The sequence below is a fragment of the Camelus ferus genome, chromosome 7 (genome assembly GCF_009834535.1).
Source record: "Camelus ferus isolate YT-003-E chromosome 7, BCGSAC_Cfer_1.0, whole genome shotgun sequence".
NCBI classification, from domain to species: Eukaryota; Metazoa; Chordata; class Mammalia; order Artiodactyla; family Camelidae; genus Camelus; species Camelus ferus.
Window position 1 is genome coordinate 44314493 of NC_045702.1, and position 72089 is coordinate 44386581.

The window sequence follows — 72089 nt, forward strand, 5'->3', positions numbered from 1 at the left end:
GTGATCTGTGTAGGCAAGCATCAAGTGTCCTTTTCTTTTAATACTAAGAAAGAAGTTCTTATTACCAGGTAATGACCTTCATAACAGTATTTTTTTAGATTGAGTTACAGTCAGTTTACAATGTTGTGTCAATTTCTGGTGTACAGCACAATTTTTCAGTCATACATGAATATACATAGATTCGTTTTCACATAACAGTATTTTAACACAAGGGCATCCCAGTTTCACAGAAGGATCTGTTTTTTTAATTAATAAAATGTTTTGTAACTACAACACTCACAGAGGAAATTGCATCAGGAAACAAGAAAATGCAAAGAAGCACTTGCAGTGACTTCTATGGCAAAAAATGCAATACAGATGCAAAATGGTCCCCATGTGGTTTAGTCAGACTATGCTTTAGGTATTTAGTTAAAGGAACTTGTTGGAACAAAGTGAATTTCCCCAAGTTAAGACAACTGACTGGGACCAAGACATTCCACACGAGGACAGGAATCATTTGGGGAGGGATTGGATACAACCTGTATCCCAGTGGAAAAATCTCAGTGAAAAGACAAAGCTGATCACTTCCACAGCAGGGCCAAGGGACTGAAGTTTCAATAATGCAGGTGTTACTGCTTTGCTTGCGTGCGATGTAGTCTGGGGCACTCTTTTTCATAAGTGGGTGGATCTGAGTGACTGATTCTTTGTTTTGTCGCTATTTGCACAGTGCATGACAACGTGTCACGTCTTCCCCAGGGTTGGTTCCCCCGTGCTGACTCATCACGAAGTATCTGCTTTGGTTGACTCTGACCCCATTAGTTATTTTTGGAACGACATTGGGCAGGCACTGCCGGGGGAGAAATGATCACTCTGGCTTTTGCCACCATTGTCTCCCCCCTGGATGATTATAATAGCTTACTTTTGCCTGCTATGGCTTCTCTTGTGTCTAAGAAAGAGCATATGCCTCTTGTGATTGTTTGGCCTGGTGGGGACTCCCGATTTCACTTAGAGTAAAGGCCTGCAAGCCCTTCATAATGTACCTGCTCTGACCTGTCTCCTGCCACGTCCTGGGCTTCAGCTCCCTCCACTCCAGCCCAGACACCCTGGCCTCCTTGCTGGACATCACATGCATCAGGCCTGCTCATTCTTCCCCCATATCCACCCAGCTTGCTTACTCCGATGGTCCCGTTTAATACTATACACCACTTCACTCCTCCCCTGCTCCCTTCCCGATCTCTCTTACCTTCCTTTACTTTCTACTTTGATCAAGACACTTACTAGCCTCCAACATACAATATAACTTATTTATTATGTTTATTGTCTGTCTCTTCCCTGGAGATGCTGTCCTCTGTGACAGCAATGGCTGGTACATAGTAGATGCTCACTAAGTATTTGTTGATTGAATGAATGAATGAATGAATGAGTGAACCAAATACACACACAACCCCCCTCCCACCACCACTCACACACAGATCATTTGTTTCCACTGGCCACAATGCTGATTGCATTTCTGAGAACCAGGATCATTGCTGGCTGCACATTTTACAATCAGTGGTCGCACAATTCCATCATCAAGATGCTCACTGAGGGTGGTGCCAAGCTGAGGTTGCAGAAAGACAGGGAATAATACAAGCATGGTCCTCATCCCCTTAGTGGTGTTAAATCTAAGATGAGCATGCAAAAGGCATGCTAATAACCAAGGAACAAAGAGGCTCAATATCTAATTGCCTGTGGAGTAATTGCATCCTACACACACCAGAGTTAGTCATCTAGCACATAGCTGTTAAGCCCTAGCTTTTGCTACAATATATCTTGAATCTTTCTTCCTGCCACTGCCTAAACCCCATCCCGACTGAGGGAATAACTATTATCCAGATTAAGGGCACGAAGGAGGGGCCTTGATGGTCGCCTTTTCAGTGGTGTGCTAATTTTGCCTTCACATGCCAGGAAGTGGCGTAGCCTAGTGGCTAGGAGTGAGGATTCTTGGGACATACAGCCCAGATTCTCATCCTGCCCCATCACTTGCAAATTATAGGGCTTGCAGCCCCTTGGAGGGCTAAGCCCCCGCAGGTTTCTCTGGTGGGCAGACAGCCTCCCGTGTATGAGGTTATCCCCGTCAAGTGCTCAGAGCAGCGCCTGCCTGCAGCAACCCACCAATCCACGTTAATGGTCATTGCTGATTTTACTCAGGAATCCGCTATGCAACCTAGAATGTCTTTGCCTGAACTTCCGGTTCACCCTCCTCCCAGCCTTATTTCCCAGGATCAGGTTTCCGTTGTGCCAGACCCATCTCTCCCCTTCTTAGCTGGGACTCTCCTTGTTTTACTCATTCTTGCCTTTTCCTCTTTGTTCTTACTTCTGGCACTCACTGAACCCTAGAGTTTTCTTCCCCATTCATTCCCTCAGTCCTTCCAAACTGAACCTAAATCCGCTCACAGTCCACCGTCTCTTGCCTGGCTCCTCCCACTCCCTCCCATCTCTCCCTTCTCCGTGAGCTTCTGGAGCTTATCTCCTGCTGCACACATGAGAGCAGTTGATTGGAAGTTTGCTTCTTTCAAGGACCTTCTGAGAAAGAACATTGGCCCTGCAGTTGTCAACTTTTGCTGAGCCTTTATCTCCTTTCCTATTTTCCCAGGTGTGACCTGGCCCTGGAAAACAGCCCTACTTAGCCCAAAGGTGGAGGAGAGGGTTTCATTCATTCATTCAACAAATATTTACGGAGAACAAAATAAATACTTAGTATGGGAACAGGCATGTATCATTCTTTCCCCACAGGAGCTCATGTCCTCTGGAAATGACACTGAAATATATATTAAGTATTTGAGAGGCAATTGTAGTCTGGCTTATCTGGGTGAATGTGGCCTTGGAGACAGCCTCATTGGTGGTTGAACACTGGCTTTGCCACTGACTGGGTATATGACCTTGGACAGGTTGCTTAGCCTCCTAGAGACTCAGTCTCCTCGTCTGTAAAATGGAGTGATAACAAACACTTCCCAAGTTAATATTTTCTATTTTGCTGTATTTTCTACTGGTCTTGGGCTTCCGCTCTGCGGGGAAGCCCACAGATGGGTAGGATGGAGGGACTGGGCCTTAAACTTGCCCATGGTTGTACCTTTGTTTCTTCAATCTGGGGTCTCAGTGTGAAACTGCTGTCTCTGGGATGGATGCTCAGTTTTCAGGGTCTTTTTCCTCTTCCTCTCCAAGCTAGCGTATAGGTTCAATGCAGTGGTTCTTAATCTGCAGTGACTTTGTTTCCCAGGGGACATGTGACAATGTCTGCAGACATTTATTTATTATCACACCTGGAGTAGGGGAGCTGCTGGCATCTAGTAGGTAGAGGCCAGGGATGCTGCTCCATATCCTGCAACAGACAGGACAGCTTCCCTCAGTAAAGAGTTATCTGGCCCGATGTCAGTCGTGCTGACATCGAGGTGAGATGAGGAGCCCTGGTCTAGTCAGAAGTGCACGAGATGCCATGACACGGTGCCTTTGCTGCCCTCTGTGGTTCAGGGGTCGCCTGGCCCCTGCTCTCCCGAGCTCCCCACCTTGGCTCTCTCTGGTCTGGCAGACCTCTCTGAAGGTCAACTTTGACCTTTAATTGACCTCTCTGGTGGGGTTGACTTACCCCTCAGCACCGCAGCTCATCAGCTTTGCGGGGCTGCCATTTCACTCTGCTGTGCTACCTCCACTGGCGTGGCGACACCCTGTCCTGGAAGTCACTTCCTGGAGTCCCTGTGAAGAGCGGTTATGCAGCCTCCCAGCCCCCACCCACTCCAGCCCTAGTCTATCAAAAGCCGGCTTCACCCTGTGCCAGGAGTTCTGTCCAGAGTGGGAGAAGGGGCAGGACCCAGGACTGCCTGTTTGATCCCCTCTCTTCAGACCTGGAAGGCTTTCTTTCACTTCCCCATCCTTTCTCTCACATGCGTCCTGCCGGGGGGTATTCTTGTCCTTCCTGGATGGCATTTCCTCTCCCTCTTTCCTGGAGTTCTGGAATGTCTGCAGGGAATGCAGCTGTGGCAGTGGAATAAAACCCCACGCCATTAGTATTTTCAACGTATTATTCTTGGTGGGGAGGGTAGAGCTCTGTGGTAGAGCACATGCTTAGCGTGCACGAGGTCCTGGGTTCAATCACCAGCACCTCCATCAAATAAATAAATAAACCTAATTACACATCCACCTCCCCCCCCCCCCGCATTACTCTTGTTGTATAACATATGTGGCATATGTTCTTCTGGACCTTCTAGTGTTGTTCTAGAACATCACAGGCCCTCTTGGAGTGTCAGCGTTCCCCTCGCTGTGGGAACTGAGCCAAGGCAGTGACAGGACAATGTCTCCTCAACACGCTCCTGGGAACCAACGAATCATTCCTAGGTTTCTCCTGAAACTCATTCTTCATTTCCCTGACTTAGGAAGGTGCCCTCTGATGAGGTCACCTGGCTCTTTCCTAGACTTTGAGCAGCGGTAGGGCAGGTGAACACCTGCGCACTATTTGCCCAGTTTATCTTGTTTTCTATGGGAAAAGCTGCAGCTTTTCACTCTTAATATAGAGTATCAACTGCAGTCACCTCATGACAGGGATTAAGACTTTGACCGTGTGTTTTACTTAACATCCCTCCTCTTCCCTCCTCTGCTTTGCAGATGCTGATCTATCTTTGGGAAACATGTCCCAAGAAATCAACTGCACTAATCTTACTGTGGACTCTGGAAATCTTAAAATAAGAAAACATATACATATACATATCTATCTTAAGGAAACACTGTTTTGTTACTTTTTAATTTCTGATTTCAGTAATTATGACTTGGCAAATTTATTTTTCACCCTATAAGAGGCAAAACACAATTAAATAGTATCACTTGTAAAAGAAAAATGTTTTCTTTCCATAAATCATTAAAAAAACAACTTAAGACTTTATCTTCTTTTAATGGTTTTTGTAATTTAAAGCTCCTGCTTATATCACTTTATCTTTATGAAGGTGATTTTAAAAAAGCATAGCAGTGTTCATTTTATTATAAATTATAGTTTTATGAACATCAGAATTGCAAACTTGCAGACTTGTGTTCATGTTTGTATGTCAACACACTTAAGTGCCAGCAGATGTTCTGTGATCAATAAGGCACAATTTATATACATTATCCTGAAGTGTCCTTGGCTGGAAATGGTGGTTGGCAATATCCAAGTTATGGCTGAATATGAACGATGAAAATCAACACGAAGGGTACCAGCAATATGGCTATTGTGGCAAGTTTTATTTTAGCAGGGGAAGAAGGTAGCTATTGATTTGAATTAGGTTAGTAAGCCTGACCATGATTTTAAACAGACTGGTGGGTCCAGTTAGGAGTTTAATGGTGCTAACATTAACCTCCATGTTGCCAGGGACATACAACTGCTAGCAGTCTTTCCTTATTTCACATAAAGTTTGCTCCTGGAGTAAATTTAGACCCAATAAAATATCTGAAATGCCTCATTTGCATTTGCAGTTAGCAAACAAAATATACCAGTCTTTTCTTCTCATGTCTGGTAATCTCAGCCAAGAATAGAGACTAACATCATTTATTAAATATCTTGACTTCGGGCTGCCGTTTTATCTCAAGTCAAGGGTTCCCAGCCCCGACTGGTATTAGAATCACCTGGAGAACTTAAAAAAATTAAACAACAAACTCAAAAATCGGCCAGACCAATTGAGTCATCTCTCTGGGGGTGGGACCTGGGCATCATTATTAAAAAATATACATGCTGGTTGTTTTTAATGTGCATCTGGGTATTAGAACTTCTGCCCTAGGTGAAATATACCTGACGTATAATCTTGTTGAGGAAAGCTTTACCAGTGTGCAATCAAGTGAGGTTCTACTATAAGTTTATTTTAGCTAACATACAAGTAATGCTTTTAAAAATGTTTGTAAGATTAAAGGAGGGTATAACTTAGGTCTCCAGAATATTCACAAAAACAGGTGAGTCTGATTATGGTCATCTGGAAATATCTGAGTTAATCAATCCATGGAGATGATCAGAATCTGTCCGGTTCTCAGGGGACCCTTTGTTCTTTTGCTCCTCGTGAGGGTATAGTGATTTCTGAGGGACTTCCTGAAAGAGTTAAAAGAATTCTTGAGCGTGAGTCTAAAGAATCAGGTTCTGAGTCTCAGGCGTGCTGCTTCGTGGTCCCAACCCGGAGCTGTGGTCTGCTGACTCCCAGCATTGCCTGGGACAGATGAGAAAAGCAGAGTCTGTATCTGACTTCTGTGTTGTGACAAGACCCCCAGGGAATTCTGGGCACATCTAGAGCAAGTCAATGATCCCTCTGAGCCTGACTTTCCGTATCTTAGCAGTGGGGGATCCTAATATTGCCTCTGCTTCCCCACAGGGTATTTGAGAACCAAATGCGTGATATAAAAGCATTTTCAGAAACTACTTTTTTATTGTAGTAAAATATACATAACATGAATTGATCACTTTAACCATTTCTAAGTGTGTAGTTCAGTGACATTAAGTATATCCACATTGTTACCACTATTCATTCTAGAACTTTTCATCATCCGAAACTGAAACTCTGTGGCCATCAGACACTAACTCCCCGTTTACCTCTCCCTGCAGCCCCTGACAGCCCACGTTCTACTTGCTGTCTTTATGAGATTAACTAGGTACCTCATATAAGTAGAATCATGCTGTGTTTGTCCTTTTCTGACTGGTTTGTTTCACTTAGCTTATATCCTCAACGTCCATCCATGTTGTAGCATGTATAAGAATTTCATTCCTCTTTCAGGCTGAATTATATTTGATTCTATGTATATACCACATTTTGCTTATCCATTTATCTGCTGATGGACATTTGAGTTCTTTCTACCTTCTGGCTATTATGAATAATGCTCCTATGAACATGGGTTCTTGAATATCTATGAGTCCCTTCTTTCAATTCTTTTGGGTATATACCTAGCAGTGGAATTGCTGGATCATATGACAATTCTATGTTCAATTTTTTGGGATCCTCCATACTGTTTTCCACAGCAGCTGCACCGTTTTACATCCCCCTCAGCAGTCCACAAGGATTTCAGTTTTTCCATATTTTCACTGACACTTATTATTTTCTGGTTTTAAAAAAAATATAATAACTACCCTAATGAATGTGAAGTGGTATCTCATTGTGTTTTGATGTGCATTTCTCTAATGATGAGTAGTACTGAGTATCTTTTCACCTGCTGATTGGCTGTAAAGTATCTTGTATCATATAGCTGTTGCAATTTTGAGATGATTATATTGAATTTTGAAAGCACTGACTTTGTTCAAGAAATCTTACAGATTTTCTTCAGCTCTTTTAAGGAGTAAATTAGCCAGATTTTCTTCTGAAGCATAAAGAGAGCTGTAAATACTATCTGAGAGTTGAATCACGAAGTCTGAAAATACTACAGCGTTTGTCCCAGTTTCCTCATTCCTTATAAAATGAAGGAAATAAGAGGAGGGACCCAAGCTGGGTGATACAGGATGCTGAGAGGCAGAGAAGGAGGAGAGAAAGCATTTTGAGGCCTGTGATGAGCTATGCGTGGCTCACTTGGTGAACTTCTTCACAAGAGTGGGGAGTAGGGGTTGGCAAGCCAGGGTCGCGGAGAGGGGGATGGGAAGAGGGAAGGGTGAGTTAGAACCCAATGACAGGGGTCTGGAGGGTGAGTCCACCAAGAAGTGTGGCTTTTGAAGGCAGTAGGGAACCACTGAAGGTTCTATGTTTGGAGTGACACGATCAAAGCTGCCTGTGTTTACTGTTCTTTCAGGCAGGCATGACCCTCAAACCATAATCTCAACACCCCATACGTGCGGCTATGATTGTGACCATTACTGGTGTTTGCCTTTTGGGGAGTGCCGTGGATGTTTACAAAGTGCCATGTAATTAGTTTCATTAGTTAAGAGATAAGATTAATTAGATTTTTGAGGCAAGCGAGGACTGGACTTCGCTTTGAAAAACTCAGGCACTAAAGGAAGCGGCGCTGGAGGCTCAGCTGGTGGCTCGCTCTGCAAATCTAGGAGGCGTGATCTCCTCAATAATATTTTTAGTATGCAGAACAGAATGCCAAAAGTTTCCCTAAAGGGATAGTCTTGACTTCAAGATTACAATCCTGTCCAGGAGGGGTGGGAATGCTGCATTTATACAGTGTGGAGTATTTTCAAATAGACTCTGCAGTACTTGTGGATAGTGCTGGAACTGGGAGGAAGGGATGTGGTAAGAAAGAAGCCATCTTCTATCCCATTACATGTGAGCAGAATTGGCAAAGAATGACTGTGTTTCTAACAAATTGTCGGACTTTCTTCTGTCTTTAATTACGATAATATAAAAATTACTAATGGATTTCCGCTACTTTAAGTACAGCATATCAAACTAGATAGAACAATAAACAAACATGTGAAGTATTTATGTTTCCTATTGAGAGAACTAATAATTTAAAGTAAAAGTTTCTATCTCAAGGAATGGCCTATTTGTGGCTCTTGATAAATGAAAATTTCATTTGGTTTCTAAATATATGTTTGAATTTTATAAATTGTACTTTTTTTAAACCAAGAAACTTAGTGCAGCTTATTTTTATATGATATGATTCTATAATTAAGGTGTTAGAAATGGTTATATTAACCAAATAAATGATTTTAATTAAAGTGCCAACAGGATAATGAACAAATTTACTACCTTTTTTTTGTTGCTGTGGAGAACTCTGAAGTCTTCAATTTTATAGGACATTCCACAAACAGTTATACACATGCCAAAAGAGAGCCACTGGAGTGATTAATTCAAGGATCATTTCTGCAAAAGGCACTCTTTAGATATGAAACTTATACTCTCATAGATATCACTTAGGATTTGGTTAGAAAAAGAGAGACCACCTTAGGTATTTCAAGTAGGAAAGGATTTAACAGAAGGAATTAGATGCTTATAAGAAGCTGAAAGGCTAAAGCTGCAAATGAAGTCAGGAGAGGCACCTACTAGCTTTCAGGTTCTCCTCTGCACTCTTATCACAAGAAGTTGCTGCTGTCACTCAGATCAGGAAACTACAGGAACCTGCTGCCCAAGGCCACAGCTGGTCACAGCCGTCCTGCGGCACCCAGGCTAATAAGTAGAAGGGAAAACTTAAAAGTTGCTGTGAAACTTCACATCTGCTTAACCCTGGACTTCCAAATCTTGTATAAGTTCACACATCTCATTGTTAGGATGTATTTCGTATTGAGAACCATGAAGAAAATGGGGTCTGAGAAACAACAAGGACCTACTGAATAGCACAGGGAACTATATTCAATTTCTTGTAATAAGCTATAATGGGAAAGAATCTGAAAATACATGTGCGTGTATATGTGTGTGTGTGTGTATACATATGTATATGTATGTCTGAATCGCTTTGCTGTATACCTGAAACTAACGTTCTAAATCAACTACATTTCATGAAAATAAAATTTAAAATTAAAAAATGGCGGCTGAGATGTAATTACCAGATTTTCAGTCCTGGGATACAAGGAAGTGAAAGGGGTGGGAGTGAATGCTGGTTGCCAAAAAAAAAAAAAAAAAAAAAAAAAAACCAGACAAAAGAAGTGTGGAATATTATTCCCATTTTATAAATGAGGAAACTGAGGCATGGGAGTCAGTAACTTGCTCAAAGTCACAGAGTATGAGATTCAAAACCAGGTCTGTCTGATTTCAGAACTAGAGATTTTTGACAATTACGCTGTCAAGTATCTACGGCAGATAACGCCAAAACTTACTTTGCTTCCTTGGCTCTCACCCTCATCAGCTCACATTCTTTTAGGCTACATAATTCAAAACAGATCATTACAAAAGGATTATTTGGCAATTTATTTGGTGGTATTTCCAAATTTGCTAACCTTTTCAATTCCTTCCAGAAAATGTGATCTGGGTAACTCTTGCAATTAGGGTAAGCTCCCCAGATACAAAGCCTTAGTTTGGTGCTATTTTAAGGAGTAGGGTAAAGAATTATTTGTGCCACAACTCTTAAGTCTAGGCTTAAAGCCAAATTATGACACAGACAATATCTATGAAATCTCTAAAACATGTCTAGTTTTCCTTATCCTTTGAGTTCCTTATCGATCTTGGCATAAGATGCAGTTATAAGCCAAGAAACAACACTGACATTTACTGATTACAAACCCCCCCGACTCCAAACAAAAGCCTAAATAGAAAGAACATAAATTTAGTATAACTCATGTATCCATTCCTTAACACACATCAATTACTACAGACCTTGCTGGATTCATTCAGCAGATATTGTACTGTGCACTGATTATTCTGTATTTGTTGACTCCACCCCGTCCTCCCCACGTCCACACAGATCCATTCTCCTCCCTTCTCTGCCCTGCTCTGTCCCCCAGAAGGCTGATTGCTGCATGAGCGGGCCTCTTGCTTGCTGGCTGGCATTTGGGTTTGGTCAGTGGGAGGAACCAGCTGGCCACTGAAGGGCAAGAGGAGTGAGACGTGGCGATGTTTCCTCCCCCTCCCTGCGGACGTGGAGCTCGTTTCTGACAGTGGATGTGTGCCTCCACCAATGCAGCTCTTGCTGGGTGGCCCACTGCTCTACAGTTCCCCCACTTCTGGTTCCAGTGACAGTATTTCCTCCCCTTGTCCCTTCAGCCCTAGGGCTGATAATGGCTTCCCACTTTTGCCAGTCCCTGGGTACCTCACCATCCCTTGTTTATTTTGCTAATCCTGTCCTTATTCCTGTGAGGAGTCCCTTCATTAAGTTTTCTTCATTGAAACCATCTAGGGTATCAACTGCTGACTCTCCTAAAAGACCACCAGAATCACTTGTTGATCAAATAAAGCTGAGCTGATTATTTACTATGATAAGGGAAAGCATCATCTTGGGGAGGTGTCAGTAGTGTCTCAGAAGGAGAGTATTCATAGAGTTTTGGGGTCTGAGTTTAAGAGGTTTAAGCTGGGTCTTTTGGTTTGGGAATCTGAATAGAATTGGGCAAAGTTTATGATCAAATTGTTTAGGGTCAGTGGACACAACAAAGAGAAGAGAGTTTCAAAATGAGACTTGATGAATAGATAGTTATTTGATGGGCAAGCAGATCTGCCCAGTTGAGTGACTCACTGTCCTTTTTGCCCAGATGAACAGCCCACTGTCCTGAGAAGACAGCTGGTTGAGCAGTCTATTGTTCAAATAAATGAATATTGGAGGATCTTATTGGTTTAAGGTAGGGTCTTCCTCCTCCAACTTCAGTGTTAAAACTCACCAGGAAAGTCTGACCTGTTGGGGTGTGCATCTTTTTGCCAAATGGAGGTTGGGTGACAGATAAGATACTGACTGAAGTCATTGTTATGGGTGGGGAGGGAGGACCAATAAAAAGATAGCCACAACCTTTAGGACCCCGCAACAGCAAAGCAGGCCATTTTCCAAATGAAGGAGATGCTGTCCCCAGCAGAGAGATGTGCTGAACAGACAAAAGTTTAAATGTCTCTTCTAGCATTTTCTGTGCCTTACCTCATTTAATCCTCATAGTAAAACTTACAGTAAAATAAGTAAATATAATATATTTATGTTTAGTAATATATTAATCCTTATAGTAAAATTATATTTTACTATATAGTTAGAGGTGGATATTACCACCTCCATTTAACAGCAGAGGAAGCTAAGCTCCTTCTCATGGTTATATGATTTCCTTGAACTAACCTTGGTCAAATCATTTACCACAATGTCCTCTGATTTTTACCATTTTTAAGATGAGGGAGCTGGGTTTTTTTTTTTTTAAGTGTTTTTCAAACTGTGGGTTATGATTCATTAATGGGTCATGAAACAAATAAGGTAGGTCACAACCAATTTTTTAAAAAATAGAATAGAATAAAAATATCAGATGGCTTCACACATAGTAAGGATATTATTTTGTGAACGTATTTATGGAGGGTCAGGAGAAACAAGTTTACAAAACACTGGATTAGATCATCTCTAAAGACCATTCCTCTGTTCAATTCTCTAATTCCCATAGTGGATGTGTTTCACTCTATCATTGTATAGTGTAAATTTCTATACTATATTTCAACGTTTTGCATGTAAATAAAAAAGAGAAATGGCCCTGTAATTTGGAAGGTTCAGTTTTCGAGAAATTGAAATGCTTCATCAGACTGGTGCTTCTAAATTTTTCACCACAGAACTTAGATTTTAAAATATTGGATGTGATTAAAGCCATAAAAACCATTATGAACATGAGCAATTTTTTTTAAATTTCTTAATTTTAAACATGTTTACTTTCTTTTGAATTTTCTTCTCATTGTTCACCTATACTTATAGGCCTTACTTGGGAATTTTTTTTAAAGCATGTTTATTTATGTTCACGGTCACAACATTTTCTTATAAAGATTTCTATATAGTGACCACTAACCTACAGTAACAACCTAGGGTTGTTACAGCTATATAGCATTGAACTGTGTTAATATGTAAATACCTTGATTTAAAACAATACAGTAATTTACACCATCAGGAATTTCTGCATTGACAATCTCTGGCAAAAAAGATGTGTGTTTTCTTTGGTTAGGCAAAGTTTTAAAAACTGACAATTTATGATGTTAGCTGAGTGAAATGTTTAGAAGAACAAGGATGGATGACCCTGCCCTCAGAGCCATGTAAATGGTTTCTGTCAAGCTGGGATACAGGCAGTGACAGGGCTGGGAGGGATGCTCGGATGAGGTCTGTGGCCAGGAGAACTGAACCTGGAGGGTTGAAGACCCTAGAACCACGAAGTGTTAGATCTAGAAATAATCTTGAGTAACTTCTAATTGAATCCAACACCCATTTTACAGATAGGAAACAGGCTCAGGTGGTGACGCTCCCTGTTTACATAGTGCAGGTAACAAAACTTGGATCTTCTGATATATGCAATCTTAACTTAAAGTTTTAGGAGATGAAAACCCTGCAGACACCGGAAATGGAGAAGAGGCAGGAGAATACAGAAAGTATGCAATCCAGAGAGTTCACGCATAGGTCAGGGACTGGGCCGTTTTTCATGGTCAAAGAGGGAGAGGAGGCTGGGATATAGAGATCCCTCAACCCAGAAAGCAAGGAGAATGAATGTAAGATCACCGCCACCAGTGAGCTCAGCGCTTAGGCAAAGTGTTTTGAAATTAGATGTTCCTTCTATATCAACAGAAGCTGGGGTGATGGCATTACCACACGCAAGTCTGCAGAGAAAGGTGAGTCCTTCTGCTGTATGGTTCTGACACAGAGGCAACAGCAAGGAAAGTTTGGGGTGGGAGCAGGGAGCAAACTTCTTTCATTTAAGGTTGCCAGAGAAAATATGGGACACTGTTAAGTTTGAATTTCAGATAAACCACAAATAACTTCTTAAGTGTATCTCATGCATTATCACAAAAATATTATATGTTATATATACATATGATAAAATAGCAAAAAAAATTATGTGTGGTTTATCTGAAATTCAGATTTAACCGAGCATCTTGTGTTTTTATTTCCCAAATCTTACAACTCTACTATTACAGCTGGAGTAGCAAGAAATATGATCACCCTCTGGGGTGATATAGGCTCAAAATCAGGTTTTTTGGAGCCATGTAGCTCTCCCCAGCATCCTTACATCCTGCCTGCTCGCACGCAACAAATATACAAATCACTGCTGGAGTTTCGTTTCCCTATTTGAATAAATGGATGGTAGTTTTACAAAGGACACCATTACTAACATGATCTTGAGGCTGAATGTTCAGACTTTTACGCATCTCTGTTAGTTTCCAGAAGAGTGGAAGTTCACAAACTGGTTATAGAGCCTGCAGATGGGGAAGAATTGTTCCCAGTGTGGAGAGGCCAGGGGATAATCAAAGATTTGCAGGACAAACACTTCCTGCTTCCAGCAAGAAGCAGCTGCTGCAAAAGTTTAAGATAGAAAGCTGGTTTGCGGTCAGTTGGTACTCAATCCATGTAAAAACATGCATTTTAAAAAGGAGGGACAGTCGTTTGCACCAAGGTATTTCTATGCTCTATTAAGTTAGTTCTAATTGTTTTAAGGAAAACCGATATGCAAAAATCTAAACTTGGAAAGTAAGCACAAGAGTTGCTGGTCCTTTAGGAAAAGCATACTTGAATGCTTCCTGTAGCAGTGTTTGTGGTTTAAAAAAAAAAAAAAGTCAAGGGAAAACCAAAATGTCCATCTAAAGGGGCCTGGTTGTGAGAATCATTATTCACCCTGTGGAATATTCGGTTAACTGTGGCAGTTATCAAACAATGAGACGGAGCCATGTGTACTGAACTGGAGGGATTACTGACTACACAGCCAAGTGAAGAAAAAATAAGAAAGAATAATGTATAGAATGGAATTTGTTTTGGTAAAAAGAGTGAAAACAAGAACTAAAATTCCACCAACCCTCAGTAAGTGTATGTGTGTATTTGTATCTATTTTTATGAGTAGAGTGTGGAACAGTCCACATCAAACTGTCAGTATTAATCACCTGGGGTGAAGTGGGAGCTGCTGGGAAGATTATTAGCTTTTTGTTTGTGCCTCTCTGTATTCTCCAGCTTATTACAACAAATGCATATCATTTGTGAAATGAAGAAGAAAATAATATCAAATAAAATATAAAAAATGATACGCCGTGTAGGTAAGAAGAGATTCACGGATGGGATTCTTTAGGCGGTGGACTCCTTACCAAACTCCATCACTGTCATTTCACCATATACATTTAAAATATAGTTCAGTCCACAAAATTTTAGTTGACAGTTATGCTAGGAGTGGACTTCTGCCCTGTGGTATCCCTATACCTTTTATCTAAGGAATTTAACCAGACATAGGTTTTGGCTTACTGGGAAAAATACTAGATTTTATGAGAAAACTGAGATGAGTTAATGGTAACAAACGGAGTTTTACCAGGAATCTTAGTACAAAAGCTCTGGCTCAATTATCTGTGACACTGCCCAGATGCTCTATGTATCTATTGCAGTGAAGACACAGTACATGTGTGCATCTATTTGTAAAGCCTTGTTTTTAGAGATGTGTCCCTTCTCTGCTTTGCAGCATTCTTTCAACCAGCCAGCATCTGACGGTCCCTTTTCTCAATACTGAATACTAATTTGGTATTTTATAGGTTAACTCATCACTAAGCCTCTGCTCAGGAAAGTTCTATGAACTCAGATCCAAAACCAAAAAAGTATAAGATGCTTTTTTATATCTTTGTATATTTTATGTATTTATTTTGAAAAGTTTATATACTTTTTTCTTTGTGTGTTCTACAACTATCACAGATTCTTTTTGGAATAAAATACATAAATAAAAATAAATATGAAACATATAACAATGTTGTCAATGGGGAAAGGGCAGATGTTCAAAAAGGTTGGCAAGTATAGAGAATGAGTGTTATCATCTTTGTAGCTCCCTCAATTCCCTGCTGAACGGAAGTAGTGAATTGATTTCTAGCTAACAGGTGATTATGGGGAAGAGGAGGCTTTTTGCTTCTAACATACAGCAGATCACTAAATTTGCTAGGCACCTGCTCTGTCCATAAAATTGCAAGGAGAGGATTTCAATGCCAACACCAAAAGTTACTGTGAAGAAAATGAGATAACAGGGATGAATTGTTCAGAAGTCTTTGAAAATGGCTAGATTGGTCCAAGGAACACTGTTACTAATTAGCTGCCCAGTTAGTTTCAAAACCCAATTGAAACAAAACACCCACAGGTATATATTTAACAATATTCTATTTTGCATTAACTAAAGATATTTTTCAGTTATGTAAGATTTGTTAAGAAACAAAAAGACTCTGGGCTCTGTCTGGATTAAGTGCTTACAGCTCTAGGAATGAACTCCATGCATTGCAGCTCTTTAAGCAATGTAGAACAGGGCATCTCATGCTTTGATTTCCTTCAACATGTGAAGGGACTTGACCCAACCTGTTCTGGATGCAGAGATGTCTCCCGTCCATGGTGGCCCTTTTCACCCTGAGGACCTTTCCACAGCTTCCTGGAGGCCGTGCTACTGGACCACTGCTCAGCAGACGTGTATGATTTCTAGATACAGTGAAGCCATGGGAAACAAATTCTTCTTTGGAGTGGAACTTTTGGAGGAAATTGAAATACATGCAACTTTTAAAGTGCACTTGACACATCTGAAACCGTTTTATGGACACAAGAGAATAATACTGGAATGTGCATAATTTAGTTTCCCCATAAAGTTTGGTATTTTTGAGACTGAAAGGGCAGAAATATTTTTTTTTGTGAGAAGTGTGAGCTTTTCTTCTAATCACAGAGTCCAAGAAATCATTTAATTTTTTTAATTATTCCATTTTTGCAAAAAAAAAAAAAAAACCACCTTCAGGATTCCTTTCCTTCGTGAGAAGAGAAAGAATTTGAGCAAGGACAGCCCTCCTTTAGCAGAGGGTCTGCTGGGGTTGTTGGGTCAATATGAAACAAGCCACACCTGCCTGAGGCTATGCGCATTCCCTGTTGTCCACTGTTATATATTCCGTTTTGTACTCCTTAGGGTGGAAGGGAGGGGCAGTGAATCCATTGCCAAAACCATCTTACTATTATCCAAATAGTACATACACAGATGAAGTCCAGCAGAAAGAACAAAACAGCTTTGTATACAAGCTCAGGTCTACTCCAACCCATAAGGGTCTGCAAGGCAGAGATTTGAAGAGGTCTTCTTTACTGTGTTCAATTCACACAAGCTCCCCAGTGGGTCTGGTGTAGCGCTGCCAGATATAATACAGGACACCCAATTACATTAGAGTTTCAGATAAACAAGGAATGTACGCAGTATTTGGGACATATACAAATTTAGTATGGCATGCATTCCTTGTTTATCTGAAATTCAAGCGTAATTGGGTGCTCTGTGTTTGTATTTGCAAAATCTGGCCACCCTAGTCTGGGACCTTATTTCTGGACTCTTGAGGCCACCCCACATTTCTTTATTCACTCACTCATTCATTCCACAAACATTTATGGAGCATTTATTCTATGCCAGGCTCTGTTTGAGGCTCCATGGAGACAACCCCAAACAAGATAGGCAGAGTCCCTGCACTGTGCTAGAACTTCCGGTCTTGTTGGAAAACTGACCAAACGAAAAAACATATAAGAATAGAAAGGAAGAAAGAAAGAGAATAAAGAATCAGCAAGATAACTTCAAATGGTGATGAGGGGAATAAAATGACGAAGAAGAGGGAGCCTGGCCCGGGTGTCAGAGAAGGCCACCTGGGAGCATTTGCACTGAGCTGAGTCTTGAAGGGTGAGGAAGAGACAGCACGACTGGAGCTGAAGAGAGAGCACCCCAGGCAGAGGGAACAGCAGGTGCAAAGGCCCTGAGGCAAGAATGAATTGGATTTGCAAAGACCAGAATGAAGGCGAGTGGGGCTGGATTTGTGAGCCAGTGAGCAAGGGGTAGCAAAAAAAGATCAGGGAGAAACTGGGGGACCAGATCACAGAGAGCGTTGTGGGTGCTAGGGAAATTGGATGCTGATTTATGGTTTTAAACAATCACTCTCTCTGCTCCATAGAGAATATATTTTATAGAAGAAAGAGTGGGAGCTGGGAGATCACTTAGGAGGCTGTGTCCCTACCAGGTGATGATGGCACGTTGGATCAGGCTGGAGGAAGAGGCTGGTGGATTTGGAATATGTTGAAGAGCCAACAGGACTTGCTGGGGTACAAAGTGGTGAGTGGGGCACACAGAAGATCTGAGGTGATCCCTCAAAGTTTCCCTAAGAGAAAACTCTCTCTTCTCCTTCTCCCCTCCTCTTTATTCCATCCATTCTTCCCTTATTCACTGGCCACGTCCCTGCTGGCTCAACCCTCGCAATCCTGCTGTTCCACTGGCCTCTGGGCCAGGTCTCCAGTGCCTGAGGTCCAGACCTGGCTCTTGTTGCTAGTTGGGGCTGGGATGCGGCAGAGGGGGGCTTTGAAGTCTAAGGTCAGGGAAGAAGAGGAGGAGGGCTCCTCCACCAGAGCTGTCCTTCCTCATGGCTCGTCCTTTGGATGTTCTTCTAAATATATTGGGTCTTTCTCCTTTTCAGCTGTTGTAACTTCCATCTATCATTCCAGGCTTCAGAAAGGGGCAAAAGATGTGAACTTGTCCTGTTTCATATTTCTCCAAAGAATAGCTACATTTCAAGTAAAAATTGCAGACAAGAGTGAGAAGAGGGTCAGTGACTGTACTCACCCCTTGAATCCTAGGCTTGTAGTAGTTCTGCTTAGATCGTGATTCTAACCAGGAAATTTCTTTGTCATTCCCAAGATCGGGAAGAATGGCAAGTATGGTAAAAATGGTAAATAAATCTGCTTAGAGAAATAATGTATGTAGGAAGGAAGGAAGCAGAGGAGGAAGGAAGGGGAAAGAAAAGGAAGGAGGCAGAGAGAGAGACACGAGAGAAAAAGAGAAGAGTCTGAGCAACTTTTCCCAGAATAATATCTAAGCAAAAATGTACTGCTTTATTTTCTTAATCTAATGGTGACCAAACCCCACCAGCACAGACATAAAGCAGAACTAGTCTGAGAGCCAGTACTGATTCATATCTGGGGTAGAGGGAGGCAGTGACTTAGCAGGAAAAAAAAATACCCCCCCAAACCAAATGAGAGCAAAACCCAAATTACCCTAACTTGGTTTGGTGGTGACTGTGAGAGCTGGCGCTGGGAGCCGCAGGAGGGCCGGGCTGCGGGCTCGCCCCACCCCTGCAGCCCTGTGTTCCATAGAGGATGGTCCACGGCCAGCCTTCAGTGCGTGAACAAGGGAAAAAGGCAGGAGCCAAGAGCACCTCTCCGGGCCCCATTACCTCATGTTTAAGGGAAGGGGTTGGACCGAATGAGCTCAAAGGTCCCTTTCAGCTTCAACACCGGGTTCCCACACCTTTTCTGTTTTCTCTCTCCTGCTTCATTCTCACACATTTCTCTGCAGCCAACACTGTTCTAAGAACGTTCTTCCTTTTCCTCACCTCTCTCACACACTTCAGGCATTGACCAAAGTTCCAGCAGTTTCTGACATCTGATGTTGGCGGCTTATTATATTTAGACTTCAGGGAGGACAGATAAATAAAGCAGTTGATTGGTTGGTCAGAGTCCTGTATGCTAAAATCTTCATATTAGTATAGAATCAAGTACCAGAGAAAAGATCTGTGAAGTTTAGATTTTTAATACTGGTTCCAAAAATGCAGCAGACTGGGATGATCACATCAAGTCTCCTCTGTAAAGCCACATAAGGCTGCTTTCAAAGACAATGGCCACCCAGTTCTGTATGGTTTGGAGACTGGCAGCCAGCCAGGGAAACGGCTCCCTCCCCACCATTTACAGAACTCAGGGTAACTGCGTATGTGTTACTACAGAAATGAATCAGTCCTCTATTGCCTGACCAGGCCTACTCCTTATTTACATCTTGAAAAAAAGGGAAAGAAAAGTAGAGCATTCATCAGGAAAAGTATTATCCTACCAAGCCATTTCAGCCCCTGAGGAGTTTTGCTCTTCCACAGACATGAAAGATAATGGTATTTTGGGACAGATCAGAAAAAAATTATCCAAATATTTCTCAAATGTCCCCCTTATTTTTCAGATTATAAATGAAGTAGAGGGATAACATACACAGAGATAACCGCCTTCTGACACTTATCATTAGATGGACCAGTTAGAATGCTTTTGTCCACAAGGAACAAGAAATCCATTTAAATTTGGCTTTAACAATATATTTACTTAACATAAAGAGCATAATTTTAACATAAAAATTCTGTCATCAATGATGCCATCAAGGACACAGTTATTCTCTTTCTATTTTGATTATTTTCTTAGTCCAGCTGTCCTCAAGTTCCCAAAGTGGTTGCCATCGTTCCAGGCAGCACACTGTGATGACAACATCCATGGCAAAAAAAAAGAATGTCTCTTCCTGTCTTATGTTCCATCTGAAGAGAGAGGAAAACCCTCCTAGAAGCCTTGCCACTGACCACCCATTTTCATTGGTCATAATGGCATTATATGCACACACCTTCTTAGATCCTTTACTAGGTAAGGGAATGGGACCACCGTGATTGGCTTAGACCTGTGCTGTCTGGTAGAAATATGTGAGCCACATATATAATTTAAAAGTTTCTAGCCATCACATGAAAAAAAGCAGCAGGTGATACTAGTCTTAGTAATATATTTTATTGACTCCAGCATATCCAAAATATTATTTCAACATACAATTAATACAACAAATGAGTAATGTTATATTTTACACTCTTTTTTAATACCAAGTTTTTGAAATCTAGTGTATATTTTACACTCACAGCACATCTCAATTTGAATTGGCCACATTTCGAGTGAGCAGTAGCCACATGTGGCTAGTGGCTACTGTACTGGACAGTGAGGGTCTAGAGCTAACAAAATTTATTGCATGGGTGCCGGAAAGGGGTCCAGCCACCCCTGAAGTCATAGCTCCTCAGAAGAGAGTGAACAAAATTGGGGTTCTCTTAGCAAAGAAGACAAGGGGGAAAGGCCACTGGAGTGGCAACTAACCTCATCTTCTCTCCAACCGGCACCTCTTCTCATAGTCCCTTGTTTGGAGAGAGGTGCTAGCACCTATTCAGTCACCAAGAGAAACAAGGAATTGCTCTGGACCCCTCTCTTTCCTTCATTCTTTCAGCACAACCACTCACCAAGTTCTGGCAACTCTGCCTCCCACACCTCTCTTGAACAACCTCAACTCTCCTGCCCTGTTTTGCCTCTGTCTTCTCCAATGTGACACTATTTAAGAGTACTGTCAAGACACAGTAGCCAGAATGTCTGCGAACGTATGAGAATATTTTATTTATTTTCCTAGAAAAATGAAGGCAAGAATCAGGGATTAGAAGCCACAATTTCCAGAAGGATGTTGGTAACACAAGGATTTTTTGGGAGCACTTTGTATTGGTGAAGTACATGTAGCGATCATACAGGTGACTGAAGATCTGTTGACACCAGAATATAAACCACACGAAGCACAGCCAAGGACACCTCCGCACTGGCTGACTTGTCCCAGGCCCTGCAGTAGAAGGAATCAATCATTAAAATTCCACGTGAAAGTCTAGGTTTTTTTTATTCTTATTTTTTATTGAAGTGTAGTTGATTTACAATGTTAATTTCAGGTGTACAGCAAAGTGATTCAGTTATACATATACATATATATTTTTTCAGATTCTTTTCCATTACAAGAAACTGAGTATAGTTCCCTGTGCTATACAGTAGGTCCTTATTGTTTATCAATTTTATATATAGTAATGTGTATCTGTTAATCCCTAACTCCTAATCTATCTCTCCCTCCCTTCCCCTGGTAACCACAGTTTTCTACGTCTGTGAGTCTGTTTCTGGTTTGTAAATAAAATTTATACTTTTTTTAGATTCCACATATAAGTTATATCATATGATATTTGTCTGGAAAGTCTAGTCTTTTAAAATCACTTGCATATTATTTCTCTGGGTGACATTTTCTGATTGATAAAATTGGAGTAATGAATCTGCTAACTTCTTACATATTGTGGTTACAATGATATAATTCAGGATCTACTTAAGGAGGTGAAACTTTTGCCAGAAAAAGATATTTTTTCTCTAGTGACTGTGAACTTTGTGTTTTCAATCCAGTGAGGTGTCATTTCAGGTGCTATGAGCTTTACATACTTATTTATACACCCTCTGAAAATTAAAACAGAGCTAGACAACATATTTCACAAAAAGAAGAAAAAGAAATTATTATGGTGTTTATGCAACATCAAAAAAACTGCTTCTTGATCCTGAAAGACAGGTGTAATTGTTCGGCATTTGGCAATGCCTAAACATTAATTTCATTGTCACCTTCATCTCCCAATCAAAATGCCATCACTTTTCCTTTCCCCTTCTCTGCCCACTTATCATTTAGAAGAGGAAGGAAGTAGTTTCCAGCTTTTAGCCAGCATTTTCTTTGACAGTCCAAGTTCCTGCAGTTCTGAGCCTGCCCACATGAGATCTGTTTCCCTCTTTCCCCAACTTCCACTCCAAATTCTTTTTTCTCTTTCCCTTTATGTACTTAAAAAAAGTTTACCATAAACCTAGCTGAGGCTTTGAAAGTTTGGGAGATAAAACATAAGAAATACGTAAAGAAATTAATCAAAACACAAGCTTGATAATTTTTTCCCCCTGAATGTCAGCTTTGAAAAACTCTTACTGCTAAAGACCAGAAAAATGTCAATGATTCAAAAGAAGGAAGAAACAATCGACACATTCATTAACTAAGTTGTATTTGTAGCTCTACTGTGAAAAACACGTGTTAGCTTGAGTGAGATCCTTGACTTGTCACAGTTTCTTTCTCTCAAAGTATAAATATCTTTTTCTTTTTACTAATGTTTCAAAGTGATATAGTGCACTTTTTCTCAGTCCTCCCCAAGTTTCAGAATCACCTTGAGAAGTAGTAAATATAGTAGCAGATTACTGGTCCCTGAGTTTCTGATTTAGTAGGTCTGTGGTGGGACCTGAGGTTCCGGATTTCTAATAATACAGAATGATACAGCTCCAGAAGATACAAAAGAACAGAAAGGAGAAGGTTATGGATCAGTTAGAATACTATCCCTAGAGACAAACCTTGTTAACTGGTGTACATTCTTTTGATACACTCCTGGGGCAGACTCTGCCAGGTACCTGGTCTGTCCCCTTGGCTTCATTCAAAGCAACAACAGTGTCTAGCTGAAAACTGAAAAAACAGATCACATAGGCACCCTTGCAGCTAGTCATGTTGCAACAGTCATGGACAACGAAGTATAAGCAGAAATGGACGTGGGGAGGGCCTTCTGGAAATACTATCATCTTGCTGGTGAGAAAAAAAAAAAAAAAAAAGAAGAAGATTCAGCTATCCTGTACCTTTTGTATTTTGCCCTTTCCTCTTCATCCTGCTTGGAGCTTAACTGTGAAGCCTGGATGGACAGCTTTTGACCTTACATGGAGGATGGTGGTCTGGGGAGACAGAAGGTGGTTGGTTCTTTGAGCAGCTGCAATGGCTCTGTGCTGCCCACCCTTTGCATGTGAGAAAAATTCTTTCCATGTCAATTCATAGATATTTTCTACATTTGTTTTGATGTCTATGTAGTATTCCATTGTTTTGATTTGCTATAATTGAATTTTTGAACCAATCCTTCATTGATAGGTATTCAAATTCTAATTTTTCTTTATACATATGAAAAGGAACACAATTCCTTAGGTTTGTTCTGGGAAGGGGAAGACTTGATCATCTTCTGCCCGTCTGTTCACAGAGATTGTGTGAGGTGTGCTCCCTTCCTGTCCTAAGACGATCAACTCTAGGAACAGGGAAATATGCACGTGTAGTATATGGTCTTGCTTTCCTGGCTTGAATAAGGAAATCCCAATAATTGATTATATCAAAACTGTGATATACCTGAGTTAGGGAGATGGGAAGAGGGGAAAGGGAAACATGATCAATTCTGGGTCATTTTAAGAAACACTGTGTGTGTAGCTCATCATAGGTTCAGTCCAGACAAGTTTAGTCCCTTTTCACAATCTAGAATAAAGACGTCAGAAGGATGGATCTCCTGGCAAAGTCCAGTCTTATCTCTCACAGGAGCAAATACTTGCACAAAAAGGCACACATCCATCCCCAATACTAACCCTTAGAGATAGTTTCATCTAAACCCATACAGAAAGGAATTAAAATTTAAAAACTTTCCAGTGACATGATATTACTTAAAATGAACCCAATTTTCCTCACTAAACACACTGCTTAATCTAACTGCATTCAAAGTTAGTGGCAACGTCACAATGTTGTTTTAAAACAATGGGTGGGTATTGCTTTACATTTGTATAAATAAAGGCATCTTTGATAAACTTTCCCCAAACAAAGGAAGCTGCCTACAAAGGCAAATTTATCCTTTCTTCAGAGAAAATTTTTGCCAGCAATTAAAAATAAAGTGAAATTTCTTCAGTTTCAAACTATTTTAAGCCCCAGTGGGCATGTCAGTAAAATTGTAACCTTTTCTTTTTTGCTTTGGCTTCTATGAACTCAAACCAAACTTGCATCCCACTATTGAATAATCATATAAGACTTTACGACACAAGATTCCATAGACTAATTAGCCTTTAACTATATGTAAGGAAAAATTTTGAGACTTTCAAAGGGACAAAAGCAATGACTGGATATCCTTTCAAAGGAGCACTAAAACCTCTGGGATTATCTGATCATATAGGAATGCCTGCCCCTGTTTATCTTTGACTGGGCTTATGTTACAGCTCCTTAAAAATTTATAGAAAACTGATAGGAATGTACATAATTCTTGTCTATAAAAATACAAATAGTTTGTCTGCAGAATGTAACTGATTCTTGCTCTGTGGATAGACCGCTTTTTGCAAATTCATTTCAACATTTTTTTTATTGCATTTATAATTTGTAGTTCTTTGACTTCTCCTTTGAATCAGCTGTAATATCTTACTAGTTCCATCATCTACTTAATCTTTAACATGTGTTCATTTTATATTTTTATGAGAGTGATGATTTTTAGGAAAATCATTTTTTAGCCTACATCAAACTATACAACCTTTCTTTTCACTTAATTTTTATTTCATTTCAAAAATAAAATGTGTTTTCTAAGTTATAAAAGTAATACATATTATTTACAGAAAAATTGGATAATATATAAGAGAATACTGAATCACCTATAAACATACTATCTACATATAACCACTACTAATACTTGAATTCTTCCCTTCTAGTCTTTCTTTTTTTCAAGTTAAAAGTAACATATATATGTTATATACTTTTATCAAAGTAACATATGTATGCGGTTTAAAGAGCCAAATAGTACTAAAAGATTTATAACGAAAAACTAGAAGTTTCCTACTCCATCGCTCCCCAACCCATCCATCCCACTTCAGCTCTTTGGCTTCATCCCCAGGTGTTTCTCTCCATGTTTAGAAATAACATAATCTACTTGCTATTTCCTTAATTCTCAGTTTTAGATATGAACTATTAACTTTAACATCTTGACAAATGAGGACTGAGCTCTCTCCACTGTATTCTTACCCTTTCCCCTCTCTCCATCTCCTAACTCAGTTGTATCACAGTTTTAGTTAAATCAAGAAAATTGAATGAGAAAGAATATGAAAACAAATATATGTATATATATATATGCATGACTGGGACATTATGCTGTACACCAGAAATTGACACATTGTGACTGACTATACTTCAATTAAAAAAAAAAAGAGAAAATTGAGAGTTGGCATTTATACCATTTTGCCTATACAAATCTTATTTGCTTCTGAGCAAGCAATGACTACTACTATATCCTCTTTCTTGTATACCCTTTGTTTTTCCTGGATTTGAAAGCTGCCTATTTTTTAAATTGCCTGATTTTCTGTTTTTATGTTTCCCCCATCAATGAAAAAATTAATTAATAGTGAATCTAAGAAAGAAATGGAAAATTTTATTTAAGTCACCCTGAGGATTATAACTCAGGAGACAGTCTTTCAAAAATCTCTGAGGACTCTCCCACCTGTTAGAGGACAAGGCACAGTTATATAAGTTTTTGAGACAAAGGGTTATACATCAAAGTAACATATTGACAGTTTACATAGTCCAACAAGGCAAGTAGTGGGTTATTATGAACCCTACAGTATTGAGAAAGGAATGTTATCTCCTAAGGAGTTACCTTGCTGGCGCCAGGAGGAAATTTTTTTTTTTTTTTTTTTGTAAGTAGGCATTCCTATGTCTTCTAAGGGAATCTAGTTAATGTATAATGCAGAGGAGGGGGTACTGGCTCAAACAGGCATAGAGAGAATTATATGTTTAAAAATTTTCTTGTCCTGCCTTAAAAGAATTTTATTTCATCAACCCTTTCCCCAATGCTCTGTCTCTATAGCATGCTTATCAATAATATTTTCTATATACTCAATTATATTAATTCAGTTTTTTCCCCTTGAGGTCTGTCTTCTAGAGCCCATACATAAAGGATGGATTCTTGCTATCTCTATTTCAGTGATGGATAATGGAGGCAAGTGAGGTCAAGTAACTTGACCAAAGTCACACTGCTAGTAAGTTGGGTTACAAGCCCAGGGAGTTGGCTCCAGAGTTTATACTTTTAACTACACTATGTTACCTGCAATGTCATTCTCTTTCCAATACTTTCTATGTGACCTGTATTGTCTTTCTGGGAACATTTAGGTCTTTTCTTTAGTTCTGGTGTTCTCAAATTTCACAATGATGAGGCTTGGTTCTGAATATTCTTTTTTCATTTGTCATGTTAGGTTTTCAGTGGATCATTACCATCTGGAGACATGTTTCCTTCAGTTCCAGAAATTTTTCTTTCATTATTATTATTATTACTGTTATTATTGCTATTTGAAATTTTTTTTCTCCATTTCTCTTATCACTGTTTGGCAACTCCTATTATTCAGATATTAGAATTCCCAAATGGATCTTTTTCTTTTCTTACCTCTTCTTTCCTATTTTCTAACTCTAAGACATTTTGTTCTACTTTCTGAAAGATTTTCTTGTCTTTATCCTCTAATGTTCTGAATGAGTTTTAATTTGCTATCATATTTTTAATTGCCAAGAAACATTTCTTATTCTCCAGTTCTCTTTTATCGAATTCTATGCTTCCTTATCTCCCTAAGGATATTGATTACTGATTTAAAAAAATGTTCTTTGGTTCCTTTCATTTTCTCTGTTTCCTTCTGGTGTCTTTGTTTATTCACTTCATGTCTGGCTTTCACAGGCTTTCTTCTAGCGTCTGATTGTCCTTTTGTATTTAAGTGTGAGATGAAGAACATCTTATGATTGAAGAGCATCTCACTCTAAAAGCTCACCTGAAGTTCTATAAACACAAGCAAGGATTGGTGATTGCTAGGAATCACTACAGGATAACCAAGTGGGGAAACAGTCTTTTGTTGAGGAACCTTAAATATTATCACAAGATACTCCCCTGAGGCTGCTTGGGTCTCCAGTGTAGAATCTTCCATCCTCTCATCTTTGTATTCATATTTTCAATTGCAGGTGCTCTAAAATCTGGATAGAGAGAGGAGGCTGAGAGTCCCACAGGATCTGTGGGCTCTCCCCTGATATCCCTAGTTTAAGTTCTGTGCCTACACCCTATCCCAGCCCTCTTATATGCCTGATATTCTCTGGGTTGGGCCCTTCCATTCAATCTCTCCAAAAATCTTTTAGGAGGCTGCTTGGGAAACAAGGTCATCTGGCTGTGCAGGGTGGGGTAGAGGCTGGGTGCCTCTGACTCTGGACTGTTAAACCAACGTCCGTGTTGAGTGTCTCTCCTGACCCCTGCCTCCTCTGGCATCTGGCATCTCCCAGTACAAGGTCTCTGGAATGCTGTGGAGTGATAAAATGCCTCACACTTTATTGGCCTCGGGTTGTAACTTCATTCTTTTCGGCCAGGTCAGTTCCCTCTCCTCTCTCTGCTATCTACCCCCCATCTCCTATCTGCTGTTGTCTTCCCCGGAGTCTCTTTCTGCACGTGGATTAATAACTTTTTATTTTATTTAATTAATTTAGTGAGGTTTTAGAAGGGTGAATAGAGAACTGCGTGTAGTCTATCTGCTCGGTATTCCCACATGCTTTCTTCCTTTTCTCTTTTTGTTTGGGGTTGAATGGTATCCCCTCAAAATTCACGTGTTGAAGTCCTAACCTTCAGTGCCTCAGAATGTGATCATGTTTGGAATTAAGGTCATTGCAGATGGAGTTAGTTGAGATGAGATCATATTAGAGTAGGGTGGGTCCCTAATCCAACATGACTGGCGTCCTTATTAGAAAGGGGAAATTTGGACACAGACGTGCATGCTGCAGGAACGCCATGTGAAGACGGAGGTATGCTGCCAAAAGCCAAAGGATGACCAGAAATGAGGAGAGAAGCCTGGAACAGATCCTTCCTTAGCTCCTTCAGAAGGAACCAATCTTGCCAAAACCTGACCTCGTACTTCTAGCCTCCAAAACTGAGAGACCAGAAATTTCTGTTATTTAAGCCATCCAACTGGAGGTACTTTATTATGATGGCCCCCAGAAACTATGACACCTTTAAAATTTTATTTGATGTATGTATCTTGTAGGTCCCCTCAAATCTTTTATAGGAAAAGGTGGGGGATAAATAAATAAAAATAAGATTGAGGGTTTGATTACATCCAGCAGCAGCAGTTTCTGTGCCTGGCTGGAGAGTGTGCAGGGTAGCGTGTCGACTGTAGCTTTAGCGCAAATCCAGGAACTTAGTTTGTGTTCAATACATTTTAATTACTGTTGGGGTAGTACTGTTGTTATGATGAAATGTACCTGGTAGTTTTCAATTTCTTTCAAAATTCAACTGAGAGAATCATTACAATTTCTCTGAAGGGCCTGTTTCATTCAACAAATATTTGAGTTTCTACAACAAGCAGGCACTGGGCTCGATTCTTGCCTTAGGAAAAGGGGACTCAAGACAAATATAAATCGGGTGTGGTTCCTTCTCTCAAAAGGCTAATAAGTAGCACTATCTTCTCATCCATTTTGTTAAGGGCCTCACCCTCTTCCTGGGCTGAGTGAGAGGTTTCAGGGAGGTGATACACATCAGAAAATGATCATATGTTACTGTTTTCTCTGTTAAAGCCCCCTCTAAAAAAGGAGGAAGTCTGTCTTAGTCTTAGATACAGAGGGTCACATTAAAAATTCCTACATTAAAGCTGCTATACATTACTTAACTGTACACATGAGTCATTTCTTAATACCTCTTTGAAACCAGCTCAGTGGTTGGGACATTTTCACAGGCAGTAATATTGGAAGCACAGGCTCTTCAGGGCAAAATGTTCAGGGCAGGCTTATAAAGCCTTACCACAATGGTGACGCTCCTGTCCCCACTCAATAGGTCTCCCCTCTGGGTGGCAGCCCTCGCCCCTCTCTGAGCTGCGGGAGAGCCAGGCCGAATCTGGGGGGCAGGAACGTGTCGTGTGCTGAATGCGCCCACAGTCCTTTGCTGGGCAGCTGTGGCCATTTGCATAGGCCTGTGCTATTTATGACTCTGCATATTTGCTCAAAAGAACCATCTCATTTTCTGACTGCAGCTGCCCACACTGGTCTGGCTGCCGCTGGGGTTTTCCAGCAGGCCAGCGAGCTGCCACGTCACTTCAGGGCGTCTGCCATGCGTCCTCTGTGGTTCTTCTGCTTGCCCAGTGTACCCAGGTGTCACCTCAGCCCATTCATTCATTGGACAACTCTGCAATGAGCACCAACTATGTGCCAGTCACGGTTCAAGGGCCCTGGAACTGCTGCGACAGATGAGTCGCAACCCCTGCCCGAGTGGCTTGCAGCCTGCCGGGGAACACTGGGGCCTGGCAGACGAACTGACTGTGCACGTTCTTGGCCGTGGGTGTTAGTCTTGACTATCTCTCCCTCCCTTCCCCTCTCTCCTTTTTAAACCAGATCCTTGGTGGAAACCTGCCACCCTGAAAGCTTCTTTTTGTCTTTCCATTCATGGTCAGATTTTCCAGTGTGACGGTACCTAGTCGTGAAACACCCTGCAGTGTGGCTTCTGGCCTAGACCAGGGCCAACATGGTAAGATCGTGAGTCACTCACCTGCTCTCCTCCCCCACCAAGCAGTCCGGTGCCTTTCCTCAGGTTTCACTTATCTGTAGACTGCAACTATGTGGTGTTTGACCCAGTAAAACACTTGTTTGTCTCCATAGATGGTGCCTGCTCTGCCCCGGAAGCCTTGATTTCAGCCTGATTTTCCTTCTTTCTGAACCAGAACCAAGTCAGTTCCAGGCCAACATGGTCTCTCCCCACTCATGATCATTCATTTGGCAGGTGTCATGATTTATTTTGTGGCATCTTTCATATTGATGTCTGGTAGTATTATATTTGACTTTTTTATCTAGATCATGTGTGGTCCTTGAACTCAGGGCTAATTATATTAGCAACCCCTTCCTGTTAAATCTGCTAGACCTGGGATTGGATGTTTTTCCTCTTCTTTTTTGTTAATTGGCTAGTGTGCCAGGCCTGGCCCATGAGCCCTCAGATCCATTCCTTGCCCCTTCCTGCTCTGCATTGCAGGAGACTGATCTCTGCAGGCTGAGTTTTCTGGGATCCTGTGTCAGCTGGTTTCTGGCTGAGTTTGGCCAATGGAAGGCACCAGTGGGAACTGGATAGTGGGAGGAAGGGAGAAACCATGGTATTTCTCCTGTCCTTCCTTGAATCCACAGATTCTTCTCTGATGGTGTTTATGACAACTCATCCGTGGCTCCAGCCCTAGTGCACAGGCCCACGGTGGTTCCAGCTTCCACAGGGTGATCTGGCTTCCGGATTCTGGTAACATCACTTCCTCTCTTTGACCCTCCACTCCAGGCATAAGAGTAATTTCCTGCTGCTGCAAATTTCTGAGTTGCTTCACCACCTCCTAATTTTTTGTCTCTTGAAAAACCAAAATACTCAGGGTGGTTTCTGTTTCTTGGTTGGACCATGGCTGATTTGGTTATTTTTTTCCTCTTTCTTTTCTTCCCTTCCTTCCTTCTTTCCATCCTTCTTTCTTATCCTCCTTCCTTCTCTCCCTTCTGGAAATGGTGGAAATCATAAGGTGATTGTTTCGGATTCTTGTGCCATAGATTGTCTTCCCAAGGCTGACTGCTCCTCTTTGAATCTTTCATACTCCTTTGCCTCTTCAACACTATCACCAAAACATGAGGGAAATAGATTCTATGGGCTGGTCTGGGAACCAACCATTTTTATATTGCTTATATGAGCATCTATACTTGACACTCTATATTCTGAATATATAAGTGAAACTTGGACACAATCCGTTTGTAAATGGCCAACTTGCTGGAGTCACAACCATCACAAGCCTACTTTTTGAAGGACTGTTGACTATTAAATTGGAGAGATTGTCAAGCTCTTTCTGGCTGGGTTCATTTCACCTGGGACTGACATTAAAGGAAATATATTGTTCACGGTACGGATACAGGTTCTTCACTTCATCTATCTGTTGGGGATGAACTGGAGCATGAAAGTCAAAGAAAAGACAATATTATTTCTTCAAAGGTAACTATCCCTTTTGGAAATGGTATTTAATTTTTTTTTAATGTCACTGAATTGCTAGTGTCATTGGAAGCAAATTTGGCTTGATGGAACCTCCTCTCTGTCATGCTAGTAGTTAGCCCTGTAAAATGCCACCTCCTTGACTATACTGAGTTGTGGTGTGTTACATCGCATCACTCAAAGAGAAGAGAAATGAAACAAACGTTTCATATACCGTCCCTCTATTTGGCTCTAAGAGTTAGTAGGTGTTCTATTTTCTTCTGAGTATTGATTATTCTCCACCTTGTGGCAATCTCTATGTCCATCTTTGAGACAAAATAAAGCAATATAATGAGAGGACAGTGATAGCTTGTAAGTGTTGATCCCTTCATAGACACTGGGATAGATTATATTCTGACATATTTGCCATAAATACGGATATGGAAGCCTGCCCGTTGCAAGAGTCACCCATGTGTCTGCCAAAACAAACACAGGCACTATTTAAGATGTCTGTCTTTAGAAAGTACAGAAACATACCAATTTTTAAAAATTGAATTTTAAAGGTTATAATCAAGCCCTCTGATTTATTCTTCCTGTTCTGCCAAAAAGGAATCATTTCTTACACAGTTGTCCTAGTATTTAGGGCTTGGAAGAGACATGATATTTACTGTGCTATGCTGAGGTACGACCAAGGGGAGAGGTATTATGTGGCCTAGGGGTTTTATGAAAGGAATTGCATGGCTTGGAAAGTGAACCAGAAACCCACACTCCAAGGTAATTTTATAATGATCACAGCAGGAATTTTTGTGGTAATTTTTGCATAGATAACTCTCATGCCTAATTTTCAGTGCTTCTGCACATGTGGTCCATATGTTTCCCCCAAAGCGTTTTTTCCCTCCAGCTGGAACATGCTCAAAAGCAATCTATGACATTTTCCCATTCACAAGCTGAAAGGACCTCTATCTATTCCTCAGTGTCCCTTTACTTCTATGTCATTTTCTGTTCTGTTGCCATTTCACAGGAATAGGTTGAAAGGTGCCCTTAAGGTGATCTTCATGGCTCCCAGTCAAGTGCAGAAAGCCAATGTAAAGACAGAGGCCAATTGTTGGAAAAGGTCATTGGTGCTTTCATCAGCTGACACATGAACCAGTGAACAGGTACTATATCAATGAAAAAAAAAAAAAAAAAAAAAGCCACGGGCAAAATCAGCATGCTGCATCCTCAGTTCCGTATCCTGGGCAGACTGGAGACCAGTCTTGCTGCTAATGAGAGAGAGTGTGTGTTTGCTTTGGCTGGAGCAGGCTTTTTAAAAGACAGGATAAAAATAAGTGGAACAGGAAGGCACGCATGCCTTGTTGAAGGAAAATCTGCTGGTTGCTGAAATGTAAGGCTTCATTTTTAAAGACTAACTTATCTCAATGGAAATACTACTCTTAGAGGGGTAATGAAGTCATAGGCAACTGCGGTTACTATGCACGCGGCCCTTGAAGGTGAACCATCTAAGGAGGATGGGCTGTGGGGTTGCTGAGCTTTGCTGAGGCTGTTCGAGACTCGGACTACTACTAGATGTGTCTCTAGCCCAGCTACCTCCCACTCTCTCATTCATCCCTCTGTAGAGTCCCCTAGTGTAACTGAGATCACAAAGATGCCCACTGGCCCTTCTGTGACCAAGCAGGCTTAACTAAAGATCTTTGGAAGGACTGGTTGCTCAGGTTTTTTTCCTATTGCATTAGAGATGTCAGTGAAAAGCAGTGTCCATGAGCCAGCAAATCGGAGCCAAGCAGCAGATGTAATTTAAAACATTCGTAAAAGGAACAAACCTAGTATATACACACACATACACACACACACACACACACACACACACACACACACACACACATATATATATTTATATAGGTAAATATGTAGAAAGACTTAGCCCCCTAGACAACTGGAGTTTGTAGCTGAAAATGATATGTGTGTGAGGATTTGGGGGATGACCTTCTATTTAGTTTAGTTTTTTTTTTTTTTTTGAGTGAATATAATCTTCCACCTTTAAAAAAGAAAATCTGAAAATCCACGTGTTTTGTAATAGCATGCACCCTTCACAGTATTAGCCCAGCATTTGCTCATTATTTTGCAAGAAGAATGTTTATTATTAATAATTAGCGAAGTTGGATGACTTTGCTGCCTGGGTTTTGGTCCTGGTTCTGCCACTAGGCAGTGGTTGTGTAACCTTATCTGGATTGCTTAACCTTTCTTGACTTCGGCTTCCTGCTCTATACCATAAGGGGATTAAAGTAGATCAGTGATTCTCAGACGGTGGGCCCCAGCCCATTAGTGACTCATGAAATCAATCTAGTGAGTTGTGATCAGCATTTAAAGAAAAAAAAAGAAGAGAAGAGAAAATATTAGGGTGCATTCCACATCATATGACTGAACACTGTTTCCAAAAACTTTTCAGTTAAATCTATGTTTATGTAGTTATGTGCATACAGCATTGCAATGAGAATTTTTTTCTTACTATGAAGTCAAAGACATCTGAAAACACTAAGATAGATTATCTCTAGGGTTAAAACCTAAGAGTCCCTGAAACAGGCACTCCTGGCCAGACTAGTAAGTAAACCCGTGTATAACAAAGTGCTTCGAGCATGGTGCAGAAGATGGGAGTGGAAGAGTGTGGGCAGCTCTCCCCCTGGTCAGGATGAGCTTTTAGCCTGTGGAGAAGGGACTCTCCAGACAGAGCCCTGTCGGCCAGGACCAGGGAGAGAAGCATCCGGTGCTCCAATTCATCCAGACTGTGTGCATCAGGATGTTGCTGAGAGCCCAGAAACAGATGCCCCTCGGCCCTTCTCACGTCTCTCTTCCTTCCCTCTCCCCTTCCATAAGAGCTTGCAGGAGGGTGAATAGATCAAGGTTATTTTTAGATGGTCTCAGGCACAAGAGGAAAGCACCACTGCACTTCCTTCTTGCTCTCATCCAACACCCGAGATAGAAGACCACCTCTTAAAAAGCAAGAGGTGACTCAGTGGCTGACAACCTGCAAAGCCCGCATTTGAAAATCAGGTGACTTGTCTCAAAAAAATCTTTCTCATGCAAAATGTTGACCAGGTTTCATTTATCCTGGAAGAGATTTGATCTTTATAGGAAAACTTCCATGATTTTTAACAGGATATAACTCACAATTGAATTAAACAACGAAAAATTTTGTTGTTGACAAATCCCTCTCCTGTTTCCAGGAGGAGGTGTGGGCCCAGGAGGAGGGAAGATAAGTGTCCTCCCCTGCCCTAGGTTTTTCTCTAATCTTTATAAAATTATATAGTTGGTGTTATCCCATCTTTCTCTGACACCCACAGAGTAGTTCACACAAAGGTGCCCTATGGGCTAGCAGTGACCCTGGGTGTAAATTACTGATTTAAAAACACTGTGATAGGTGCTCTAGGGAGATTTGTGAAAGTATTACTGAGGCATAAAGGAGAAAGCAACTGAAGGATGCCTGGTAACCAGAAGAAAGTTGGGATTCCGGGTGGGAGGAGCAGAACACTGAAACATCTGGTGTTCTGCATCGTGAGCAAGGCTTTCCTCCACTGGCTGGAGTGTTGATGTCATTGCATCTTGCAATCAAAATCCCATCAGTGGGTAGAAATAAGCCTGAGGATCAGTACCCACTCCAATAGTGCAACTCATATTTAATAAGCAAAATTGAATCCAGAGCAGAGTTATCCCTGCTGCGTAGGTTAGTAGATTTGAACAGAGTTGCATTTATAATGTACTCATCAGCTTTTGATTTTAACAAGAGATTCCTTGATCCTGCGGAAATCAAACTCTTTACTGTGGCATTGACAATATACAGAGAAATAAAATTTTAAGAAGTGAAGCATTCTGACAAATATCATATGATATCACTTATATGTGGAATCTCAAAAAAATGATACAAATGAACTTCTTTACAAAACAGAGACTCTCAGACATAGAAAACAAACTTACGATTACAAAAGGGGAAAGGTGGGGGGGAGGGATAAATTATGAGTTTGGGATTAGCAGATATAAACTATTATATATAAAATAGATAAACAACAAATTCCTTAAGTGTAGCACAGGGAACCATATTCAATATCTTATAATCACCTGTAACGAAAAAGAATATGAAAAAGAATGTATATATGTAAAAAAAAAGTGATTCATTCTGGAAGCTTAAATCAGATTATAACATATTCTTCCCCCTTTCCCTCTTCTTTCATTTTTTAGAGAAACAAGCTTTCAAACTAGTTCTGAATCTTTTAGAAAGTACCATATGATTCTGTAGTCAATAATTTAAAAGATACTGCTTTAAAAATCATATGTGCTTTTCATATGATGTTTGGTGAAGGTGACTTTTCTCCAAAAAGATAATAAAATTCCTTTTAGAGGTGTGTCAGGTTGTTGGTGGTTGAGGTATTCAAAGAACGAAAGAACTCATTGTTTGACGATATGACTCCATATTTTATATTTTGAATAAAAATTTTTCACACATTTGTCTAACATGTTATTTCTTTAAAAAATAAAAAATCCCCACCAAGAATGTCATATATATATCTGAAAGCAAAGGTCATTTTTTCCCCCTTCTATATTAAGGGTTACTTCCAGAATGCCCTTGACAGTGTTAACACTCATTGGGTAACTGTGTAACCCTTTACCAGTATTCATCACACTGTTACAGAAAAAGTGTTAGAAAAGTAGTTTTATGTAGGTTTGTTCTTCACTCTCTTCATTTATGTCATCTAATGTATGCACGTTTATTCATTCATTCAACAAATATTTATAGAATGTCTACTATGTGTGTGTGCTGGCCTCTAGGGACCCAGCAATAAAAGACAAAGTCCCCACCCTCAGGCAGCTGACAGTTTTGGGAGAGTGGGGAGAAAAAACAGTTGAATCAACATATACTGGGTTAGATGGTCAGAAGGAGGGTGAGAGGGGTGGGGAGCTCTGAGTGCGGGGTGGGTGTGTTACTTCATATAGTTCCGGGCATACTTCCAGAAGGGCGGCTATATCATTATTTTATCACCAAAGGAGAAGAAAAGCTCTTTGGAGCAGAGCAAAACAAGAGGAGAGAAAAGCTACAAAGGCCAGGAAAATGGCACTTGTCCAAACCCCTTAGCCCCAGTGGAAATCTGAACAGGAAATGAGGTACCTTGTAGACTGACAATCAGGGGAGAGGACTCGAGGAGCATAGAAGTGGCCTCTCCTTTTAGAAGTCTGTGCTCTATGGCTTTCCTGAGTCCTTGGGGTTTCTGATGTCTCCTGGAAAGAGGGGCTTCTGGAGAAACAGGCTCTTTCTCATGTTCAAGCAGGAGGAACTGAAGGGAGGGGAGGGAAGCAAACAAAAATAAGCAACTGGGGTGCCCAGGAGGGGCCCCCCATGCTTTGTAGTTTTACAAGCAACTGTAGACAAGACTCTCCTGGCTCGAGAACCGATCCTCCAAATCTCTCTTCCTTCGAAAAGAAAACTCTGGACAACTTGGAGGAAAAGAAGAGCGATTCTATTGGGAACGTACTGTTGTTTTCACTGAACACAAAACTGAGAGATTTACAAGAGGCTGAGGGTAGTTGTATGTGTGGTTTTGGGGGGCAGGCGGTAGTGGGAGGTTGATCTTCAAAAGATGCTGTTGGGGGGACTTACATTAGGAAGCACATGATGGATTTCACTTTATAAGATTGGCATCTGAGGGGTACAATCTGGACTGATTATGAAGTTTAAAGATTAGAAGCTGAGTTTTTTCTGACTATGGTGTTAGAAAAGTTAAATCGCTTGAGATTTTAAGAGACTTTCCCGGTGATTTGTAAAAGTAAGATATACCTAATGCCATTTGGTCAAAATTGTCTTAATTTAGGGGGGAACGTTTGCCCTTCAGTTCGGCTAGATCTCAGACCTTGGCAGTGAGCACTCCTCGTGTACAATTCGAAAGTTAAGTGATTCACACATCTAGTCCAGCTTCTCAGCTTCCTCTAGCTTAGAAATAATTATCTCTATTGAATATTTAGTTCAGAGCACTATATTTTGAAAAGACTCTTTAGGAAAAGTCTTTCCCACTAGTAGGTCTGTTTCAGGAGAGTCAGCAAGCAATGAGCAGGTCTGAGCTGCTTTCAGAAATAAATTGTCTTTTACAATCTCCTGTGCAATTAAACTAAGCAAACATATGAAATAAAGACAGACTTGCTAGGCAGGATTTTGACTTGGGTTTCAATCTACTCTAAATTCCCTTTCTCCTTGAATTGTGATTCTTGTGTATGTGGAAACTCCTCGCTGGAAGTTTGGGGGTGGCTGCAAAGTCGGGGCTGCGTGCTACACGCTTTACTCATGCTGTCTGAGTTACGTGTTTGCTGCCATTAGGTCAGCTGCACAGACAACCACCACCCTTGGGGGTTTAGCTTTGACACCTGACCCTCTGTGGAAGTAGCCATGGTCGAGAAGACCGAGAAGGGTGCGCAGATCTCTTTGGCTTAATGAGGGACACTGACCTCAGCTCATCTTTTTCCTTTGATTGATGATGTCATCTCTAATATGATAAATATCTAACTATTAAAATTGCCTAACTGCTTGGTTGAAGGCAGCTAAAAATGATCTCTTTTTACCCATGGAGAAAGAATCCTCTATGAGACACTGTATCTAACATCAACTACAGGATAAAGTTTATCCAATTTTCTTGCTTCTCTTTCTTCCATTTCATTTTTTTGTTGTTTGTTTGTTTTGTTTGGGGGGGGGAGGTAATTAGGTTTATTTTACTTATTTGTTTATTTTAGTGGTGGTCCTGGGGATTGAACCCCAGGCCCTGTGCATGCTAACTGCACACTCTACCACTGAGCTATGCCCTCCCCTCCCTTTATTTCTGATCTACTGTACTGAGCTTTACCTCAAGTACATAAACCTGATTTGAATGGAGTTTGAATTCTGATTTGACATCAGGATAAGATTGCATGGGTAACAGTCCTTGTAGAAATAACCTGTTGACAGACTTTTCTCTCTCTCTCCATATATACACACATACACATATTCTATGATATACTAATATATGAATATTAGATGTACACATATGTGCAATATATGTACATACATACATATGTACAATATAGTACAATATTGATATACATATACATATATTCTGGTTTAAATTCTGTACAACATTGTTTGTAACCAAACAATAGTCCTTTATAAGTTTTCTAATGCCTATGTTAATGCCTTTAACAGTAATGTGCTTGAATTTTAACATTAGTCCATCTTTGTGGATAATTGTAATGCAGTGCCTTAAAATAGGTTGAAACCATAATGGATTGCCATTTTTGTAGGTCAAAAAGGGTCAAATATTGGCAATTGGATATGGTACAGCCTAGTACAATATCCACTCATTCCACAAATACTCGAGTGCCTGTAGTGTGCATTCGACCAACTGCCATGGGGGATTGAAAAATGAGAGCGAGCGGCTCCTCCTTGGAGCCTCTAGTCTATCCACCATCACTTGAGAGCCAGGCAGGAGGTGATTCGTCATTTAGGAGGGGACGAGCAGCACCCTGGTTTGGAGGAGTGGTCCCATGCTTTCAATGGTAATGAACTACATCACTGCAGTGCCTCAGAGTCCACCAATCCCATGATAAAGCCCTGGTCTCAAGATACTTCGGTGCCCTAATACCTCCTACATCAAGTTCAGAGCCCTTAGTCTGGCATTCAAAGTACTTATCTGATGTTATTCCTTTTCCCTTATGTTTATACCTCTGCTTTCCCAGCTGATTCTGCTATTCCTTCCTCCTGGAATATCTTTCTTCTCACTGGAAAGGCAGTTGAGTGTCGTGGTTAAAGATATGGGAGCTAGACTGACATCATCTGGGTTCAATCCCAGCTCTCCACTTATTAGCCATGCGACCTCTGGCAAGTTGCTTGATCCCTGGGTGCCTCAGTGTACTCGCCTTAGGAGGGGGATGCTAGTGCAACCCCACGAACAGTGTATGCTGACTCATTTATTATGTGTTCAGCGTTAGAACAGAGCCTGATGTGGAGTAAGTACTCATTACATGTTGTTTATTATAACAGTTTCTGCATGTCCCAACCTCTCTCATCTTTTAAGTCTCCAGACAGGGCCACCTTCTCCCAAGGCCTTCTCCAGTGTCCCCAGTTGCAAGTTCTCTTTCCTGGCTCTCGTTTCCCACGGTATATCTGTTAACTATTGCATGACACTTTTAATGTTCATTAGCATCTATGTCTTATCTCTCCTGTGAATCTGAATTTCTGAGGGTGGGAGCTGCAGTGCTGCAATGCAGATCTGAGCTGCTGCAGACTCCACAGGTGAAGGGAACAGTCCTCGACAAAACTGCCTTCCCGTCAGGTTCAGACACCAGCTGCACTGCAGGAAGTCCCCAGGCCCCCTGCACTTCTGACCAACTGGCCTCAAATTCAGGGGTTCCCATGACTCTCTCAGGTTTGATAATTCACTGGAAGGACTGATACACCTCAGGAAAGCACTATACTTCTGATTGTAGTTTTATTATTAAGGATTGTAAAGGTTGTAAACCAGCCAAATGCAGAGACACATAAGGCAAGGATCTCAAGCCCAGAGCTTCCATGTCCTCTCAGTGACTCAGGACACGTCATCCTCTGGGCACCTTGATGTGTTTGCCAACCAAGAGAATCACCCAAGCTTTCGGTGTCCAAAATTTTTATCATGGTTTCATTATTCAGATGTGAATGTTTGAATCATTGGCCACATGATTGAATTCAATCTCTAGCCCCTCTTCCTTCCCTGGAGATCAGGTTGATAGTGCCTGGATCAAAGCCCTAACCCTGGAACCACAGGATTCATCTTCCCATCATCACCAGCCTCCATGAGTCATCTCCTTGTCATAAACTCAGGTGTTGTCCACGGGCCCACCATGAATAAGAAAGGCACTCCTATCACTTGGAAAATTCCAAGGGTTTTGAAATCCCCCTCCCAGGTACCCAGGACAAAGACCAGACAAATTCCTTACTATAGAACAGGAGATATATCTGATTGTCTTTAAATCCCCTCCCATGCCTAGTACAATGCTTTGCAGTAATAAACACTCACATTGATTAAAAGAATGGGCAAAGGTGTACTTTAGGAAGATAACTTCATGTAGGATGGAGAGACTAAGCAGCTAAGGCTCTTGTAATTGACCTGAAGTTATTTCATTGACCCTTTCAATACTCTGTTGACTGGTGAGATTGAAGAAATAGAAACTTCAAAGAAGTTAAATCCTTCTATTGTTCTCCCCACTGCCCCCAGCTATAAAGTTCTGCAGTTAATTCTCCATATCTTGAATTTATCTCAGAAAAGTCCTCCACTGGAAAGTTAAAGGTTGTTGTAAATGGGAAGAACTGTGGCCTCTCATTTATTTAACTGATTAAAATAAATAGCTTGCAATAATGTTGCAAACAGAGATTGTACTCAATATTGCCATTAATAATGTTCTCTTAGGACCTTAGAGATTACTTATCACAATGATCCATTCACAGTAGCTACACCTCATGACATTAGGGATTTGCTTCAAAATAATCCTGGAAGGGATGGGGCAATACACTGAAACAAGACTGTTCATGAGTTAATAATTACTGAAACAGGTTATGGGTGATGGATTTCATTATACTTTTTATATGAGCTTTGTATCTATTTTATAGAGTATATTTACATTGTACTCTTTTTCCTTTTGTACATTTTTGGGAGTTTTTCATGATAAGTTAAAAAAATTTTTTTGTCTCCAAAACTGAAGATCTCACACAAATGATAGGTAACAACTTGGGGGCCACTCCAGTTTAAATACTGAGTCTTACAAGCCAGTACTTCACCCAACTGATGTGTTTATAGTGTCCAACATCCAAACGTGGATGTAAGTGGTGACATTTGGATGCCAGGTGTCACTGTTACCCCAAAGAGTGTCCGCATCCATCCTCCTCCACACACTTGGCACCAACTTCATTTGGCAAACCCCAAGCAAGCCAATCCTCTCATCGGATATATTGATATTTAAGGTACCCCTGAGTTCTGATAATTGGTTCCAAATGCTTCACTTAGAGTCAAGGAAATAGAAAAGCAGATCAACAAAGCTGTTCATTCTTTGGGAGACCATTTGATCAAGATGAAAGTCAAAAATAACACAAATGCCAGGATTGTTGCAGGATTTGAGACCAAGCCCCTCTGGACTCGATGCACAAATCTTATAAAAAGACAGAAAACAATTCAGAGGAACAAAGAATGTGATTCTTCAGCTTTGAAATAAACACTGTAATGAATCAGAACAGCAACAAATTCACCTGGGCTGGGCTGGGCTGGATATTTATGAACCTCATATGTATCTCAGCCCCTGCTGCTGAAGGTGCCAAAAAAGTGGCTAGCTCTGGGGCACACAGAAGACAGGCTGCAAAGACTTTGGGAGGTACTTTTTCTGCAGGTATAAACCCCTCTAGGGGTTTGGATCTCAGAGAATATGTGGTTCATTGGAGCATAAACCGAAAACAACTGTTGCACAAGCCCAGGCTGTTAAGAATTCTATTTAACTAGCAGGATTGCAAATAGCAAACTAACAATAAAGAGTTTGCTTTTATGAATTTGGAAGGAATCTAAGTGATTAGTATCAACTACAAAAGTAAAGCATCCTAGATCAGAATACAGAAGCCCCTTAATGGTATACTTAAAAAAATCATTTTAATCTAATGTTCATAGATCCAAAATATATATATATCTCACTCGTATGCAACTTATGATGCAGAATTAAATGAAGACTTATGAGCTCTCTGTTCAATTTAGGAACTAGAACACTATCAGTTACACTGCCCAACTTCCTTCCCTCCACACCCCAACAGTAACTACTATCCTGAATTATCTGTTTACCATTTCCTTGCTTTTAATCACTTATTATGAATCCTCAAAAAATAAACTTTGTTTGATTTTGCTTGTGTTTGAGCTTCATAAAATGATATCATGATATATATAGTCTCTCAGGACTTGCTTGTTTTCACTTATGTTTCTAAGCTTCATCCCTGGCCAAATGAGGAGCTGCACTTCATTCATTTTCACTGCTGTATAATAATCCATTGTGTGAGCAGAGTACAGTTTATCCATTCTGCTGTGGACTGTTTTCATGTTTCAATGTTCTTGGCAGTGCTGCTATGACCCTTCTCAAGCATGTGCAAGAGTTTTTCTGGGTGGAAACTCAGAACATCAGGTCTGTTAATGTTTAACTCTACAAGATAAACAATACAAGGGAATGTCAAATTGTTTTCCAAAGTAGTTGTACCAATTTAGACTCCCAGAAGCACTGTGTAAGCATTCCCATTCATTTATGTCATCTCCAATTGTTTAGTCATCAGACTTTTGGCTTTTGCCAACCTAATGAGTATAAAATGATACCTCACTGAAGTCTTAAATTGCATTTCCTTGTTACTAATGAGGCTTAACAACTTTACCTACGCTTAGTTACCATTTGTTTTTCTTTTGTGAAATGCCTGCTTATGCTTTTTACTATTTCTTTTTTCCTTATGAGGCTTTTTTCTTTCTGACTTTGTAGGCATTCTTTATATACTAAGCAGCCTTCTTTACCGCTTATCAGTTTGTTGATGTTTAAAACTCCAGATGTATGGCATTTAGAATGGGGAGGACCTTGCAAAATATATAGTTAATCTCCCTCCTATCACCAATGAGAAAAACTGAAATGCAGAGATTTCCTGCAACTTACTCAGTATCACAGTTTGTGTTAGCAGCAGTGCTGAAACAAATGCCTGAATCTTTTAACCCCCAAATTAAGTCATTTTCCTGTTGTACTCTGATGACCCCTTTTATTGGTTTGTCTCTCTCTTTCTTTAGTTTTAGAAAGTGCCCAAGTAATACATGGTCTTGGTAGAAAAAAGAAAAAATAAACTTGAGCAAAATGAAAATCAACTTTAATTCCACCTTTCAGATAAAACTGCTTTTGACATTCTACATTTCCTTTCCAGATAATAACTGTAATAGATAACTGTTATGGAATGCTTCCTACGGGCTAATTAGTGCAGTATACTTACTATGTGCCGGGTACTGTTCTAAACACTTTACATGTATTGATTCTTTTGTTCATCTCAAAAACTTTACAGTGCAGATTACCACCATTATTCCGAGTGTGGTAGGCAGAAGAATAGCCTTCCAAAGATGTCCACGTCCTAAACCCAGGAAACTGTGAATATGCGATGTTACACATCAAAGAGAATTAAGGTAGCAGATAGAATTAAGGTGCTAATGAGCTAACCTTAAAATAAGGAGCTGATCCTGGATTACCCAGCTGGGTCCAATGTAATCACAAGGATTCTTAATTGCAGAAGAGGGAGTCAGAAAAGTCAGTGTGGCAGCGATAAAATCTGAGAAAGAGACCACCGGCCATTGCTGGCTTTAAAGAGTAAGGAAGGGGACCACGAGCCAACAAATGCAGGCAGCCTCTAAAGACTCGAAAAGGCAAAAAGACAAATTCTCCCTTAGAGTCTTCAGAAATGGACACAACCCTGCTGACATGATTTTAGACCTACACGATTGACAGAATAATGGCCCCAAAGACGCCCCCATCCTAATCTCTGGAACCTATGAATACATTCCCTGACAGGGCAACAGGAACTTTTCAGATGTGATTAAGTTAAGGATCTTGAGATGGGGAGAGTATCCTGGATTATCCAGGTGGGCCCAACGTAATCACAAGGATTCCTTTTGAAAAGGAAACAGGAGGGTGAGAGTCAGGGAGACATGAGGACCAAAGCAGAGGTTGGAGTGCTGTGCTTTGAAGATGGAGGAAGCGGCCACAAGACAATGAATGCAGGCAGCTTCTAGAAAAGGCGAGCAAACAGATTCCCCCCTGAGCTTCCACAGGGGATATTTCGGCCCAGTGAAACTGCTTTTGGACTATCTCCAGGACTCTAAGATAATCATCTGTGTTGTCTTAAGCCACTAAATTTGTGGTAATTTGTTACTGCAGCAATAGGAAACTGAGATACATCATTTATAGGTGACCAAAGCCACACAGCTAGTGGTAGAGAGAGATCTGAACTCAGATGATCGGCTCCAGAGCCCATCTCCTTTACCACGATGAGATATATACAGATAGAGATTTAAACAGTACATATATTCCAATAAATGCAAATCTTTGACATTAATACCCATTCAGCACCACCTTATTAAATAGTTGTGTTCCATGGAATACCATATTTTATTTAATAAATCCTTATTATTGGAAACTTACATTGTTTTTAATGTTTCAATATTCTAAAATTGGCAGTAATAAACATCTTTCCAGTGATATGAATAATTTCTTTAGGGAAAACTCTTAGGAATGCTAGGTCAAAAAAAGTGCCTTTTAAAAAACAGCCAAGTTAGGCTCAAAAGATTGCACTGAAATATAATTTAAAAGAAAATAAAATACACGACTAAAGCAAGAACATATCTACCTTCTGTTTCTGCAACACTTCTGGTATTAGTCTATTTTTCTTATCCATGGTATACACTCAATTTTATTTTTGTTTTTGAAGGCTTTAACTATAACTTTTTTTTTCTGTAGAATCACAGGTGTTAGAACTGGAGAGTATTTAGAGGCCATTTAGTCTAACACTTGAATTTATAGGTAAAGTCCCTGAGGTACAAAGAGGTGAAAAGATCAGAAAGGCTTCCCGAATGGGGGATGTCTGGCCAGAACCCACTGGCCTGACTCTAAGCGCAGCATCTTTCCACATCTGCTGAACATGTTATGAGGATGGCCCCCAAGTGGGTACCATTTTTTTCTTCGTCTTCAAATCATGCCAGAAAGCTCTTGTCCTCATTAATCAAAAGCATGTTTTAGGGGCTGTACATTAATAATGACTCCATATATCCAGTGTTAGAAGGTGAACCCTAGCCGTTACCAGGAATGAGCCTGTTTTTATCTTCTCATTGTGAAATTTGGTGGGATTGATGGCAGACAATAACTCCCCCTCCCCAATCTCTTACCTAGGAGTTCTTAGAACGGATCATGGGAGGTTTCCTTCACATTTTTGCCTAAGACTATATAACTTTCTAACTTGGTTTGCGTGTTACCCAGCAGCACTAAGGTTACTCTGTCCTGGAATTTGATGTACACAACGGTATGCAAGCTCCTTCCTTCTCTCTGAAGCAAACAATGAAATAGGAAAGCACACTGCCATTTTCTGACTGACCTCAATCGCTGAGGGTGGACCCTGCACGTTACATCAGCAGGCCGGCTCCATTACACTGCCCTGCGCTGTGCTCGAGCTACTGAAATATTGATTTTTACAGAGCCGGCGCACACACACTGAAAAATCAATATTCCAGTGCACACAACAGAACAGGCGGCAGAGCCTGGACCAACTCCGAGGCCCAGCAAGCACTGCCGGCAGGCCTTGGCCGAGGAGGGGGTGGGGGGCTGAACGAGACAATGCCAGGGAGAGGCCCCTGCAAATCAGGGAAGGGGCAGATAAACCAAGTGTGGAGAGGAAAGAGAAAGGAGAGTGGAAAGATCCTTGAGGATAAAACAGTTGGAAGGAGCAATGATTTATCTTTCCATAGGGGGAAATGGGGAGAAGGAGAGAGTAAATTAAGAAGAGAGGCTGGGAAGAATTTACAGGTAAGAATCTTCCCATGAAAATATATCTTTTGCTTTTCTGTATCACTCGGTCAGACTAATGGAAAAATGAGAAAGATGATACAGACATTTTATTATACGAAGGAAAAAATAACTAGGCCAATTCTGAGAAATATTTATATTTTTAAAAATGCAGCCCCTTTCCTTTTTCTTGGTGACTAGAGGCTGGCAGATCTTACAATAACCATCAGAGTCAGCACTTATAATACCGGCTCTACCTTTGCATTGCTGTTCCTTTCCTTTCCTTGGGGAAGGGGGAGGCAAGGAAGAGGTCCTGTTCATGTGGCCAGTCATCATTCCCTTTCTTTCCAGAAAAGCACCTTCCTTGGCGTGCTTGGGGAACTACGTTAAGAGTTGATTCCTTTTACATGACCCATTGACTTCTCACGGAATCCTGAGCTGCCCAAGTCACACCTCCATCCAGATGTGAGGAGGAGAACGAGTCCCGGGTTCCAATCTCCGCTGCCCAGTCAGTACTCAGCAGAGGGCGGGGTGGAGATGGACCGGCCTTCGGTTATTCCTTGTAGACTTGTTTAAAGGGGAAAAAAAAAATCAGAACTGGTACTTTTACTATTTTGTCCTCTTTTGGGGGGGGAGAGGAAAAAGGAGGGGGGATAAGCAGTTAATTAAAAGGGAGTACTTTTAACCTCGATGAATTCTTGATTTTGCTTTGTCCTAGAATTCCCTTACCCGGAATCTCGCTAATAGTTCTCTCAACTCCCTGCTAGAGGAGGAAACTGCCCTCCCCAAGGTTTCCATTTCGTTCTCTGCCCTGCAGGCAGCCTCGCCGCCTCCTCTTCCCCAGCTCAGGGGACCGCGGCTCAACCTGGTGGAAGGGACTCCGGAGGAAGCGGGCAGCTGAGGGGCACCTTCCAAAACCCGGCTCCTTAGGCCCAGCGGGACTGGCCGGGGACAAGGTCCAGCAGACTCTCTGGAGGCACAAGGGGCAGGGGGGCAGGGGGACTGGCGGGCAAGTGTGGAGTTGGGTTGGGTAGGTAGGGGGCGGGGCAGGACGCCGAGCCAGGTGGCCACCTGGAGCACCCCGCCCCTCCCGGCCCCTCCCCAGGCCGGGCCAGCGTGCCGCGTCCCCGCCCCGCGCGCCCCCGCCCACTCCGCCTCCGCCCCGCCTCCAGCCCAGGGCGGTCGCTCTATTTGCATAAAGAGGTGGCTCCGGGGCCCGCCCGGGGCGCACGTGACCCCGGGGAGGCGGAGGGAACCTGCTGACTTGACACCAGCCGCTGTGCGGCTCCCCTTGGCGCGGAATAGCGAGAGCAGCCGTGACCTCCGACCCCGCCCGCCGGCAGCCAATAAGAGCGCAGGTCGTCTCCAAACCCAAAATTTCCACGTCGGCAAAAGTCAAGATGGAAGGGAGCGGAGCGGAGCGCAAGGGGGGGAGCCCGCCCGGGAATGCCTGGCGGCCGGCGCTGGAGGGGCAGGCTGGGAAGCCTGCAACGGGCTCAGAAGGGGCCACCCGGGAGGGCTCCCCAGCCCAGGGAGGCTGGATCGCGACTACCCACCCCCAGCCCCCGGCGCCTCTGGGCACCCCGCACTTCGCCAGCAGCCTGTGCACTCCGGCCCCGGGGACGCAGCCCACTGCCCCTCCGGCCCTGGCCCTGGGGGGTCGTAGGGGAGGGGACGGTGGCGGGCGGTTGGGGGGAAGGTGGGGAAGACACTTTCCAGACCTGTTGCACGGGTGCAACAGCTGTTCAGGTGCGGTATGTAGGGGGAGGGGGCTGTCGGGGTAGGGAAGGCGGATGGCCGTAGATACTGGAGGGACAGGGGGTGCAGGGCGCGGGCTCAGAGCAGAGGGGTGGTGTTGGGGGCTGTGTGCAAGGGGGGAAGGTTGTCCGGAGTCCGCGGGAAGCTCTGTGCCTGCGGGAGAATCCTAAAGAGTGGGTGGGTGGAGCGGAGGGGAGAGGACTGCATATACTCGAGTTCTGGGGCTGGGCGCGGGCTGCGGGAAGACCGGGAATAGAGTGGTGGGAATGGCTGGGGGAAGGGGAGCCGCTGTGGAGGCCCCGCACAGCCTTGCTTTCCTGGGCCGTCCCATCTGCGGGACATTTCCCGGACCTGTATTCGCCCCCCATCCTCCCTTAACTCTTCCAGCTCCGAGAATGCCACCTCGTGCCGCCCCCTCCCCTACCAACTTTCCAGATGGGAAGGTAAAAAGTTGCCACAAGTTAGATGGAGTTAGCTGCTTGCAAATGTTTAAATAGCAGGACCGAGGAGAGGTGGGGTTCGACCGAGAATAGGGTCTAATCCGGGACGGGTGGGAAGGAGGGGGAGGGTGTGTGATTCCTGCAGCCCGCTTGCTGTGACATTGCGACCAGAATTTGTCGAACCGGGCTGTTAAAACACCATTTCTGTTGGGCATTTGCTCCTGCTGACTGCGGCAGTAACTTTCCATAATTAATGACCCGTTCCATTATCGGTCGCATCCTGAGCTAAATTGCTTTTAACGAGTTATTCTTTGTCTTAGCTGGGGGTGGGGGGAGCACACCTGCAGGAAGAAACTTCTGGAGGAAGACAGCCTGTTTGGTCTTTTGAGGCAAAGTTCTGAGACACTCCGACTCTGAATATGATAGAAGTCAGTGCACTACAGAACTTTGTCTCTGGAGACTGTGGTCGCCGCCGCCACCACCGCCGCCACCACCACCGCCGCCGCGAGGGCGTGCGCGGACACCCGACCCGGTAGCCCTGGTGGCCACGTCGCAGCGCCTTTCCCTTGGTGAGGGGGGAGGGGCGAGGCCAGAGGGGGTCCAAGTACTGCTGGGGGAACGTGGCCAACTCCCTGGAAGTCAGTGGGTTAAACCAAAATCCTCCCAAATTTCCCTTCTTTCATCTTACCCTGGTGGACTCCTGACTGTAGAGTTAAAAAAAAAAAAAAAAAAAAAAGGTTGGGCTTTTCAAGGTTATTTAAAAGGTACTCAAAAGACCGACTTCGCTTATTGAGCGAGGAGAGGAGAGCCACAGGTTTATTAATGGGTGTGTGGGTGTGCAGTGCCTTACAGGAATTTAAACTCTCTACCCTTGAAGAAGGAAATGTATTTGTACAAAAGCCATGGATAATGGTCCTTTTACTCAAGTGACCTGCTAGATAAATGAGATCCTGCAAGGATTGAGTTTGGCGATCTCTTCTCAATTATGTTTCTGATTTAGGTCCAATTCACTTTCATTTTAAAAAGTAGGTTTTATTAATGGAAAGGAAGGACTTTTTTTCAAGAAAGAAATTTGAAAGACATCTGGGGAGGGGCAAGTGTGGGGAATATTTACTTTTTGGGGCTGTTGAGATACTTTTCACAGGAGACACTGCTCCTCTCATCACTGCTGGAATGTGGGTTTTGGTTGGAGAGTTCCTATCAATAGCCTGCTCTGTGGAATGGGCCACTGGCTGGCGCCAGATTCTAGTCCTGTTGCATTGACACTGCCCTATTTTGATTTTATGAGCTTTGGGCTGGGGAGCTGATTGATCCAAATAATTACAGAAAACTCCTTATTAACAAAGGCATTTATCCAACAAATATGCTTGAAGTGCTTGCTGGGTGCCAGGTACAAGGCACAGGGTGGGGAGCAAAAAGGAAATGGTTCCTGGGCTATATTGCTGACAATCGAGGGAGGGACTCAACTTCTGATGTAACTTGTAGGATGCTTCATAAGCCTGGGGGGTTGCCTGTTTGTGTCTCTGAGGGGTCCTTGATTTTATAAAAGCCATCATCTTTTTACTTGTGTTTATTCCACTGGCATATCACTGGGAGAGGGTGATAATGGAGGGAGGATCAGTGCGGGGGTGGGGGGTTATCAGTTGCTTAATATCAGAGCTTAATGGTAGGACTCAGTGGTTGCTTTTCCCAGGAAAGATGTGTCCTGATCTTAAGACAGCCTAGAGTCTCTTTTACATGACTATTATCCATTCTCCCTACTTTCCATCATCAGTGACTGTTTTACTTCAGTTCTGCAATCCTCTTACCCAAAGTGTGGCTGAATTATATTCGTACAGGAAAATAAAGTGTTTTATAGTCATGTACTCTTTGATTTGAGAAGTACCTATGCTTACTTGTAAAAAGGATTCTTCCATCTGATTTTTGTGTCTGAATATGTCCACGAGTTATTCTGAGAATACTGACCTCCAAGAAACGTCAAACCAACCTTGCAAGAGAATGCAGGTGACTCTTTGAGGGTGTGGGGTGGATGGTTGACTGGGAGAGCAGTAATCCAAGCAAAGAGATGAGATCAGGGTCTCCCTTCCAAAGAAGGGTAAGGTTTGGAGTCCTAATGGGGTTATGTCTGCTTTCCCTTTATGTGTAAATGATTTGCTTAGAAATCTTGGGCTTTGTCTCCTGCCTGTGACTACTGGTGAGTTAAAGGACTAAGTAGACAGGAGGGCTGAGCTTTAACTGTGCTGAGGATGATGGTGTAGGAACCAGGAAACAGGCAGTCTAGGGGTGCATACTGTAAACCTGGCATTTTTCTCATAGTCCTTGCTCATTCAGCAACCCATGTCTTGTCACCTCCTAAGTATCAGGTGTTATTCCAGATGGGATAAGGATTGGGCAGTGAACAGAATAAACCAAAATCCCAGTTCTCCTGGAGATTATTCTTGTGCCAGAGGCAAACAGTAAAAATGTAAAGTAGAGGGATGGAAAGCAAGCCAGGAAAGGGAAGACGGAGCAGTGGGGAGGCGGGATGCTGTTAGAACCAGGTCACCAGGCCAAAGGACACCATTACCAGCAGCCTTCTGGACATAGCCCAGGCCCTCCTGTATTTATTTTCAATATTTCAAGTGAATAAGCCAAACACGAGGTGAAACAGAAACTATGGTATCAATAAACATTGGTAGCCTTTCACTTTTTTTAAAGAGTATTTCTATTTTCAAGTACAAATGTTGGGAAATGTGAGGGTGCTAGAAAATTGTCCCACGAGGAGCTGGGGAAACACATCGCTGGGCCACTCAGTCCTCACCTGGATGTAGTATCTAACCCCGTCCTCCAGCAGCAGAATTCTAGGATTCTAGGTAACCTTGCATTTCTAAGAATGTTTATTCCAAAGAACTCCCAAGTACTCTCAATATGCTTCAAACAGTGGGGGCTGGGGGGCTGGGGGGAGTGGTGTTGGGTGGATGCACACATGTTTTTGAGGATCCCTAGGAGCCAGAGGAGTCCACCATCTAGGCCACATGTGATTTCTGGAACGACTCTTGTGCTCAACTTCTCTTATTACTTGGCTTACATTTTGCTTATTCATGCGGGCAGTACATACAGGGAGCTTTCATGGTATAACTGCTATAGACATAGAGAAACCTACCAAACACAAAAGCAGTGGGCAGGAAAAGAAAAACGGCACAACTCATTGTTCACACTGCTGTACGTGACATGTGTCGCTGCGGTCGCCTTGGAGGAAGGAGGAAGGGGTCTCTTCAGGGGACCCCTGGCAATACTAGGCACACATCTCATGATTCTGACCTGTGAATTGGTTACGTGGACGCTGAGCTAGCTAAGGAGGGCTAGCTGTGCTTCACCGCAGCCAAAAGCCACTCCTGAAACGGCTTGTCTGTTTTGCTCCTCAGACATGTCTCTCTTTTTCCCTTAATAGAGGGAAAAAGAGAGAGAGAAAAAAAACTGATAGTTACATAGTACTTCATTTGGCACTGTTAGAAACATTCAAGTATGTTAAGTCATTTACTGTGAGCTTAGTTTGTTAATGTAATTCCCATTTACAGATAAGGAAACTGAGGAATAAAGAGATTAAGTAACATGCCCAAGGTGCTCAGCTAGTCAGTGGCTGAAGCAAGGCACAGGCCCAGGCAGTCTAGACCAGGTCTATGATCTTAGCAGCGATGCTGTACCGAGTGTCATTCAGTTGCCTAATTGAATACAGCATAGGACAAAGCTTGAGAGTCTAGGTTCAAAGTTAAAAGCGCTGACTATATCAGTGCTTACAGCTCAGTGCGGATCTTCAGTCTGTCTTTAGCATGTGAGGTTGGTTTCCAGGGCCCTGTGGTAGCACTGCTTTGAGGATTATTTTACTATTTTGAGTCCACCAGTCACTTTCTCCACTGGGCAGAATTGAATGCTGAGAAAAAGAAAAGCAGTTTCTTCCAAAAGTGTCCTGGTTGGTACTGTACAAGAAAAGCAATAGAAGCGGAAAATAACTTGTATTAATGCATCCATTCAACAACTTTGACTCAGGGTTCTTACCCTGGGTCAGCCCTTGGATGTGAGCAGTTTCAGTGTAGTGTGAAATGCACAGAGTGCTAGAAAGTTCTGCTCACGCAACCTGGAACATCCAGGAAGGCCTCCCAGAGGAAGTGATAACTGAGCCGATCAGTGATGGGTGATGGATAAGTAGGAGGCAGCTGAATGAAGGGAAGGAGGGGCATTCTAGTTCAAGGGAATAGAAAGCACAGACTCATGGAAATGTGTAACAGTGTGGTGTGTTTAGGAATCAGCAAGTCCTGTGTGGCTGGCGTAAATGTCACATGTAAGTGAGTGACAGGAAATGAGGCTGAGATTGGCGAGGGTAGACCCTGAACGGTCTTGTGTGATACGTTTAAAATTTTGAACTTCATCCTGAAAGCCAAGGGAAGCAATTAAAGGATCTTGAACATGATGAGTTCTGCTTTTTTAAAGATGTATTCTGGCAGCAGAGGGAAGGGTCTAAGTTGTTTGGACGCATTTACTAAGCTATTAGAGTGATGCAGGAGACACAGCGAGAGCCCGGGGGATGCACAGGAAGGGTGTGGATGAACTGAGGACAAGAGCAGGAAGACCAGCGGAGCTGGGGCAACCTTCCGAGGCCACCTGCTCCTGAGGCCCTTACAGACGTTTTGTCAGTGGTACTCACCCACGGAATAAAATTGGCACTAAACTGCACTGTATGATATTTGGAAACATTAAACTTGCTTGGCTGTCATCTCAAGTAAATTCTGGAAGTGTAACATTGGAAACATTTCTTTAACCCTCAATGGCATATTGGAGATTTTACCCTGGTTCACCAAATCTGAGAAGTCAACAATTTCAAGATACACTATTATCTGCCACTAAGAAAAAGTGCTGCCCATTAAACTGTGTTGCCATGCTTATGTATCACTTACATTTTTCAAAACATTTACAAGGTATCATTTAGATTTATTAAAATATAGATGGAAAAAAAAAACCCCAGAACCCCGCCAGAGACAAAGAGCATCCTCAAAAGCTGGGGAGACTGAAGAGGGTTTGATGAGAAGAATACTTGCAAAGGGGGTGGGCAGGGTTGAGGGAAACCGTAGGGGAGAGGGAAGTGCCTGGAGGGCTGGCAGCAGCAGAAGTAGATATCACTCCCAGGCCACAAAAGGGTGAAGGACAGATCCTGGAGAGAGCCAGGGGTGCAGAGAGCTGCCCCACAGCAGAAGTGGAGGAGCAGGACCACAGCCATTGCCAACCCACAGCCCGGCAGGGAGTGGGTCAGGGGAGTAAATGCCCGCACCCTCTCTCTCTCCTCTTGCTCTCCAAGCTCCTGCCACTGCTCCCCATTGGCTGAACCCAACTGGAAGCCAGAAGCAAGGGATCTCGCTGATACAGTCATGGAGGTTAGTACCTAGAGGTCAGCCTCCTGCGGGTAGGAAAGGGTGGAGGATGCCTCTGCAGGGTCACATAGGGAATGGCTAGAACAAAGTGTTTTTTGTCTCCTGTCACTCCTATGCACTCATAAGAAAGAAAATGATCAGAGAGATAAACTGCTCCGAATATTCCTGGAACTTCATATTCAGAGTCCTCAATAGTGAATTTTTTCACATCATCCCATCCTCTGTGCCATCAAGAGCCCAAGTCAAGATGCAGTGTTTCTTAGAAGGGTGCCCTACTCTTGTCTCTGCATCCAAGCCACTGACACCCTTTCTGCAAGGTTGATGCTGGCCTTTTAAAAAAAAAATTGGTAAAATATATATAACACAAAATTTACCATTTTAATGATTTTTAAAAGTGTACACTTCAGTGGCATTAAGCACATTCACACTATGGTGCAGCTGTCACCAACATCCTTCTCGAGAACTTTTCATCACCCCAAACTGAAACTCTGCGCCCATTAAACATTGACTCCCCATGATGCTGGGGCTTACCTGACTTTACCGGAAGGGGCCAAGAGAAGATTGTCAGACTGAATTTGTGCAAAGGTAGAAAATGTCAATGAGATGATGCCTGCCCCCTGGCTGACAGCACTTATAAGGTGTTACTGGTTCTAAGATGCTTCTTAATTTCAGAGATAAAATGTGGAAAAATATGTTGCTTAGAATCAATGAAATATGATGAATCTCTCTAGAGTATCAGTCACAACCAGTGTTCCATGAATGGAGTTTCAAGTGGGGCCAAATAATTTTCTCCCCTGCCTTGTGACTCTAGGCTAGAAACCTTTGTTTTTGAGCAGCATTCTCCATTTACCCTAATGTGCCCCCAAATATTATCATTTACTATGTGTAATGTGACGTGAAAAGGCTAGGAAGCACAGCTCTGGAAGGTTCCCATCTTTAGTCTTGCCAGATTTCTGATTTCATAGTTGGTACAGTATCATCTGTGCGCATCAGAAGGCGGGGAATACTGATGGAAGGGGTACTCAAATATGCTTGGGCTAACATAGCAGTAAAACTCCTATTCCAGAGGATGGATGATACGTCCAAGCCATGGAAATAATTTCCACATTCATGCTATGAAAAAGTTAAACAGAAATGACTTTAGGGTACTTGTCAGAATAAAACCCGTGCATACCCTTTCAACCAGCAATCCCATCTGCATTGGTTAAGATAGTAATGTAACCCAAACTCAACTGTCTGAAAGGAAAAATAACTTATCTCACTTTACAAGAAGCCCAGAAGAAGGGAGGCTCCAGCAATGGTTAATTCAGCAGCTCAACAGTGTATTAAGGATTTGCGTTGTTTTCATCTTTCCCCTCTGCCGCTCTCAGCTTCTTTGTCTCATTCTCAGACTAGGTCCTCTTATCCGTGTGAACGCTGCAGCAGTTCTGGACGTGACAGAAGAATGTCTCCGAGCCCTTTGTTTTCTCAAGGCCCCCAGACATTTCTGCTGTTTTCCATTGGGCAGAATCGAGTTGGATGCCCAGCCATTAACCAGTGACTGCCAGTGGGAATAGGACCATGTGACTAACCTAGACCAATCAGGACTTAATTCTGACTCCTGAGAAGTTGAGGTGGACCCTGAACCAAATCAATTCTGTTAGCAAAGAAAAGAAAGGGGAGGGAGTGTCTTTTCGGAAGGAAAACCGAAGTGTCTGCTGAACCACTTTTAGGGAGCAATCTTTCAAAGCTGCACCTCCATGTTGATTGTACACTTGTTGTCATATTACTTTTAAAGTCAAAAATTTAGAATTAACCAAAATGTCCATCAATAGAGGACCTGATAAATTACGGATGGTATAGCCATACAATGAAATAGCTTATTAGGAAAGAGTAAGGTAGATATGTATGCAGTCAATGGAAGGATGAATGAGATGTAGTTTTCAGCAAAGGAAGTGTTACTGAACGATAAAGGGGTTTGATCCTATTTTGATCCTTGTCGGTGCACTCATGTGCGTATATACTGGAAACGGGCCATAGAATTTGTATGCTCTGGGCTGAAGGGGATTAGGATGGGGGAGATGGAGGTGGTGGAGAGAGGAACTTTCACTTTATAGGTTATACTCTTAATTTTTTAACTTTTTTTAAAACACAATATAATACTTGTGTGATTAAAAAAATTGATTTGCCACATGGAAAGGAGGCAAATAGAAAATGACCATGGCAATAGTATATTGCTAGTAATGAGACAATACTCTTCTACATTACAGCCCATGTATAAATAAATTAATCCCTGTTTTATTACTATCTTTTTTGAAGTCTCATGCCTACACTGGATGTACCTGATCTTTGGTAATTAACAGTGTAGCCTCTTGAGTTGGACTGTCCAACACTTTAGCAACTAATCACATATGGCTATTTAAATTTAGAATAATTAAAATGAAATAAAATGAAAAACCCAATTCCTCAGTCATACTAGCTGCATTTCAAATGCTCAGCAGCTGCACGTGGCCAGTGGCTGCCGCGCTGGGCAGCTTAATTTCTGGAACATTCCCATTGTGGCAGGAAGGTCCATTGGACGGCGCTGCTCTCAACCTGGCTGCCGGAGTTCAAGTGCAGGCTTAGCCTCTCAGCAGCTGTGGTTCTGGGAAAGTTCTTTAACATCATTGTTCCTTAGCTTTCTAGACATTAAGACAGGGATAATTATAGTACTTTCCTCACAGAACTGTTGAACAGATTAAAATTCTTAGTGCCTGGCTCATGGTAAGTCATCAATAAGGTTACCTATTATTTTGAGAATTGTTACTGGGAACGTTTCTACCGACACTGATTGAGCACTTACTAAGTGCTGGGCACTGTCCTCACACCATCATTTTATGAATAAGACTGTGGTTTGACAAGTGAAGTAAAGCTAGCCTGTCTAACCAGAAGAGGCAGGGCGGAGTCCTAGCCAGGTCGCGTTCCAAGGCTTGTGCTCCTTGGCGTTTAATCTGTAAATGACTTTTTTTAGGGGGTAGGGAGGACTGAGCAGTTAACCCTCCCTCTGGAATTCCTGCCCTTCTTCTCCCTTTCTGAACAAGAGCTAACTGATTCAAAAGGACGATAAGACTTTAGATTTCTGATTAGCTTCTTTTCTATTTTTTTTTTTTTTGATGGCAGAAGGGTTGGAGACCATAGGACAATGAAATTTATTAGAAGCTAAGTACCCATTTTCTGTGGAGTGTGAATATTTTGTTTCTTCTTGTGGGTTTCCCAAAAGTCAAATAGTCCTTTTAAAAGGAAACCACTGTGTGACCAAATTAAAGAACGGGAGATCTTGCTAGAAGATGAAACAGGAAGAGACAATTATCTTCAAGAGCTCCTAATCAAAATTTTAAATCATCATCATATGTCTCTGCTTAAAGGTTCCGTTACACACCCTGTGCTTGAGGGGTAGAAGGACTACGGGAAGGGACGGGGGTTATATGGACATATATTATGGAGCCTCCTGGGAAGAGCCTGGAGGTGCCGTTTTCACTTCATGCATTTGGGAGGGGACTCGTGTCAGTCACAACTTCTCGGGCTGGACCTGGGTTCTCCTTCACTGGTGGAAACGGCACCCTTAATTAGAAAACCTTTAGAATTGTTTTCCTGATTGTGCTGCGTGCTGTCAGAAAGATGTGCTTCATCTCAATGATGAGGAAAACCCCCCGTAGCAGCAGAGAAAAAGAACTAGTATCTGCGGATGAGGTCTTGCCTTTTATTTCATTCCTTAAACTACAATTCCAGTTGGCTACTGTTTCCCTGTGAGTCAACATTTATATTGAAGTTATTACCAGGAGCTGAAGTGCTATGGAAAATACGCCTTCAGTTTCAGCTTTTTCAGTCTTCCTAAGCTGTGAGAGAGAGAGAGAGAGAGAGAGAAAGTGTGTGTGTGTGTGTGTGTGTGTGTGTGTGTGTGTGTCTGTGTGTCTGTGTGTGTCCGTGTGTGTTAGGGGAGAGGAAAGACAACTAATGCGGTTTTGAAAGGCCACTGAGAGTTGGTTTGTTAGGGTGTCATGATGTTGTCTGGGGATAGAGAAAAGGAAGAGGATGGTTAAGCAAGACCAGCTGGGGCTGTTAAACCATCTGATGTTAGCAGTTGATCAGGATTTATCTGTACCCTGTGAAAACTGAACACTGAATTCTGTTCATCTTTCTAGCTTCCTGACAGTGAATGTGAAATCATTTGGGGCATTTCACTGTATAGTGAATTGTGAATAATTTATCTTGAAAAACGGAGTTTGAAGAGAAAAACAGGAAATAGTAGAAAAGTTTTTCTCTCATATCATTTCTTCCTCTCCAAGGCAAATCATGAGGCTTCTTTTTGTTTCTGAAATATGATTTATTGAAAATAAATTGTAGCACAGTGCCCAGAAGATTGGCCACATTGCTAAGCTCCATGAGGGCAGGACCATTTGTGCTTTTGTTATTTTTTTTTTTTTTTAGGTTTTTTTCTTAGGAGGGGAGGAAGTGAGGTAATTAGATTTATTTATTTTTTTACTTATTTTTAGAGGAGGTACTGGATTGAACCCAGGACCTCGTGCATGCTAAGCATGCAACCTGCCACTTTGAGCTATACTCTCCCCCTGATTTGTGCTTGATCTGTTACTATGTCCTGACCCCTGTCACTGTTCCTGGCACACAGTGGCCATTTGCATAAATATTTCAATGTGTGAATGAGTTTGTGGGTCTTAACCTTGTGTGTGTGTGTTTCAGTATCTTTACTTTGAGAGTTAACATGATTTCAATTTATCTTCACTGATGCTGGCTCCTTAGATGTTTGCTATGATGACAGGTGAGATAACATCCTTCCACCTATTTGCTTTCCAAGGTTTTCTTTTGTGGAATTGGTAACTCATACATTTCTCTTCTAAAATTTCTTTTTAGGGCGATCCTGGATTGGGTCATTTCCAGCTTAAAATGATTATAATCGAAAGAAGCTTTTCTCCTTACTCTTCTTTTTTTTTTTATAACATTTTTTATTGATTTATAATCATTTTACAATGTTGTGTCAAATTCCAGTGTTCAGCACAATTTTTCAGTTATTCATGGACATATACACACTCATTGTCACATTTTTTTCTCTGTGAGTTATCATAACATTTTGTGTATATTTCCCTGTGCTATACAGTGTAGTCTATTCTACAATTTTGAAATCCCAGTCTATCCCTTCCCACCCTCCACCCCCCTGGTAACCACAAGTCTGTATTCTCTGTCTGTGAGTCTATTTCTGTCCTTTATTTACGCTTTGTTTTTGTTTGTTTGTTTGTTTTTGTTTTTGTTTTTTAGATTCCACATATGAGCGATCTCATATGGTATTTTTCTTTCTCTTTCTGGCTTGCTTCACTTAGAATGACATTCTCCAGGAGCATCCATGTTGCTGCAAATGGCATTATGTTATCGGTTTTTATGGCTGAGTAGTATTCCATTGTATAAATATACCACATCTTCTTTATCCAGTCACCTGTTGATGGACATTTAGGTTGTTTCCATGTTTTGGCTATTGTAAATAGTGCTGCTATGAACATTGGGGTGCAGGTGTCATCCTGAATCTCCTTACTCTTCTTGATGCTGGCACATCCACTTCTCTCTTTTAAAACAACAGCATTACATCTTTGATTAATGTTATGAAGCCCGGAGATCTTCAGACTGGGTCCTGCATATCCAGGGAGGTATATAACAGCTTTATAGGGGGCACTCGGGCATTGAACTGTCAAGGGAACCAATTCTGTGTCCTCAACTTCCCTGTGGATGGCTTTCTGAAAGTGATCTACATCAGGATCATCTGGGTTCTGAGAAATGTATCCTCTCCTCCATCTCCTTGTCCCAGCAGGCTTCTCCCGCTCTACAAAAGAAGGGCATTTTTCTCGTCTGCCCTTACCCACCCCAGATCTTACTAAAGTGCATGGCCTATGGTGTAAAAGCCTCTGAGATATCAATCAAAAAGACAATTTCCCTTGACAACAAGTGTTTACTGTGTGTCAGGCACAGTTCTAAAGGATGAGCCACAGCAGGGAATGAAACAGCACAGAGTCTTTCCACGTGGGGCTTCCAGTCTAGCAGGAAGAGACGGCCAAGGAGCAAAAAAGTGTTATCTGGGCTGCTTCCTTTAATCAAGGCCCTACCACTTTCTGATCAACCTCCTGAAGAAACGGCTTCCAGAAAAAATTTTCCTTCTTATGTTGAATAATTCTTAATCAAAACTTATATTCTCATGATTTTTGCTTAGATAATAATTGTAGTGAAGGCTCCATCTAGAAAAATATGTAACACTTGGAATGTCATGGTCACAGGAAATTAAAACAAATTTAAAACACAATTCATATATCTGCCTTCACTGCTGAGAAGTATGATAGCACAATCAAAGTGTAAAAATTAAATCATGGAAAAATTCTGTGGGGAAAGTATTATGAATTATAATTTCAAAAAAAAGGACACAATAAGTATTCTAATTGTTAAATAAGAGCTTTTCATGTTTTTTTAAATGGATGATCTGTTGGCATCAAATTGCTGTGACATTTAAGTTTCATTGGATACATACACAGGAGTACCACCACATATTTATTCTAAAATCTCAGTATTTCCAATTAGCGGAAATTACATTCTTGGTAACTATTTAAACTTATGGAAAATGTTAAGCTTAAATTTGTGCTTGGAGCACATAGCTTTTTCAGAGTTCTTGAGGTGAAAAGGGATGGGAGAGGTATATAAATAAACTTATGAAGACCAAACTATAGGTTATGCCTTTTGGAAAGGGAGCTAGTAGGTGGAATGGCACAGTAACCAAGTGACAGTGTTGCCTGGTTGTAGGGGATGCTCGGCAGAATCGTCCTAAAGCTGGGGACAAGACAGGAAAGGAGACGCTCCCAGACTAGCACGAGTGCCGGCATAGAGCTAGCACGCAGCAAGTGGAAGCTGCTCTAGTTAGTAAACAGTAATGCTGCTGCTACTGCTTACTAGTTCTGCTAGTATTCACTCTAACCCTAGTTACTGCCGCCACTATTAGTCCCCAGGTCCTGAATAGCTTATCTCCAGAGGCACCATTGGAAACAGCTCCACCCTGCAGTCTGTCTTTTTTCATGTGACAGGCACTGTCAGACTTGCCTCGTTCATGCCTCAAAACAACCTGGTATTGCACCCCTTTTACAGATGAGGCAACTGAGGCACAGGGAAATTGAATAACTTGCTCAACGGCAGACAGCTAGGAGAGGGTGGAGCCGGGGTCTGTTCCCAGGCAGTCTGGCTCCATGATACTGACTCCTCTCTTAATCATAATAGAATTAAGAGTAACATTTATGGGGTGCTTAATCTGGACCAGGCCTTATGCTGACCACTGTACATAAATTATCTAATTTAATTTTCACAGCAAAGTGACTCTGGTGTATTATCTCTAGTTTATAAGGAAATGGAGGCAGAAAGCAGTCAAGTAACTTGCCCAACCTTGCAAAACTGGCAAATGGCAAAGTCAGGACGTGGAGCCAGGATTCCAGTCCAGAGGCTCCCAAGACCATTCTGCAGAGCTCAATAGCAGCTGGTCCCCACGGGGGCCTCTGAACCTGGCCACCTTACTTCAGGGCTCCTTCCTGAGGGCCTCCCTGGTTACATTTCACCCCTTCGTTTACCCACCCACTTCTGGCTTGAAAAGTTCCCGGCCTACCACTTTTGGAGATGTCAGTGATGGCACAGAAGAGAAGGGAATTTGGAAGGACAGAAGACATAAACTCGATGCCGAACGCTGGCATGACGACCACTAGTTGTCTCAATCTTCTCTTCTTTTGGAGCAACAGAGACTTTGCTTTTTAGTAAATAATTACATTTTTCAGGTTTCTTTGTACCTAGATATGGCCATGTGTCTTAAGTTCTGGCCAACAAGATAAAACTGAAGTGTCATGTGACAAGTCTGGAAACCATCTTTGAAAGATAGCAGATATGCACTGCTTCTTCTTCATCTTCTTCTTCTTCTTTGTGTGTGTGCGTGTGTGTGTGTGTGTGTGTGTGTGTGTTTACTATTTTATTCACATTTAAATTTCCCCAAACACTGAGCTCAAGTATATGCTGGCCCTAAGCTAAGATTTTTGAAATAATGGACATCTTCTAAGGGTTTGATGTATTAAGCACTGCACAAGATACTCAACAATTAGAAAACAATCTAGCGGTGGGGGTATGACTATACATACCGTGATGCGTTTAGTAAACAAGTAGAGGGACAAGCCCTCCGATTTAAGGAGAAACCCTTTCAGGACAGAGAGGAACTTGGTTGCTGACAGAATCTCCCTTTGACTTCAGACTTGAGACAAACCAAGCAGTCAGTATACAAAACCCACTGAATTTGGGGAAAATAGTAGCAACAGGATACTAAAGAATTGGCTCTTGCCAGCTGGGATTGTGGGGGGCCGGTCTGGAGTGAGGAGGACTGGCCGGAGGCAGGGGATGCTGCAGCCTAAGTCCAGGGTCTGTGGATCAGCACAGCAGTCTGGAGACAGCGTGGTTAGTGCTTTCTTCAAACGTTCCCGGGTTTTCCAAACAAGTTCCTAGGATGCTTACCCAAAACAGGGTGATATGCGCTTCTTACTCTCTGATTTTTTGTTCCCTCCTCCATCCTGCTGCCTGAAACATGGTTGCTGCCATCCTCCATCCTGGGGGCCAACAGAAGATCTCGGGATAGCTCAGCCTGAGCCCCAATGAGCCTGGATCCCTGAGGACTGAGTGGAGCGGAGTGCCTGCTTCTAGTTTTCACTTACATGGAAAAGAAAAAGCTTTTACTTTCTTTAGGCCACTGTTAATCTGATATTCAGCCACGTGTAGCCAAACCTAACTCGAATTCATTCACAACACATTTATGGTGTTGATACTCTAATTTGAGGACTTCCAAGTATTATCAACTCTAATGAATGGTTTTATGGTTATTTAATGAAATGTCTTAGGCAAGTAAGATTCTACTTCTGAAACTTCAGTTTTCATTTCTACCAGATTCTCTGGATTCAGGAGAAGTGAGGGGTGAAATGCATGTTTGGACCTTACCTCTCACTTCCTGTATAATTCCAGAGAATTTCAGTTGATGTATCTGTCTTGTCTGCATTTTTGGTGCTTTGACATCTTGGAGCCTTGCTGACCCCGGAGAGACTGCTCTTCCCAGAGCTGGCTAATGCCTAGAAACAGCAAACAGCTCACCTGTGAGCCTGCCTTCCCTATGCATACCAACCAATCCAGAGCCCACATCCCCAGCCACCGCCTCTATTGGGTTCTTTTGCGCTGAGTCCCTATTCAGCCCGCCCTCATCGTCACACAAAGGAAAGCCAGCCCTTTCCCCCTGGAGATCACTGAAATTACTCAGGCAAGCCGATACTAAACCTGCTTCTCTTAGTTCGTCCATTCCTTCCTGCTGAAGCCGCAGTCAAGGCTCTCCCCCAGGCTCTTCTCCCTCTTTCTCCCCCCCCTCCTTCCTGCTGACCTTGGTGCTTCCACACGTGGCCCTGTGTGGCATGCTGTGCCTCCGGTTTCCAGGGTCTGTAAGTAAAAAATTTCTTCCTTTATGGCAGTGTTTTCTGTGCCGGCTTGCCTTACCATATTTGACTCAGACAAATCCCAGTTACCCTTACGATGTGTGCCTCGACTTACCTGGCTGAAAGAGAAAGATGCAAGAAGGAGAAGACCCAATAAAATGATGTTCATTCATTCATTCATATTCATGGCATTTGCTTTACTGAAGTGATGATTCAGTATGCCTGAAGCATTTGGGTTTTAGATTTGATGCTTAAGTAGTTATTAATAAAGCAATGTTATTTAATCCTAAGAGTAAGTACATAATCTTCTAGGTGCTGTTTCTTTTCTCTGAATATTTGTTCTATTAATTCGTGTTTATGTAGCACTTATAAACTGCATGCGGTACTTTTACACAGGTAAATTACATGATTAACACGAAATAAAATATTTGCTCCTGGGAGCCTGTAGTTAAAAAAACTATGTTATTTGGAGTTAATATAATACACCGGGTGTTTATAACTAAGATCGCCTTTCACTTAAAAGGGGAGAAACCCTCTTCCTGAGGGCCACAAAGGAGCGTGTTAGAGTCCTAAGTCCTCGCCACACGTGCTGCTGGAGACCTGACCCGCTGCCTTCCTTCTTAATCCCAATTGCTGCTGCCAAAGCAATGAAGCAATCATGCACCGAGAACAGCAGTTTGTTACTGAAGTTGAGGAATAAATCGCTCTTGTGGCCCCTTCAGTTCAAGAATATGTATAGTTCAAGCAAACCCAAGGTGTAAAAATCTGTATTTACACAACAGATTAAGGATAATAATTACTTTCCAAAGGATTTACCACTGCAGGCCTTTTAAAACTGAACTAAATGAACTATATATTTAAAATGTGATTTGATTTTTAAAACACCCTTTCTTCAGACAATTTTGGAGGGAGATTCTATTATGTAAATGAAGGTAGTCAGGGGACATAGGACGGATAGACTAGCTATGGTTGGCTTTTTTGGCTCCTTTGTGACTGTATCTCCATGCTCTGTCAGCTTCTAAGTTGAGACATTCTTTAGAATGGGTTGTGGTGTACAAAAATGAGGCCTGATTGCAAACTATTAAAAGATTAATTGAATATATAAAGTTTTAGCATTCCTTAATGTAATGTGAATACTAACAATCTTTGTAAGGGTCTGAACGACTTTGCCTTCAGGAGAGCAGTTTGTAGCTTTCTGAGCACATTATATGCATTATCTCATTTGCCATTCGTAGCAGTGCTGTGGGGTAGAAGGCAGGGTGGGTGATGTTTTCGTCTCCGTTTCACTGATCAGAGTCCAGAATCACATGGCTCAGAAGAGGTGGAGCTGGGACGAGAACACAGATGTCCCTCTCCTAGTCTACGTCATGTCCCATTACCCCAGGAGCATCCCCTCTGACTCTCGCTGGTTTTCAAGTGAGTCAGTGGCCGCTGATGTATCATTTTAGCTTCTTGAATTTCATAAATTTTCCTCATCTCTGCAAGGAAACCAGTCTTCCTAACTACTTCATCAGTGTGTCTTAATCAGCTCTGAAATGCAGATTTAGTGATCGCTGGATTTCATTTGTGCCTATAGATATTGACAGTGGAAAATGTTTACTCCTGAAGCCCTAAGGGAAAGTAATATGAGTTATATTGCTTTCCTGCCAAACACACATTAGCTTCTTCAAAGTAAAGAGAAATATTGAGAGATTCCTTTATTCATTTGTGGTGATGAATGTTTATATAACATGAGAATTTGAAAACTACTTGGATAATAGCCCAAATTTTAGAGAAATTATATTAATAGTGTTCTTTTCAGTAGTACATGGCAAATACTTTCTTGGGAATGGAAAATTCAGTGCAAGCATTTTAAAATAATTCTGCTGTAATCAAATGTATTTTCAAAAGAAAGACTTAGCAAGTCACATACACTTACTGTGCAGTACACAGGTTAGGATAGGGACTTTGGGAAGGTCAACTTTGCCTAGAGTGAGACCTTAGGGAAGAGCCCTCTTCACACCCTCCACTCAGCAGGGAATTCTCCCCAGAGTAACGGACAGGTACGGAGCTCAAATCGATTTGATGTGAGTACAGATAATAGTAATTGCCCGTTGGTTGTAAGAACCTTCTGGAGTTTCTCTTTTTAGAAAAGAGGGACCCTTGGATGAGTTGAACTGCCCATTCTTTTCTGGATATTGGTAGCTTTTCTGTTTCTAGGAATTTTATCCATTTCATCTAAGTTATCTAATTTGTTAGCCTACAAATGGTCAAAGTACTCTCTGATAATCGTTTTTATTTCTATAAAATCAGTTGTACTGCCCCCTCTTTCATTTCTGATTTTAGTTATTTGAGTCTTCTCTTTTGTTCTTACTCAATTTGACTAAAGGTTTGTCAATTTTGTTGAATTTTCAAAGAACAAACTCGATTTGGTCGATTTTTCTATTTTTCATTTTGTTTATCTCTACTCTGCACATTTTCTTCCTCCTGCTAGCTCTGGGCTTAGTTTATTCTTTTTTCCAGTCCCCTCTGGTGTAAATTTAGGTTGTTGATTTGAGGTCTTTCTTCTTTTAATGCAAGTGTTTTGAACATGTTTAAACAGAGTTATCACCATGTATTTATTCTGGTAAGTCTGCAGGGAAAACCAGTGAGCAGTTAGCAGCATTTCACCCCAGGTGAGGTCCCTTCCTTAAACACTTTCCCGCTGCTGTGTTTCAGTTTCGGATTTCCATGCGACTTTTGCATCTGAGACTTTGGAGGGACTCTTCCTGTTTATATAATCCCATCAAGTTTGCACTACCCAGTTTTATTTTAGACCTAAGTAATTTTATTTATTGTGATTACGTCTATGTTTAACAATGGGCTCATTTTGCTTGAAACAGTGCTTAGAAGAAATGAGTCCACTTTTACTTGTAAAATATTTAATATGAAGTGCTACCTCAACTTCATTAACAATAGATCAGCTGCGGTAGTATTCACATAAGAGTAACAATAATAACTCTTCAGGGAAATGGGTGACTTTATTGGCTCTCCCAGTTTATAGCCTGGAGGAGAAACGTGTTTGGTTTGTAGCCACTTGCTTGAAAACGCAAGTAAACTCATCACACTAAGGGTTGTAAACACTCCTTTGTGGCTAGAATATGGATGGGAGGGGTATGTAGATTAGCATGGTGTTTTTGGTTTTGGTTTTGGTTTTGGTTTTTTTTGCTGCATGTAACAGAAAGGTAGACTCAAAATGACTTAAGTAATAGAGAAATTACCTTCCCATTACTAGAAGTTCAGAGGAAGTCAGGCTCTGAAGCAGCAAAGCTTAGTTACATGATCAAGGACCCAAGGATCCAATCTGCATCACCTCATGGTCATAAGATGGCTGCCAGCAGCCACATGGGTGATGTTTTCTTATTCATAACCTGGAGGAAGAGAAGGAGGAGGAGAACCACCTTCTGCCCATCCCACTCTAAAACGTGGGATTAAAGTCCTACCCTCTAGTCTTATACTATCCATTGTGGTAGTGGTAGCCATATGTGGCTGTTAAGCACCTGAAATATGACTATCCCAAACTGACGTGTGCTATAAGTATAAAAAAATCCTAAATTTTGAAGGCATTTTATGAAATAAAGGAATGTAAAATACCTCAATGATGTTTTATATTGATCATGTGTTTGAATGATAATATTTTGGATATATTGGGTTACATATATTTTAAAAATTAATTTTACCTGTTTCTTTTTACTTTTTAAAATGTGGCTATTAGAAGATTAACAATTACATTTCTGGCTTGCATTATATTTCTACTAGACAGCGCTGCTCTGGTCCGATGGGGTCAACTCTGGTCCCAGTTTGGACTGGACAGGAAGGCCATGGGCTCAGTGGCAGAGACCAGTCATCTGGGGGTGAGTCGATCACGATGTCCCCCACAAAGAGAAGGGTTTGGGGGATGGCTGTGTGTCTGTGCTCATCCAGTTCTGGCAGAGATGAAAAAGGACCGTTCAGTAAGTCAAATGTGCCCTGGGATGTGAAACAATGCAAGCTCTCCCAAAGCCACTCCTCTTTCCCTTCTTTCAGGCCTGTTTTCTAGTCTACAAGAGGCCATTTCCTATCCTGGTCCTAGAGTGGACAAGATGGATTAAAGCGTGTTGGACGGTGAGGGTGGGGTGAGGGTGTGGGCAGTAGAAGGTTATCTGCACAAATAGCTAAGGTTCCACCACAAAGCAAGAAGACACATCAGAAATGCCGTGTTGAAGCTGCTTTGCGTTAAGCTGGTCACTTCCCCCTTCATATGAGGGACCATTCCAACGGACACTGCCTTTCTGCTTGCTGTGTTTGCTGGGCTTGAAATAATGCGTAGAAGGACTTGATTCATGGGAAGGGGTGGTTGGTGGACTCTTTTCTGGAGTCCCACCTGTGAGTGGGAAGAAGCTGGCGGGTGGTGCTGCGCTGATTTCCTGTACGACCCCAAGCTCTGATTTCTTACCAAGGTGGCCATTTTAGTGCTTTCTATTTCTTTTCTTCTCTCTTAGCCCTATATGTACTAGCCATTTTTACCCCCCACATTCTTTACTGTGGAGTTTCTCTAAGTGCTCTCTGGCTTCCTCTCTGTGTAAAACCTAGTACATGTTACTCATCATCACATGGTCTCTACCGTTTTGGTTTTTTTTCCCTAAGTGTCATTCAGACCACCTGCTTCAGAATCATCTGAGGAGCTGGTTTAAAGCAGCCCATCAAAGCTACTGGATTAGCTCCCCAAAGCTGGCAGAACTGTTGGCGTTGCCCCCTGGGGGAGTGTCCTGGTGTTTCCTGCTTCCCAGGAGAAGCTGGAGAAGGAGCAGCATCTGAGTCAGCTCCCTGTCCCGGGGCCAATGTAGGCATCAACTCTGCTCATCTCTGCTGTGGCTTTGGAGAGTGCAGAGGGTGGGTGTGTTTTGGGGAGAGACCCAGAAGAACTAGGAGCCATAGACCACATTGCAAAACTCCTAACCATTCCCGGAGAGCCCAGGATCTGGGACTGTTCCTTGGGATGGAGGTGAACCAAGAAAGCAGCAGTGGCGACTTGCCTTCCACGTGTGCAGAGGAATCTCCTCTGCGTCAGCAGGAGGATTCAGCCTCTAATCTTCAGGCTTCTCCCTTGTAATTCCTCCACCTACGAAGCCTTTGAAATTGCCGCAATACCATGCAGTAAACTGAAGCTTCAGAGCTTCAGACTTCTAGAAAGTGGAGGCTCCTGGAAAACCAAGTCCACAAATGAGGCCGTCTATGTGTGAAGGGAAGACAGTTGGGGAGTAGGAAGCACTGTGAGATCTGGAACCCTGGGTGGCCCAGAGCGGGCCGTTCCCCACTGAAGAAACATTTCTCTCTAGTCTAGACAGTTAACTGTCTCTGGACACATACATTTGGGCCTTTGACAACATGAATTGTTAAATATACCCCTGCCTCTATCAATATACCTCTATCAATCTTACCTGTGAATAACACTTATAATTGTATTAAAATTCAATTGCCAGAGAACACGTTGGTATCTTCTGGATATAAAATGCAAGAAGCATTTCACTCTGGGCGTTTAAGGCAGTGCCGGTCACCATTACATGCAGGCCATGTCTGATGGAAGCTATGGGATTTATTCTGCAACTGGAATGTCTAAGAGTTATTACTTTTCCCACAGAGCATATTTATTACTTTTTGACAGTATTTGAGGTTAGGGACTCTATTTCTATTCAAAGAAAGGGAAGAGCATACAATAAAATCTTGTGACATTAGACTGGGTAAAACCAAAGGCACTGATTTTCCTTTTGGATGGAGGCACACATTTCCATAACTGGAGGAACTGAGAATGCTTACCATTCTGAGAACATGCTAAGCTGAATTTAAGTGAAAGACGATCCCTAGTTCTTTCATTCTTGCTTTAAAAATAAACTATATAATTAAATGGCTGTAGATACTTCCCTTGTGGGGAGGAAAACGGCAGTCAAGATTCTTTGCCAACAGGGCAGTAGGTTTCCTAACCCTTTGCAAAATAGAGAATCAATACTAATCAGAAAAAATGCTAACAAAAGGGAAAATCTCACGGGAGCCGCAGGCGATAAAAGATTTAAAATGTGAATAAAACATCACAGGTCAGCATTAAAATAGACAATACATTTCTCTGCCAAGGCAAAGTATCCAGCCGATAACTAGAGGTGTAAAATGTACCTAACTGCGGGAGGGGCCAAAGAGAAAGCCCCAGAACATCCACTTCACTTCCCCTTCACTTCCATGCAGAAAGAAGTCTCCTTTCATGGGGAGACAGCTGCTCCATAAGCAGCATTTGGGGTCAGATGTTTTTGCCCCAAGGCAAAAATCTCTGGAAATATAAACCTTGCCCATGCATAATTTCTAAGATTATTTTATTTGGAATTTGAGAGCAGAGAGACCAGGCTTGCTTTCAAAAAGGGAAAGATAATTACCTATTGGTTAGTTTTGCAAATAAATAAGTGGCTTTAAAATACTTACTGGGGAAATGATGAAGTCAGAAAAGGTCCATCATTGACCAGCTGAATTCTGACTAAAAGGAAATTGAAAACCATCTCCAGCTGGAAGGGTTTTATGGATTTGGTGGAGAAGAACTCTCAGTAGCTGATAATTATTTTAAGATCATCAGTTCTTACTGAGTAGCCTCTCATCATGGGAATTTCCATATTTCAAAGTCAAATCCTTAAAAAACAAAACAAAACAGAAAACAATGTTTTGGCATTCAGCCATTATCAACGGAATGCATTTGGCAAATATAAATCAATTTTCTTATCTTTTGCTAAATCAGAGAGTGGATCTGTATCCTCACCATTTGAAAGAATGCAATCAACCTCCAATCAGAGGCAGCCTCTCTGGGGTGGCCCAGGTGACCTGATCTTATGTTCCTAAAAGTTGCTGGTCTACCTGCATCCATGCCTAATGGTCTCAGCCCCAGGATAAGTCTTGCCATGATAAATTAAATATCTATTTTAATAACTAGACTCTATACTGCAAACTTGCATGCAGATTTCATAGCACTTTAAATTTAGAATTTAGAATGTTTTAAAAGTGGTTTGTAGAACCAAATGTATGTCCTTGTATTAAAATGAACTACAGAGTTTATCACAGGGACATAATAACATCTAGCTCCTATTCCTGTTCCTCAACCAGCCATGTGGCTTTTCTTATTCTCTTGAAGTTCGTGTGATAATGGCTAATACTTACTGAGTTCACAAATGTGCAGGGCATTATGCTATACCCTTTCTTTACGTGGGTTTTTGCATTTAATTCTCATAGCATCCCTGTGAAGTATAAGATTTTATTACAGCCACTTTAGAGATACAGAAACCAAGGTTTGGTGAACTTAGCCAAGGCCACCCAGCTCTACCGCCAAAATTAAGCCAAGGCAGTTTGGTATGAGTATGGGCCCTTAACAGGCGCTGCTTGCTGCTTCCCTGAGTTCAGACAGTGTGGACTGTGTCAGTATTCACACGCATTCATCTGATTACTCAGCTAATATCCCTGCTCTGGAACTGCCAATATTTTCAGTTCTGATGAATTTTGTCCAATTTTCTTCCTTTTAGTTTTGACTCATCTATTTATTTCCCATTTCCAGAACTGTTTATCTTACATAATATGGAGTTATCTAGAAATGCTTGTTTTCTCAGTGTTAAATAAAACTGATATCATTATTTGATTTATCATTCTTGCTGTTCTAGCTGGCCTAGCTTCAGTAATACGGTTTTTACTTCACTTTAGAGGCAGCCTGCTGAGGAAATAACTCGGCATCTGTTATTTACATACTGATGTGTAAGATCTACAAATTATAATGATGGAATCTGATAATGCGGTGTCTGCACGGCACTTTTCCTTATTCTTTCTGAAGTGGTGACGTAAACCACTATCACCTCGCTTGATGTTTTCCTGGAGCAATCTGATATTTGTAAAAAGATCTAACATGCAGGAGTTTTTGTTTTTTTTGTTTTTCCTTAATTTTTATTACAGCTATTCTTCCTTCAGATGGAGTCATTGTACAGCTGGTCTTGGGAAAATTCTGATTAAGAAAACATAAGAAGAACTTAATGCAAAATATATTTGTGAACAATGAAGTAAACATACTAATGTTTCATTTTCACTATAGAATTATTTTTAATAGGTAAACATTGGAAAAAATGTAAATGTGCCCAAATAAGAGATTGATTAAATAAATTACATGTCATCTCTATGTTGGAATATCATGCTGCCCTGAGAAAGTATATTTTAGAACATGTTTTAAAGGTATATGAGAAATGTTTATGACAGATTAAGTGATAAAAGCAAATGATAAAGTCGTATGAGTTATTCCTTAATCCAAGAATTATTGAGATGTCTATTTTTTCTTTTCCAAAAATAAGTTTTTAATTTTTGTTCTCATGTTTATTATTGGTTAATAATTTTAATATTATTGTGGACAGACAACATAGCCTCTACCATATTGGTTCTTTGGAATTTGTTGCAGTCTTCTTCTGATTTGGTATGGGCCTTAGGGGAAGACAATTTTTATACTGGTATATTGGCTGGATTTTCATTTCACATGCTAGCTCAAAACTAACTTCCATACACAGGACTGGGCTTGGCGTCCCAATCTTTCTCAGGTAACATCCAAAGCAAGGTGTATGGCATTAATATTTGTGCTAGATACTTGTTTGGATTTTGAAACATAAAAATACATCTTTGGCCAGTTCTAGTATGCAGCCTAAAGTCAGAGTCTGTGGGATTAATCACTTTCTTTTTTGGGTTTGACATTTTATAATTAAAATGTTAATCAACAAATGATGATCTATTTATTGGTAGACCTTGGCTGTTGATCAGGATTTCTCATCTTCAACACCATCGACATTTTGAGCTGGATACTTTTTTGTTGGGTGGGGGGGTTGTGCTGTCTTGTGCATTGTAGAATGTTCAGCAGAATCCTTGGCCTCTATCCTCTAGATGCCAGTAGCCAAGCCCTCCTCCCCAGCTATGACAATTAAAAATGTCCCTTGGGGGCAAAACCACCCCCGGTTGAGAACCACTACTATAGAGAAACGGCAAGTTCCCTTTTAAAACTAGTGACTAAATATGAGTTTCACCGAGTCAATAAGCACAGTTATTGAGTCTTTAATGTGTACAAGGCACAGTGCTTTTGCAGAAGCAAATTTATTTAGGCATGGAGAAAGAAAGCTATGGTCTGCCTTAATCTCATGAAGCCATCTGTGGGGCAGGACAACATTGCAACACCAGGTTTCACTCTGTACAATGGAGGAGATCACTCTGTCCCTTTTGAGCCCTTGGGAGAATGTGTGCATGAAGGTCAAAGCCTGCTGGGACATGCTATTACTCAACACATTGTAGCTTTTACAGTTATTGTTATTATTCAAACTGACTCCATGCATATAGACCAGGGCCATCAACCAGCTTGACCAGTCTGTCCCTTCAGTTCATGATACACACCACACCCATACATTGTTCTAAATTTTTACTTAAACAACCTCAGCGTCCATGAGCAAACAA

General features: G+C 41.8%; 3 long non-coding RNA genes across 3 annotated transcripts; 1 reads left to right on the plus strand and 2 right to left on the minus strand.

Annotated features, from left to right (window-relative positions):
* Positions 1 to 20758: 20758 nt before the first annotated feature.
* LOC116664915 lies at positions 20759 to 54535 on the minus strand. Its single transcript, XR_004321461.1, has 3 exons — positions 54354 to 54535; positions 36067 to 36232; positions 20759 to 20935 (listed from the first exon to the last, which is right to left on the minus strand). It is a non-coding gene; the product is annotated as an uncharacterized LOC116664915 (long non-coding RNA).
* LOC116664914 lies at positions 45276 to 46173 on the plus strand. The gene is made up of 2 exons (XR_004321460.1): positions 45276 to 45512; positions 45843 to 46173. It is a non-coding gene; the product is annotated as an uncharacterized LOC116664914 (long non-coding RNA).
* A 3996-nt stretch (positions 54536 to 58531) lies between the features above and the next one.
* Positions 58532 to 62695, minus strand: LOC116664917. The gene is made up of 3 exons (XR_004321463.1): positions 62443 to 62695; positions 62113 to 62240; positions 58532 to 58681 (listed from the first exon to the last, which is right to left on the minus strand). It is a non-coding gene; the product is annotated as an uncharacterized LOC116664917 (long non-coding RNA).
* Between the last annotated feature and the right edge of the window lie 9394 nt (positions 62696 to 72089).